Genomic DNA, 72089 nt, shown 5'->3' on the forward strand with positions numbered 1-72089 from the left:
CCATTCTAGGGAGTGGCTGAAAACAAAGAACTGGGTCTCAGCCCAAGAATTAGGCTCACGCCCACACAAGGCAGCACAGCAAAATAGCTCACCACAGTTCCCCCTTTTCAATTTTGTTCGAGCCATTTGAAATTCTCCCGATCCAGGAAGTGTCCTCATGATGACCCCTCCGATCAAGGGTGGCATTCAAAGGCCAAACAAGGAAGTCACCTTTCTGAGTGCAATGGGCAACATTTACCCTTCAGAGTGCAAAGGCTGTCTTCCTAAGACATGGAAGCCTTCCAAGGTGCAATGACAACAAGGTCACTTGGTGTGCAAAGGCCATCCACATCAAAACAGGGGTTTTAGGATTTTGCCAAGCTGGCTAGCCAAATTTGTGGGGAGGCCCCAGGTTCCAGTGCAGCAAGCGCCTGAACTACCTTGACTCTATCACTCTGCTGCGTGCGTCGCATACGACAAATCATCCAAAGGCATAAGACAAGGCCACAAAGAAGCATAGCACTAAATAACCCAACCCCTACCCACTCTTTAAAGTAGGAAAATATAGAAGAAGCCCAGGAGGCGAAGTCTGCAACAGAAAGAGGTTCCACGCGTGTTCCATTTAAGTTGGCAATCTGAGACAGCAGTTCTTGAGTGAGTCGCTCTCCTTCCTGGGTCCAGTTTCCCTGTAAAAATCTAGACAATCTATTACTCTGTTCCATGGAAGCAGTCATATTGTAATATAAAGGAGTAACACACACATACTTATAATGAGATACACATCCTAACTGAGTAATTTTATAAACTTCCTCTACTTGTTCTTGTATTATATCTACTCTTTGATTAAGCAAGTAGATACCAGCAGTAAGATGTCTATTGATTTCTTCCACTGTAGTTAAGGCTTTAGCTGTTTGATCTACTACACTATTAATGACTTGAGCTGTTTGTACCTGAGAGGCCATAGCTATGGCTGCAGTGGTAGCTGCTGCGGCAGACGCCACAATAGCTGTAACCATAGCAGCTGTAATGCCGAAATCTCTCCTTTCCCTGACCAACTGTACCAGGGGAAAAGAACTAGGATCGGCCTCAACTGGCATGGGCACAAAGGTCGGAACCTTTACCACCAAAGCCAATGACAAGGAAGTATTCCAACACTGGGTTAAATAACACATAACACTCTTTTACAGTACAATTAACTATAGTAGAATTGTCAGTATGATTAACACATTGTTCATACACTAACTGCTTCACTAGGGGCATCGCCTGCTCCGTATCCCCCAAAATTTTTGAAGCTGCTTGAAGCATTCGGGCGACAAAATCTGAAAATGGCTCAGCTGGGCCCTGTATGACTTTTGTAAGATTCCCTGATGTTTCACCTCTATTGGGGAGAGCCTTCCAGGCACGTAAGGCCAAAATATTAATTTGTTGATATACTACTAATGGATAAACATTTTGATTTTGGGCCCACTGACCTGTCCCGGTCAGCATCTCCACATCCCAGGCTTGTTGACCATCAGCCGCATTCGCATGAGCCTGTTGTATAGCGGCATCCAAGTATAATGCCTTAAAATCAAGATACTGTCCCATAGAGAGACAAGCCTTTGCAAGATGATACCAATCCAAGGGTGTCATAGCGCTATGATGTAAGCGCTCAAGCAATGCAATTGTAAAAGATGCCGTGACACCATTTGTCCTCACAGATTCAGCTATATCTTTAACTAATTTATAAGGAATGGGCTCAAAATATCTCTGTCCCTGTGCATCCTCAAAGACAGGATATGCACCAACAGGATATGCCCCCTCCTCCTCCAGCTTCCTCCAAGTACTGCGTTTTATGAAGCCACAAGCTCCGCCTGGAGCAGTGGGTGGAGACCCTTTACGTGGCAACAGTTGTTTAGCTACAGAATATGCCGGAGGCTTCGGAGGAAGAAGGGCGGCGGCCATTGCCGCGTCATAGCGGCCATGCTCATATTCAGCCACCATTTTCTCTAAGCTTTGTTCTTCTTCTGGGGTAAAGCCTTCTGACTCACCTTCCGACTCAGACTCATCTGAATCAACTATCTTTAATTTACGGAAGGCAGATAAATCTGGATAGAGTTTCGGGCGTGCTCCTAACGCTGGAGTCACGTCCTTTTGTTCCTTGAGTGCACTTTCACTTAACTTTGCATTAGATCCCCTTTTTTGTTTTGTTTCATGTCTTTCTTGCTTAGATTCCTCTGACTCTGACCCAGTATCCTGATGCTCCACCAAAATCTCCTGTCCCCTTTTTAGTGGTTTCAGGAAAACAGACTGATATTGACCCATGATAGAGCACTATACTAAGCCAGAGCCACCGGATCAGGGGATTACTTACCGGCGCCACCGCTCCGCGTGTAAAGTTCTGAATCCTCCCGCAAAATATCGGGGGTCCCCTCGTAGCCGACAGATGACAATTCCCGGGATTTCGGCACCACTTGTCGCGTCTACCCGCCAGCAGGAATGACGACAACAACAGGATTCTTCTTTAACACGCTTTATTGGGAGCATCCATTAGGTATAGATGAGAGGAAAGACCCCGAGCCCGAGAAAACCACCCCTTATATACTTCAACTGCAGCCCTGCTCGTACACCATTGGACAAAGAGCGCATAGCAACACAGCAGCAGCCAATAGAATGATAGACCCAGCACTTGCACACAAGGCAAGAGACACCCAGTTCCAGCTTGTGCAAAACAACGAGCACTTCTTGAAGACAGTTTGTTCCAGGAGCTGGACAATTGATACATTCCATTCTAGGGAGTGGCTGAAAACAAAGAACTGGGTCTCAGCCCAAGAATTAGGCTCACGCCCACACAAGGCAGCACAGCAAAATAGCTCACCACACATATATTCAGACATTCAGTCTACAGGACATGTCAGTGAACCTCCTTAAATAAGCCAGGTATTCTTAAAGACAATTTTCCCAAAGAAGGGTCAGAATTTCAACAGGAATAATTACACTTAATGGTGGTTCTCTAATGGATGCTCCTTAAATCCCAGGTGACATTTGACAATATCTGAAGATATTGTGTTGCCCTAAGTTGGGGATATTGATGTTTCTGTCATCCAAGAGACAAATAAAGGTTAGGAGTAATACACAGAACACCTCCCCGACACACATACCAAAGAATTGTCTGATCCAAAATATCAATAATGCTGATATTGGAAATTCTCATTTGGTAGGCCTGGAGCCCATTTTCTGAAAGGCTAATATAATGAAATGTGTAATGTGTAATGAACCACCTAGCAAGCTCTGCTCCATTGGCAATAAGATTGATTTTTGACTGATCCAATCTAGTGCACTGTCTAGTAGTCACTATTCACCTGTGATAATTACCATTTGCATCAAAATTATTAGTGAATAATTTAAAAATTCCAGTTCCTTGGTCTCACTAGCAGATATCAAGTACTTGATAGTCACATGCAGCTAGAGTGTACTTCACTGCAGCAGTTCTATAGATGCAGAAATGTCTATTGGATAATAGAGACTCCCATACAAACACAATGCAAGTAGAATATATCATGGATACAGCAATATTTTATGTGTGTGGAAGAGTTGATGCAGTGTGGAGAGGTTATCTCTTCTGTAATTTATTACTTTAAATGATCCCTCATGTACCTACTGCAGTATCCAGGGGAGGCAACAAACTGAGCAGGATAGCTAAAAAAAAAATATTAAAATTATATACAACATAATATGTACATATATATTCAATACTCATATAAATCATGAAATATATCATGGGTTTAAGATAACAGGCTCTATTTCCTTCTTAATCAATGAATTGGGATGATAATTAAGCAGTTGATCTCCTCTTCAGAGTGTCAAAAACTACTTTCTGCCGGGTGCTGTCAACTGTAATCCCAGCGGCTCTGGAGGCTGAAGCAGGAGGATCAAGAGTTCAAAACAACTTCAGCAATTTATTGAGGCACTAAGCAACTGAGTGAGACCCTGTCTCTAAATAAAATACAAAATAGGGCTGGGGTGTGTGGCTCAGGGTTTAAGTGTCCCTGAGTTCAATCTCCGGTACCAAAAAAAGGCTACTTTGAGCTCATACCATAAGATCTGCAGTGAGATATACACAATATTTATGATATATTTTAATATTTATAGTTATTATGTTTGCAATATATTTATGTTTAAAATATATTTACATATGTATATTTATATTTATATGTATATATGCATGTGTATTTGTAAATACATACAAGGTCTCTAAATAATATTTTCATTTTAATCTCAAGGGCTACTCTTCCCTCACATCAGCAGTAAGGGTTCTAATTTTGCCTTTTTCTCTGGACCAAGATGAGTGTCCGGTTTCATTTGCTGATAACAGCATTTTAAAGCATTGGTCACACATATTTATTTAAAATGACCTGTCCCAGTAGCCTGAGAATCTAAGGAGAAAATGACTATTCAAAGGTGTTTTCTTTGTTGTCATTTCTATAGCCTAGTGCCTGACCAAGATTAAATATTAAATAATAATTATCTTATATGTATCAACACCATTTCATAAATATTTTGCATGTTCAGAAACTGATGGGTAAATTCCCTTCTCCTTCTCCTTCTCCTTCTCCTTCTTCTTCTTCTTCTTCTTTTGGTTCAAAGATTGAACCCAGGGGTTCTTAACCACTGAGCCACATTCCAAGCCATATATATATTTAAATTTAGAGACCAGGTCTCACTAAGTTGCATAGGGCCTCACTAAATTGCTGAGGCTGGCTTTGAACCTGTAATCCCCAAGCTGCTGGGATTACAGGTGTGCACCACCATGCCTGGCTATGTAAATTATCTCCTTAAGAAAATATTATAAATACACTCCTTGATCTTTAAATAATATACATGTTCAAAATAATTCACAGCAAAGTGGAACATTTTAATAATTGTGAGCATGGATTTTTCTCTCTTTTATATGGATTGCATTTCACAATGAAGAGAAACATACTTCAAAACAAAACATTTTATACATAAAATGATATGATCTAGGGGCTAGGATTGTGGCTCAGTGTTAGCGCACTTGCCTAGCATGAGTGAGACACTGGGTTCGATTCTCAGCACCACATATAAACAAATAAATGAATAAAGGTCCAACAATAACTAATAAAAATTTTAAAAAATGGTATAATCTAAATATTCCACATCAGCTGTATTTTTTTTTCCCAAGAACCAGATTTGGAAGTTTTGTTTTAAAGAACAATCAAAAAATATCAGGCCAATAATGTTGCTGTCTATTTCCATTTATGGTGGAAAGAAAAAAAAACTACTAAATTAAAAAATATATATTGGTATAATTAATAATTAAAATAGGGATATAAATGAAACAAAATAATTAAAATGGTATTATTCTGTTCAAATATAGTAAAACTAAAATATATCAATACCTAATATATGTTAGATCATTTATATATTGTATTTAATTAATTAAAAACACTTAGTGACTGAATGTTATCACCCTGAGAAGGATAGGTAGCAAATATTAACAGAAACCAAGAAAATAGAGAATGACAGTTTGATTCATAGCACTAAAACCAAATTCTACCCTTAATTTTGAACTGCAATTTTCCCAGCTGAAATTCTTCACATATTTAGCAACCTTGATCTGTTTGTAATTTATTTTCACACTCACAGGAGCTGATTCTTAAAATTTCTGTACTATGTATTGTTTCACAACATCACTTTTACATCCACTGCCAACTAAGATTTATTTATATAAGGGTTTCATAAAATAATGATACAAAAATGAATGATACTTAACTTTGCCCTTTTGTCTTCCTAATGGGTATATTGCATTACCATGGTGTTCAAATCTGCATCAAATCTTATAATCCCATATTATTTGGCTGTAAATGTTTTGGAATCATTCAATTTTTTTAAAAAACCACTATTTTTTTAAAAAAAATTCTATCAGAGGATTATTCCTGAAATGCCTGTTATGAAAATTGATTAAAGACCAAACTGTCCTTCAGAAAATATGCCCACCCAAATTATTTTAGGTGGTCAATTATTTTTTCAATTTTACACATACATACATATATATACACACAAACATATTCATTTTGAAAAGTATATCTTTATTAAATAAGGTTTCCATTATCATAGCATACCATATTGTATGTTGAGTTTATATTTTTATAAAACAAAAATGATGGTATAATGTTTTATTTTTAATAAATAAATTTTATAATATGCTAATTTTAAGTTTTAGATAAATCACAATATTATTATACTAACTAATCTCTCACTGTGTAATTTGAAACATTTCACTTAACATTAGAAAGTTATATTAATTCCTAATTGCCCCTAGTTCTCAAAAAACACTGTTGTGTGTGGGGGGAATCCCATGAAAATGGAAGGGAGATCAGTATAGTAGGAAGGCGATACAGCGGGAGGGAGGAGGGAAAGAAAGGAAAAGGGAGGAATGGTGGAATGAAATTGGCCCAATTATGGTATGTACATATAAGGACTTAACACAGTGAATTCCACCTTTATCTATATCTATAAAGCACCAATTTTAAAGAGCTATAAATAAAAAGAAGAAACACCAGTAGAACAGAGGAAGGGAAATAGGGGAAGGGTTGGAAAAGTGAGAGGAGGGAAAGAAGTATCTGGAACTGAAGTGGAGCAAATTATATTTCATGGATGTCAAAATCAACCTTAATAGCTTGTATTACTGTAATGTGCTAACAAAAACAAAAAAAAAACCCTACTGGATGCTTAGTAAGATCGTTAAGTAAGGTAGAGTTCACTATTGCATAATTTAAGAAGTTTTCATAGCCCATTATGTTCCTTATATTAAGAGGATTTTACTTTACTGTGGAACTATTAACTAGTCAAAACTGAAAATAAACAGTCTTCATGAACTTCTTTTCAAGGGTTGCTACCATAGTTTTAAAGTAGACGTCTTTTCAATGCTTAGGGAATTTGTAATTATCAGAATTATCTTACATTGCTTTAAATATGGATAAGTGAAAGCTGGCATGAGTAAAAAGTTTAATGAAAATGGTAGAGTAGAAATACAGAAATCATTTTTTGTTTTGTTTTGTTTTTATTTTTAATTTTGTTTTTGTTTTGGTTAGTGAATCTCAATTTCTTAGATTTCCCAAATAAATTGCTTTTGGACTATATGATCTCCAGAGATGTGGCTGGAGATTAAATATTTCCATGGATCATAGAAATACATTTTCTTTGGATATCTCTGAAGCAGTCTTGAGGATGGGCAAATGTACTATATAATGAGACTGTCAACCTTGATGTTTAAACTTTATTGCTTTTGTGGATTTAAAGTAGGTTTATAATTTTATATTATTCTAGTATCAAAACAATATATAATTGTATTCTTCTAAATATAGAAACGACATTTATGACTCATTTCCACACTCAGAATTTCTTATTTCATTTTTTCCATTTGAATTATCTCTGTCATGCTGTTTTACATACTTTTTATTTGCTATTTTATTTATATTTACACTAGTCTATGAAGATAGAAAAATGCATAATAAAGGCTTTGGTTGACAATAAATAAACTGTGTGACTGCATATTTTGTAACGGTGGAGGCTGAGGACATGAAACAGAAGCCCTGAGCATTAAACTTTCCTTCTCTCTGGTCACAGGGGACCACTGCATTAATTCCTGAATAAAAGAAGACCTGGCTTTAGAGCTGTAAAGACTAGAAAAATATCTCTTTGTAAGCACAGTGATCAATTTGCAAGTTAAAGTGGAATATAGCTGGACAATCAATTTAAGAAGCAAATCTACCTGCCATAAAAAGCATTACTTCTTTTCAATCAAAGGACCAGATAAAAGTAATAGTTGGAAAAGTCCTGATCTTAGAAATCAACATTCTGAATAAAACTTTTGACAATGGAGAGAGAAGTATCACATGGAAGTCTTGTATCAGACAATCTGGTTTGATGAATGAGGATATATGGTATATCCAGCCATGAGATATATGTGTGAGACAAAAAGGAAAATATCAATCCATTGTTAAAATTTCTTTCATTCTCCCCAAAATGGTGGAATCTAGGAATGAAAAGAAACTTTACTATGAGGGAAAATATATTCAAATGTCAAATATATCCTACAGTAGAATTCCTTCCTTCTTTCCTTCCTTCCCTTTCCTTCCCTTATCCATCCATTCTTCCTTTCTTCCTTTCTCTCTCTCTTTCCTTTTTTTACACTTTAAAAAAAAATCTCTGTAAGATTTATGAAACCAACTAGCATTGAATGGCAATAATAATTTATTTTGATAAACACTGCAGATAAAAGATAAGTCATAAAACAATAAATATGCTAATAGAAATGTGCACATGGTGTTACTGGATGCCTAGGAGAAACACATACCATGATTTAAAATGAGGAATTCAGGAAGAAAATAGTGTGTTTACTTAGTTATAGTGCAAGTACGCATTGGCTGTGAGAGTAGGAATAGGAAAGAGATGAAGGATATCCTTGGACATTATAATAAAAGTCTTTGTTTTTTTTTTTTTTTTTTTTTTTTTTTTTTAACAGTTATCCTTCTTGGACCATGGTCTTTATTTTATTTTTTTTTTTAAGAGAGAGTGAGAGAGGGGGGAGAGAGAGAGAGAGAGAGAATTTTTAATATTTATTTTTTAGTTCTCGGCAGACACAACATCTTTGTTGGTATGTGGTCCTGAGGATCGAACCCGGGCCGCACGCATGCCAGGCGAGCGCACTACCGCTTGAGCCACATCCCCAGCCCTAATAAAAGTCTTTGTAAAGCAAAATTACATAGTGGGTGAAGGAATTAATGACTAATTAGGGTTATTAGTGTCTGAAATAGGGAATGAGAAATGATGGGGTTAGAAAAAAAAGGGTGAGGGGTCATAAGGCATTTTTAGGAAATTTAGAACCTATTCTACAAGTGGCTAGGACCCATAGAAGCATTTTAAGCAGCTAAACTATTTGTAATATTGCTTTTCAAATAGATCATGTTGTTGGCTTTTTGCAAAATGGTTGTAGCATTTCCAGTAAGGATATACTAATTATTGGTTGTTTACCCAACAAGCATACTGAGGAAGTTGTTGTAATAGCAAAGTGTTAGATTATAAGCCTGAAATAAAGAAGGTTCTCTTTAAAGGTGAATAGAAGGGATCTTAATAAAAAGATCAGTTTTTATTTATTTTTATTTATTTCAGTTCACATACTTCTATTTCTACTTTGTGTGTAATTGCTCTGGCTAGAATTTGCAGTAAATATGTTGATTTTGCTGCAAAGGATAGGATTTCATTCTTCTTTATGGCTGAATAATATTACTTTTTTAAAATATTTTTTTAGTTGTAGATGGACACAATACTTTTATTTTATTTGTTTATTTTTATGTGGTGCCAAGGATCAAACCCAGTGCCTCATGCATGCTAGGCAAGCACTCTACCACTGAGCCACAATCCCGGCCCAATATTCCTTTTTGTATATATATCTGTAGCTTTATATTCACAGATGTGTGTGTGTATCTATCTATCTATCTATCTATCTATCTATCTATCTATCTATATGTATATGTGTATATATGTATATATATATATATATATATATATATATATATATATACACATATATATACACACGTGGATATATAGATATATCAATCAAAAATTATTTATCCATTCATCCATTGATAGGCACAAACATTGATTTTGTAAATGGTTTTAATTCTCTATGTACATATATATTCCTTTATCCAAATTTACCTTAATTATAAAGTCTGAGTTGTTTTAGTCAGGTTTGCATTGCTCTGATCAAAATATTTGACAAATTGATAACAAGTTTACCCAAAATTCCTGTCTAAGGAGGAATATATGAACAAAATATTGGGACAGAGATAATAGCAGTGGCTTTATATAAAGATATGTGTCATTACTTATGTAACTATCATGTTTAAAGTCACATGAAATTTTGTAGTTTCAACATGATTGTGAAAATTACTTTGTGTTTTAGGAATATATTTCTTTTCAAGACTGAGACTTATGTGTATTGTCTTCACATTCTTTTTCTCTTTAATTTTGTCCCTATATACATGATATCGGTTCTCACTAGTGGCAGAAGGCTTTTGGTATAAATAAGTCTCCAACCAAGGAGTATCATGTTTCTTCAATAAACAGCCTGCAGTTTGGAACTGAAATTTTCCAAATATAATAAACATCCCAGGTTTTAAAAAAGGGAATTATCCCAATTCTAAAATCAATGAAACTATAATATGCTTTACATTTAATAGGCAATAGTTATCAGAACTGTTTCACCAGACAACTTTTTACTCAGGTTTTTTCACAATCACTGGTATCAGAGAAATCTTACAGGAAAACAAAAACTAATTATGTCTTCATTTATAATTTAAAATTATAAATGCTTTTAAAATAATTAATTTTAAAAGCATTTATAATTTTAATGCTTTAAAATTAATTATTTATTCTTTATTTCAGATTTTTCTATCATGCCATCCAAATTATTTCAGCACAAATATTTAATAAAACTATTATATTTTATAAAGTTCATGCATTTATGATATATGATATATAAACAGTAATGATACAATTATATATATAATACATGGTAGTTAAATATAACTATTTAATTGACTCCCCAAAATAAATAAAGTGACAGATTTTTAGTAATTTTTAAAATTAAAAAATATAAAGGACAAAACATTTGTTATCTTAATAACCATTTAAGTGTTCATTCATTAGCATTAAGTACATTGACATTGTTGAATAACCAATCTCCAGAACTTCTCCCATTTTGCAAAATTAAAACTATGTACATATTAAACAATAACCCCCAATCCTCCACTCTCAAGTTCCTGGCAATCACCATTCTATTTTTTGTCTCTATAAATTTGAGTACACAGGTATCACATAAGTGGAATTTTTATTTGTGTTTTGGGACTGGTTTATTTCAGCTAGCATATTGTCTTCAACGTTTATACATGTTGTAACATGTGTCAGAATTTCTTTATTTTTTGAGAATAAATAATAATAATAATAACAATGAAAATACCACACTTTGTCTATTCATTTATTAGTTTATGCTTGGGCAGCTTCTGCCTTATGGCTAACTGTAAATAATGCTGCTATAAATAGTTTGAACATTAGAGAAGCATGCCAAGGCAAGCATATAAAGAAGGGTTTATTTAAAAAGGGGTAACAGACTTCTCCCGTGAGGGAGAAGGGGGCCATATCTGTATCCTGGTATCCCAAGAAGGAGGTGTTCTGCCTTTTTATATGTCCTAGGCTTCCTTTGTTCTCCTGCCCCCCACCCCCGGCCCCCACATCTTTTTCCTTCCTGCTTACACAACTAGGCTCAGGACTAGGCCCAGGAATGCTTGGTAGGGTGGCCAAAAGGTGGGAAACAGGTGGGCTGAAGAACAGGATGGAGCAGCCAAGGACACAGTAACAACCTTTTAGCTCCTTGTAGGGAGGGGCAATTCCTGGGACAGGTTACCTTGGCAATAGGTTGGAGTGGGTGGAGGAAGGGCTCTGAAGGAATTAATATCAATCCCTCAGGGAACATTCTCCAACTTCCACTGACTCACTTAAAATTGGCCTGACTTGATTTACCTATCTATACTGACTGCCTATTTAATTCTGGGTTCAATGGGACCCTGCTTTCAGTTTCAGTGAAATTGCTGGATCATATAGTGATTCTAATTTTAATTTTTTTAGGAACCACCATACTGTTTTCCATAGTTGTCTTCACCATTTTGCATTTTTACAAACAGTACACAAGAGTTCCAATTTTGACATATCCTTGCTAATGTTTATTTTCCCTTTTTGATACAAGCAATGTTAATGTTAGGTGATTTCTCATTACAAGTTTGATTTGCATTTCCCTAATGATTAATGATATTGAATACGTTTTCATTACTTGTCGGTCACTTGCACATCTTTGGAGAAATATCTATCAAACTCCTTTGCCCATTTTTAATTGTTTTTTTTTTTTTTTTGCTTTTTTGTTGTTGAGTTGCAAAAATTCTTCACATTTTCTAGATATTAACCCATTATCAGATTCACAAATGTCTTCTTCCATTCTGTAGACTGATTTTTCACTCTGTTGTGACCTTTGATGCCCAGAAGTTTTAAATTTTGGCATAGCTCAATTTATCAAATTTTAATTTTATAATATCAAATCTTTATTTATTAATTTGCATACATAATTGATCTTCCAACTATTCCATTAAAAGTTCAGAAAAAGCCAGGAATGACAAACTGGTATATATGGACCTCTAGTTTGCCTAATGATAATATAGATTTAGAAAAATGCTGTCTTAACCCCAACATTATGTATAACTATAATGCACTAATAAAAACATTTTAAAAATGTTGTCTCAGAGCTGGGGTCATGGCTCAGTGGTAGAGTGCTTGCCTAGCATCTGTGAGGCACTGGGTTCAATTCTCAGCACCACATATCAATGAATAAAAAATATTTTTAAAAAAATATTTTTAACAACCAAAGAATATTTTTAAAAAACGTTGTGTTGACCCAGTTTTGAGTTCTTGGATGAGGGCATTTCCCCTTCTTTTTTTAAATATATATATTTTTTAGTTGTAAATGGACACAATACCCTTATTTTATTTATATGTGGTGCTGAGGATCAAACCCAGTGCCTCACACATGCTAGGCAAGCACTCTATCACTGAGCCACAACCCCAGCCTTTGACATTTCTCCTTCTTAAGTGGCTGATTAAGACCACACTTCAACCACTTCCCTAATCAACTTTCACAATTGGGGCTGCTATACACCAGCCTCAATAGCCCTGGGGCTAGGTATCAGACAAATAGGAGCAGACATCTTTCCTTATAGCACTTGAAATTAATCAAATTAGCCAATCTGTGGGTAGCCTGCACAATATAGCCAACAAACTCTTAATATACGTGATGTTCCCTACAGTTCCAGCTTATAGTTAACTTGTCCCTTGCTATAACCATCTGTATAGCCCTGCCTAGCAGCCTTGTCTCTTTTGAATCTGTAAGTAACAAAGTGTTCTGCCTTTCAGAGCTATTTGAATGTCCTTGTGTTGGGTCCCATCATCAAAAGAACCTTTGCATCTAATAAAACTCTAACCAAGAATCAAACCAAAAATTAATGATACAGTGGTAAAGATGTGAATTCTGGTGAAGATGACACAGAAAGATGACATTATGATATGTATTCTTTATAATTCAAACACAAAGAATAATAGACAACATAAAAATAAAAATGACAGGTTCAAAATAAAGATAAATATCTTCATGGACCAAAGACAAAATAGACACTAAGCACTTGATGGTCTACATCTCTGGAAGCAAGTTCTAATAACTTTGCATTCTTAAATAGGAAAACTGATAAAATATATTTTGGCTATATGTATGCATATAAAAATAGATGGATGAAAATCTAACATTAAACAATAAGAACAACTATATTTTCTAATGAATATGGTCACAAGAATCTTTAGTAATATACTAGTAAGTAAAAATTTAGAAAAACAATTTCTAATAAACAAATATTATTTATTTCCGGAGTGGCCAAGAGGGAGATGAATAAAGCTCAAAATCATTATTCATCTGGTAAATGAAAATTAACACCACAATGATATACTACTATACCCACAAAAATGGTTAAATTAAGAGTGACAACACCAGATCTTGGTAAGGATATGAAATAACTAGAATACAACTCTCTTATACTGGTGTGTGTGTGTGTGTGTGTGTGTGTGTGTGTGTGTGTGTGTGTGAAATAACACAAGTACCTTGGAAAAAAGGTCAGGCAATTTCATATAAATCTAAAGTATACCTGCATTAAAACTAGCAGTACATTTGTAAGTATTTACCCCAAATACATGCAAACATGTTTGCAGAAAACATACAAGAATATTCTTAGAGTTTTAATTCATAGTAACTAAATTGGAAACACAGCTCAGGTATTTACCAATAGAAAAACGTAAAAACAAGGTGTAGTATATTCATATAATGAAATACTCATTAGCATTAAAATGTAGTAAGCATCTTGCATACAGAATAGTATGTATAAATGTTATAATCATATTGATTGTGAGCAGCCTTTCCCCAAAGAAGAATAGCATATAATTTCATTCATTGGAAGTTCTAAAAGAATCAAAAGAAAAGAAAACTAATTTATGTTGGTAAAAAGAGTGATGATTACCTCTAAGAGGAAGGGTAAAGCTGGGGACTGACAAGAAAGGGACATGAGAATACATTTCTGGGGTGATGGTAGTACATTTCTATATTGTGACAGGATTTGAGTTATTTTGTCAAAACTTACCAAACTATGTGTTTGCAATTTGTGATTATCATTGTAAGTAAATGTCACTTCAAATTTTAGGAAAAAAATAAAAGTACTTTTATTGACCTCTAGCTTACGATTTGCATGCTGAAATGCTAGGGACTGAAGTGAACTGACATGTGCCATTTACTTTAAAATGCCTACCAAAAACTAAGATGGCATGATGAATGTGCAGTGAGATGGGTGGGAAAATAGATGTGTGATAAAACAAGTGTAGTAAAATGTTAATTATAGAATAATGGTGTTGGGTATATGAGTATTCATTGTAAAATTTTCTGCATGCTTGAAATATTTTACAATATAATATTGTGCATAAAGCTTTTAGTTCAAGGTTTTGAGAAAAATTAAATATAGAAATAGATATGTGTATATATGCATATTTATATGTATGTGTGTGTGAATATATCACAAACACCATATATCATAATGTATACACACACACATATATACATTTATATAATATATGTACGTATATATCACGAACACCAGCAATTGGCAACATTTCCCTTTGTCTCTGTCACTAGATCTATTACCGCCATACCTTTGGAGGCAGGAACACTGAATCATCAATATAATGGATGATTCTAGAAGAGGTTGTGAGAGGGCAATTAAGAATACTCTAGAAGGAAAGAGGAAAAGAAGAAATAAGAAATCTTACTCTTTGTCAAATGGAAAACATGAAGAAATTACATGTTAATAAAGAAAATCATCAACATAAAATCCATGAGGGAGACTGCAAAGCCCTAATGAAAGTCAGGTTCTAGATGGGGTTAATTGCATCTGAGAAACAGAAAGTATAAATTAAACACTAAATTCTTTTGTTTAAAAAATTTATTTGTTCTAATTAGTTATACATGAGAGTATAATGCATTTTGACACATCATACATAAATGGAGTATAACTTCTTATTCTTCTGATTGTACATGATGTAGAGTTACACAAGTCATGAAATCATGTATGCACATAGGGTAATAGTGTCAGATTCATTCTATTATCATTACTACCCTAATACCCCCTCCTCTCTCTTCACTACTCTCTGTCTAATCCAAAGTACCTCTATTCTTCCCCCCTTATTGTAAATTAGCATCTGCATATCAGAGAAAATATTTGGCCTTTGGTTCTTTGGGATTGGCTTATTTTGCTTAGCATAATATTCTCCAGTTCCATCAATTTACTGGCAAATGCCATAGTTTCATTGTTCTTTAAGCCTGAATAATATTTCATTGTGTATTTATACCACAGTTTATTTTTCCATTCATCTGTTGAAGGTCACCTAGGTTGGTTCCAATTGTGAATTGAGCTGCTATAAACATTGATGTGACTGCGTATTATATGCTGATTTTAAGTCCTCTGGGTATAAACCTAGGCATGGGATAACTGGGTCAAATGGTTGTTCCATTCCAAGTTTTCTGAGGAATCTCCATACTACTTTCCATAGTGGTTGCACCAATTTGCAGTCCCACCAATAATGTATGAGTGTACCTTTTCCCACACATCTAACATTTATTGTTGTTTGTATTCTTGAAAATTTCTATTCTGACTAGAGTGAGATGGAATCTCAGTGTAGTTTTGATTTGCATTTCTCTAATTGTCAGAGATGTTGAACATTTTTATCATATATTTGTTGATTGATTATATTTCTTCTTCTGTGAAGTGTCCAGTTCCTTAGTTCATTTATTGATTGGGTTATTTTTTTATTGGTGTTAAGTTTTTTGAGTTCTTTTATAATCTGGAGATTAATGCTCTATCTGAGGTGCATAAACACTAAATTTTTATTTTACAGTGTGATGTGTCCCTAATGGGGCCTAGGACTGGTACATGCTGTTAGGTGTAAAAAGAAAAGTCCCAGAGAAACAAATATATTCGATTCTAAATAATTATGACTTGGCCTTTGAATGTTCTGAGACTATTCAACTCCTAATGTGTTTTTTAATGCATTTAATTCATTCAACAAATATTAATGAACCAGTTAAGATGTTCCAGGTACTATCGTTGATGCAATGGGAAGCAGTGATGTAAAAAAGAGGATATATTCTGAAGACTCATCTTTACTTTTGAGGCATGCTGGTAGACAAAAACTTGAGGGGATAATGAAGGTGAGGCTTCAAATAAAGTATTGATTGGGACTTCAGAATCAGCTAATTGAGTTAGTAAGAATACTGTATGTTATACATGTCAAATTTTTAAAAAAATATTTCTTCTGTATATGACACTAATAAGATATTGGGGTTAACTGTTGTCATTGAATATAAAACATATTTACATTGTCAGACCATAAATTAGTGATTTCTTACGAGGCCAAGAAGAATTGTTAAAAATTAGGGATATGGTTTCTTAAGTAGCTAGAAATTATGGAGTTGACAAAAATCAGAAATTTTATTAATCAAACTGAATATTATTGTGCTGTATTTTTGGTTAAAATTCTAGTGTGTGTGTGTTTAAAGAAAAATTTAATGTGAACCAAAACCAAAATGCGATATCATGTCCACCCAATTAGAATGGCTACTGTGTTTGTGTATGTATGTATGTGAAAAAAAAATATATATGTATAAACTGAATATGTATAATAAAGTGTACATATGTATAATATAGTGAGTAAACATTTGGAATTTCTTTAAAATTTCCATCTTCTAAAATCACGGAGATTGAAAAATAGCAATTGTTGATACAAGGACTAGGTGCAATATATTAGTTTCTCTGACTTTCCCCAGTGTTTAGCAAATTTCCCTCACCATAAGATTGGTCCAAGATGTTTCTTAAAAACACAAGCTCTGAGGTCCTATCCTGGAAATCCTCAAAGATTTTTCTTCAGCAGGTTCTAGGTAGGCCACTTAATATATTTTTAACAAGTTCCCTGGATTATTCTTATGAAAACCAAGTTTGAGAAACATTGTTCTATACTAATGTGTTTCACTCTAGGAATGGTACATGTAAGCATCTTTTTACTGCCACCAGTGGGATCTACTTTTGGGACATCATTTGTGCAGACTCTATAAAATATCCAACTACAAAGAAATAGCTAGTATAGTTATCTACCTGTCCAGGTTTGCTCAACCTAATAGAGTTGGGTTGGGTTGCAGTAATACACAACTCTTCATATTGTAAACAACTGTAAAGCCAAAAATAAAACAAAATAGGAAATACATAAGACCAAATATCAGGGGTTATTATTTAATTGATATGTAGTAGGGTCTCGGTATGTTTGATTTTTTAAGGTTCTAGGAGAAAACCAGATTTAAGAATCACTAAATTTAAGTTAAAGAGTATTGAGTTGCAATTTTAGCTAATATTTTGCTTCTTAAAGAATATAGGTTTTGGGGCTGGGGTTATGGCTCAGTGGTAGAGTGCTTGCCTATCATGCTTGAGGCACTGAGTTCGATCCTCAGCATCACATAAATGTAAATAAAGATGTTGTGTCCTCTTAAAAGAAAAAAAAAGAGTATGAGTTTTGCAGCAATCTCACTGTCCCATAAGTTGTAACAGAGTATAGCTCAAATTCCAATCCCATTCTTCCCCCAAAGATTTATTTATTTTTAATTTAGTAAATTTTAATTTAAGTGATAATTAAAAACTGAAAGTTTTATATATATTACTTGGTTACTATGTAATGTTCAATAAATGTATAAATTAGTTAATGTTTAAGTAAATTTAAATGAGTTAGTAAGAATACTGTATGTTATATATATCAAATTTTTAAAAAATTATTTCTTCTCTATATGACACTAATAAGATATTGGTGTCTCCTTAAACATTGATCATTGTGGGGAAAACTTTCACCTTCCTTTCTTCTTTGTGAAATGTACTATGCATTATTATTATCTGTAGTCACCCTACTGTGCAACTGTGCCCCAGAACTTTAAGCTCCTATTTAACTGTAACTGAGCACCTGTTGATCGACTTTTCCTCATCCCCCCACTCTCCCCAGCCTCAGGTAACCACAATTATTCTACTATCCACTTCTATGATATCAGCCCTTTTAGATTCAATGTATATGTAATATTTTATTGTACATACATATGTATACTTTATTATAAATATATTTTAATTTTTCTACATGACAATTACATATTTTTCATACTTACCAGAATTTACAATACTTTTTACTGCCATCTAATAACCAAACAATATTCAATGCACTCATTCTTCCCAAGATGATTTGATGAGTTTTACAGTTTCTTTTTCATTTTTCATTGTACCAAACAAGAACCACATATCACGTTTGTCTCTTTAGTCCTTTAAGTCTCTTTTATTCTATACAGCTCTCCGTTCCTTTTAATCATTGATTATTCTGGAGAAACTAAGTCATTTGTCTTATTTTTATATGTATATATATATATTTTTTTCTGTGCTTTCTAGTAGCATCATTTAACTTGTTTCTTTATGCTATGTATTTCCTGTAAACTCTAAATTAATCTAGAGGCTGATTTGACTTAGGTTTCATTTTTTTTAAAGCAAGAATACTTCATTCCATCACATCATAAGGCACATAATGTCTGGAGATACCACTTACAGTGATGCTAAGATTGAGCTCCTAGTAGATTCAGGTGAAATAATTAAGACACTATGTTAAAATATATTGTATTTGAAACATTTAATGCAATATCTTGTACTACATTATAAAAAATGAGTCAAATAACAGGGAAGAATGCAATTTCTTTCAGTATCAGTGATTTATCATTGGTATGGTTTGTATAAATGTCTCCCAAAGTCACATGTATTAAAGGTTTGGTCCCTAGCTAGTGGTGCTATTGAGAGGTTGTAGAACCTTCCAAGGTGTGGTCTAGTTGGAAGTCTTCTGGTTGTATAAGAGAGTGCCCTTGAAAGGTATTTTGAGACCCTTCCCCCCCCCCTTTACTTCCTGACTAACATGAAGTGAGCAACTTCCTCTGCCACACATACACACCATGATGTACTAACCTTACTGCAGGCCTAAGAGGAATGGGGCTAACCAACCATGGACTAAAACCTCCAAAAACTTTGAGCCAATATATGCTTTTATAAAGAAGAATTCTTTGTAGACACTTAGAAAGTTCAATGTCTACAATCATGAGACATAGATGATCAGTGCTTGACTCTTGCTTGAAAAAACTTAAAGCATTTTTAATCACTGGATTAAGGTGGCTGCATTGAAATCAGCCTACAACCTTTTGGAGCATAAAATGTTCAAATGTGTGTTGTGGAGTACATATGAGATAGAGCATGAGTTTGTGTGAGTCCTGTTCATGGGTGGAATTATATTATCCCACTTAATTAAATGTGCAAAGTGAGACCAATATAAAATTGCATTATGTTCATATCCTGAATTATTCATTCTATGTACTGGTGACATATGAAGACACAGACTGGATAGAAAAACAACTACTGAAGATGACTTGCAGATTAGTATGTGCAGACACAATAGAGAGATACTTCTCTGCAAATTGACTGTAATGGGGTCAAAGTTATGGGATGCTTGCTGGAGAAAAATATAAAGAACAATTTTTTAATGCAGTAAAGTTGAATAAAATCAAAATATCCAGAGACTATTCAACAGGACCATCTAGAAGGAAGCCAAAACCATCAAGTAACTGGAAAAATCATAGATACATGAACTTTGAAAGAAGTTGAAGAGAGAGAAATCTGCTTGCATCAGGGAAATGCAGAAGTGACCCATAATAAGAATTTCCAAAATATCCAGGAAAGTTACCCAGGGAAAAAGAATAATTTCAAAAGGAAGCAACTTGACAATATTTTTTTGCATACATTCAGAGTAGAAATAGTAGCAGCCATCATTCTAAAAAGGCTGTACATTGGAATCACATGATCCACACCCTAGAATAATAAGAATTCTGGAGGCAAGCCAAGCATAAGACAAGCGTAAGTACTGTATTAAAGACCTCTAAGTGATCCCCAAACTCCACTATCATAACTGATACAATCACTTCAGGGGAAAATCATGTTTCAATAAAGTTAACAACATGGTATAGTGATTTTAGAGATTGGGGTAGAAAGGATAAAAGTAGGCTGCAATGGGAATTGTTTTAGAGCTCATAATGGGTATAACATCATCTTGATAGTGACAGTTGTAAAGTTGGGTTTGAGGATATCATAATCCTAGGTTTTAATCCAGGCTCTATTGCATTTTAGTTTTATAATCTTGAGTAAGTTGTCTATTGTCTTTTAGTTTCAATTCCCTCACTTATAAAAATGGTCTTATTAGTAGTACCATTTTGTTCATTTTTTTTATCATTTTTATTTTCTCATTTAAGTATCAATATCATAAAAACAGCATTATTGTCTGTCTTATTCAAATATTGAATTCCTAGTGTCTAGAACTGTGCCTGGGCATGTACTATATGTTTACTGTGTATTTTTCAATGAATGATGAATTAGGCACTTTTTTTCTGAGCACTTTATATCCAGCATTTATTTTAATCCTGAAAACCATCTCAGAATGTGAGTATAACGGTTATTTCTAATTTTCAGATGAAAATGAAGTAGAGGTCAGTGAGTAGATAGTAGAGATATAATTGTGCATACATAGCACCTAGCTAACTTAGAATATCCTCACTAGGTGTTTACTGATAATGCGATACAGATAAAAGGAAAAGGGAAATCAACTGCCTTCAAGATGATAAGAGGAAATCAGATATTAGCTTTTGTCTGTGAAACCATATACATGGAAAACTGGACTTTGGGAAATTAAAAGTAAGATGATGCTTAGAAGTATGCAACCTTCTCATACATTGCTGGTGGGACTGCAAATTGGTGCAATCATTATGGAAAACAGTATGGAGATTCCTCAGAAAACTTGGAATGGAACCACCATTTAACTCAGTTATCCTACTCCTTGGGTTTATACCCAAAGAACTTAAAATCTGCATACTATAGTGATGCAGCACATCAATATTTATAGCAGCTCAATTCACAATTGCTAAGATATGGAACCAACCTCCATGACCCTCAACAAATGAATGGACAAAGAAACTGTGATATATATACATAATGGAATATTACTCAGCCTTAAAGAAGAATGAAATTATGGCATTTGCCAGTAAATGGATGAAACTGGAGACTGTCATGCTAAGTGAAATAAGCCAATCCCCCCAAATCAAAGGCCTAATGAATGTTCTCTCTAATATATGGATGCTGACTCACAATAGGTGGGGGGTGGGGGTGGGGGAGAAGGAGTGGCATTTCACTGGATTGAATGGGGGGAGTCTGGGGATGGGAGGGGGATGGGAGTGGGAAAGACATAACTTTCCTATGTTCATATATGAATACACAAGCAGTGTAACTTGACATCGTGCACAACCACAAGAATGGGAAGTTATACTTCATTTATGTATATCAACATATATTCTACAATTATGTATAACTAAAAAGAACAAACAAAAATTTAAAACAAATGAAGTATGCAACCTTTGTTAACATTCTAGTTATGGCATGAATAAAAGGGAAAAGGACTTGCATGCTTTATATGCCAAGTGAGATTATCGTTCACTTTAAATTGGGCCTTTTCGAACTCAACCTCTTGTATCCCTCTCTAAAAAACCACTAGGTTACTGTCAAAATTTATCTTTATTATTACATGGAAGGAAGCATTAGAGGAAGTAATAATGTCTTGAACCAAGTAATACATTATTCTTGGGAAAAGCTTATAATAGTCAGTTTTTTTTTCTGTTAAAAGGGTACCAAAAATGCTACATAAAACTATTAGTTCCAGTAGAAGATACTATTACTTCTCAGCACTTCGTAACTTTAAAATAATGTAGCCATTAGAGTGTAATGATATTTCTATCATTGTATAGCTAAAAAGAACAAATAAAAAAAGATATTCCTGTCCCCAAATCCCTCTTGAATCTCACCATTTTGTTGGGATTGTCAACAATGTAGAGAATTACTCCTTAGACTATTTTTGTGGGCAGAATGTTTAAGTTGCATGTTTGTATTCTTTTTAAGGGGTCAAGCTTCATTGTAAATCATCAGTATATTTTATTCTGAATTGCAACGTTTTTTCTTTATACAGATAATATGCCCTTAACAAATAGTTTAGTCAGATGATCTCTTTGTAGTTCATCCATGTAATCACAGCATAACAGATGACCATTAGAGGATCAGAGTTGAAATGTATGGGAATGCACAAGCAATCTGCAGACAGGATTAAAACCAAATTGCCTGCCAACTTGGTTCCAAAAGGGAGAGCTGTGCTTTATGCACTGTCCAGTAAACTGCATGCCCTATTTAGCAAAGGAAATATGTAAAACTAAATTAAAAATCATATGTCTACTCACCCAATCACTTGGATTCTGTAAGATTTTTATTTCTTGCAATATGATAATGCTGATAAAATGAATAATTAAAGCTATCAGAGCCTCATAATATGTATTTAAACATTTAATTCTCTAAATGTAAATACATTTTTTTCTAATTTGAATTTGTTGTTAGCCTGTAAATAATATACCATAGTTCTACCAAAGGATCCTTACACATGCACATCATTTTCTAAAGCAGCATGTAAATATGCAACCCCTACAAATAAAGTTTCTTGAAACCATTTCATTTATCAAAAAAATCCAGTTACAAATTCAGTGAATGAAGAGAAATAAAGTAGATTCAATTATTGTTACTAATTTTTCATTCCTTTCCTCTATCTGAATTCTGCTCATATTCCTTTTGCCATGAAATTAGTAGTGTCTATTAATAGAATATGTGGCTTTTCCTTCTTTGCCCCATTGACTTGGAGCTTTACTATGAGTAGCTTGAGATAATGACTACTTAGTAGGATGATGTAAGTGGGGGTTTCAATTGTTTTGGGGTGTTTTGTATTGGCCTCTTGTACTTCTGTGCATTTACCACAAAAGTAACTGCTCCTCTCAATATGACAGACATGTAAGGAGACCTAGATCCAATCCACAGTCTGAAACAAAGCTACCATGGTTGACCTACAAATATATCAGGGAGAAAAAAAAAATGACTGTTTACTGTTGTAAGCCATTGAGATTTAGCAATTGTTTTGCAGCATCATTGAAGCAAATACCTAAATGATTAAAGGAAAAATGAGGAAACTGAAGTGCAGAAGAGAAGGGCCTTTCTCAAGGTTACATAACATGTCACAAGACACTCAAAGTTAAAACCTATCTGTTCTCATTTAAAAAGATATTTTAAGTAATGGACCAGCAAGTGACTGGTTTATAGTATGTAATAAATGTTTTGGATTACATATAAACTTAGTTGTTAACATCCTAAGATATTGTGTGAGTTAAAAGCCTTTTATTGGCCTGTTATACTTATTACATTGTTTATGTAAATACATTATAGTTGATCAAATCCTCCTCTGTAGAACTCATAATCTAAGTCACATGTCATCAATTTAGAAGTAGATTTAATAAAATTTTATATTCTCAAATATCTATGTATTGTTAACAGAGAGTGCAAAAAGTCTCTTAAGAAACATTTTGCGTTCCTGTTTCATTACTGAAAATACTTTCATATTATAAAATAACTGTGTAGCATGGAGAACAAAGAAATATGCCATAAAATAATGAAGTGTAAAGAATTTATCACTTCTCAGCATTTTCAGAGTTTAGCTGTTCCTCGAATCAATAGCAGAAGTAGTTTTACCACAGTTCTTTAGCAACTAAAGGAAATTTTACTTTACTTACTGCCATTTAAACATTATTAATAGAAAATGTCATGAAACGTTTGTTTTACACGGTAAACTGATGTAGTAAACCTCAGAATGAAGTACTTTCACAGGGAATGTTTTTTAAGGATTTAGAAAAGGTTTCTAAGGGAATCTTCTGCTGAGATTCAAGTCCATAATTGGTACAGTATTTAACTTGTATCCTATGGTACACATGACTTCCTTAAACATAAACTTATTGAACCACATTGTTACATAGAATACTTACAGATGATTAATTAGCATTATTTTAATCTATCTTAAAATCATAAATAATTCAAAATAGACAAGGTCTGTAGGAATAAGTGAATTGATGTCATTAATGAACCAATAAAAACATAAAGGTAACTTAAGTCTTTATACCATTGTTATTGTCTACATTCTAGTTGTGTTTCCAAGACCAAAGTTTTTCAGACAGTAAATGGGACAGAAAGGAAAATGTAATGATGTTTCTTATACTAAGGGCATGGCACTAGATGTTTACCATCTAGTACTCTTATGCCTTTAATAAAATCATGTGTTTCAGATGTATACATACTCAGTGAAATATTTATTTCCTATGAGATTATTTAAACATTTTAATGTCTCTGTTTTTCATATTATTTTTATTTATGAAATGAATCTAGCACAAAGTAATAGCATATATTTTAATCTAGGGTAACTCTCAAATTAGTAACTTTAATAGTAATTAATTAAATTAATGTTAATAAAACACTGATAAAATTTTTTAGCTATAATTTACAGGTATATATGTTCATACATATATAGATAGTATATTTGATCAATGTCATAGTCAGCTATTTTCCTTGATAATAATATGTAGCATCATTGTAGAAAAATAATATTTCCCTTTTTCTCCTGAGTAGAATCAAGGTCATATACATATGTTATTTGTTTTTCTCTAAATATTAGGATTTTAAAAATAATAGAAAGGAAGTAGAACTAAGGATAATGCTAACCACTGGAAATTAGAAAGATCAAAAATAATCTACTGTTTAGAATAGGTCAAATGTTTGAAAACATTTAGAAAAGTCATGGAGCTCTTCAGAGGTCTTAAGTCTTCTTTAATGTTTGCACTAAGCTTAAGCTAGCTTAATAAATATGGAACCTGAAAAATTATCAAAATGTTCCCTTTTTCTTTATAACAATTTTCAGATGATTCAAGTTATTCAAAGAAAGATAAGTTACCCCAATTTAAAAAAATATTTAAAAAATCCATATTTGGCAAGGAAAAAAAGGATATAGCTGAAATACTTTGATACACTTTCTTCTGGAAACTAGACAAATAGATAGAGGTTGGCACATACTCTACCACTGAACTCAGGGGCTTTTTGCAAGCATGCTATACCTCCTCTCTGGCTTGTATCTTACCCTTCCCTGGTATAATATAGCTGCTAGCTGCATTGAATTAGTTGTGGTTTCTACATTTTTCATGTTAGCTTAGTGCATATTCATCTTTGCACATGCTACTGATTCTGCCCAGATCTTCTTTTTTTTTCACTTTGATGACTTAATTCAAGGACCACATCTTCTAAAATGTCCTGCCCTTGCACCCCCACTTAGGGTCCCTCTTTTATGCATTTGTACACTCCCACTCCTATGTTCTTTTTTTCTTTTCTTTTTAAAAATTTATTTATTCTTTTTAGATAGTAGAATGTATTTTGACATATTATAAAAATATGAAGTATAATTTATTGTAATTAGGATCCCATTTTTTGCAGTTGTACATGATGTGGAGTTTTATTGGTTGTGTATTCATATGTATACATAGGAAAATTATGCTCAATTAATTCCCCTGTCTTTCCTATTCTCATACCCTCTCTCTTCTCTTCATTCCTCTTTGTCTAATCCACTGAACTTCTATTCATCGCCCCTCCCTTATTGTGTATCAGCATCCATACATCAAAGAGAGCATTCAGCCTTTGGTGTTTTGGGGATGGCTTATTTCATTTAGCATGATAGTATCCAGTTCCATCCATTTACTGGCAAATGCCATAATTTCATTCTCTTTATTGCTGAGTAATATTCCATTGTGGTTTCTTTATCCATTCATCTGTTGAAGGGCACCTAGGTTGGTTCTATAGCTTACTATTATGAATTGAGCTGCTACAAACATTGATGTGACTGCATCACTATAGTGTGTGAATTTTAAGTCCTTTGGGTAAGAACTGAGGAGTGAGATAACTGGGTAAAATGGTGGTTTCATTCCAAGTTTTCTGAGGAGTCTCCATACTGCTTTCTAGAGTGGATGCACCAATTTGTATTCCCACCAGCAATGTATGAGTAAACACTTTTCTGCACATCCTCGCCAATAGTTATTGTTACTTTATTCTTGATAATTACCACTCTGACTGGAGTAAGACGGAATCTCAGTGTAGTTTTAATTTTCATTTTTCTAACTGCTAGAGATGTTGAACATTTTTTTCATATATTTGTTCTTCTGTGAAGTGCCTGCTCAGTTCCTTAGCCCATTTATTGATTGGGTTATCTATTCATTTATTTTGGGGTGTTAAGTATTTTGAGTTATTTGTTCCTACATTCTTTTTTGTTGGTTTGTTCTGGTTCTAGGGATTGAACTCACAGCCTTGTGCAAGCTAAGCATATGCTCTACCATTGAAATATACCCCTATTCCCAATCCTGTATTAATTATAATGAAATTTTCTTGCTCACTGTATTATTCTTTTCCTGTCTAACTTTATTCTAGACAAATGCTATATAAACTTCTATGATTGTTCATCAAGAACTTCAAAAATATCTGAACATGCACTCCAATAAATGTATGCATTATGACATCAACGTGTTCATGAATACTTATTGATGCATATTTTTGTTGTCAATATTTCACTGATATATACACATAATGATCTGTATATTATATTTTTCAAGGCTCATTTTAGAATAAACTATGAAAATATAGTAAAATTTTAACATAACATTACTTCTATTTAGTGATTCAACTTGGGTTATCCTGAGGTGTAAGGACTCTACTTTATGACCATTCTTCTAATTATGATTTCCCTAAGAACTGATAATTTTCTTTAAACAATTTGTAGCATCAGTACTTGTGTTTGCTATATAGCAAGTATATATCCCTCATTAAGTAATATCCATGAAAATTATGGGTTGATTTCACATGGCAACAATAGATGTTTCTCATTTTTAGTTTTGAGAGTTATAGAAACAGATGGTAACTACTATATACAATATTCTCATTGCATAAAGAAGCAAACTCAAGCCCAGACAGGTCAAGCAATTTAGCCAATAGCACACACTCAGTGATTGGAAACTAACACATATGCTTCCATTTCCAAGTCTCTCCATTCCAGTAGGATGCTCTCGCCATGATTTCTTTTTAATTGTAGAGGCATGCAAGGAGAGGAGGCATTTTCTAGTACCATTCCTCCCGCACTTCCAACCTACATGAAATAGCTTGATATTTCAGAAATAGATCAAGTGCACTAGGAATAATCCCTCAAGTTAACTAGATTTTCTCTTTTAGCTGATTATCCTGGTTCCGTGAAGCTGCCAATCTGATCTGAAAGCTGTTGCAACAACTGACACTCTCAAAGCCTAACTGAGAATGTAGTAGTCTCTGGATAATTATTGTCCAATAGAATTTTCTGGGGTGATATAAATGGTTAGTATCAGCAATATCCAATATATGCTCTGTATTTTAAATGTGACTAAAAGGACTGAGTAATTGAATTTTAAATTTTATTTGATTTTAATTAGTTTGACTCTAATAGACACATGTGGCTAGTGCCTTCTATATTGGACAGTATAGTTTTTGACCCAGAAAATAAAATTTCACATTTTAATATAGAAAAAGTATTTTCATAGAAAATATATCTTTTCAATCTAGTATCCACAAAAAATCATATTTTTGAGGCACCTTAAGCAGCATCCAGGCAAAGATGTGTGTGCCCATTTTGAATTAGGCAAGATAGAAAGAGTACAGAGTATATCATATACAAAATGGAGTGACCAAATGGGATTTTCTTTTACATTTTAAAAAACATTTTTGAACAATGATTCCCAAACTCTAATGTTCATATGTACCACCTATGAGTAGGGTCTTTTTAAAAATACAGAATCTAGGGGCTGGGGTTGTGGCTCAGCAGTACAGCTTTCGCCTAACAAGTGCGAGACCCTAGGTTCGATCCTCAGCAATACATAAAAATAAATAAATAAAATAAAGTCATTGTGACCAACTACAACTAAAAAATAAATATTAAAAAAAATACAGGGGCTGGGGTTGTGGCTCAGTGGTAGAGTGCTCGCCTAGCACACATGAGGCACTGGGTTCGATCCTCAGCACCATATAAATATAAAATGAAGATATTGTGTCCACCTAAAACTAAAAAATAAATATTTAAAAAAATACATATTCTAATTTTGTGTTTCATGTGGGGTCTGAGATTCTACATTTCAAATGATTTCTGGAAATAATAATGTTGCTGTTCTGTAGACCACACTTCAAGGAACAAGAACTTAAATAAAAGGTAAGACCTCTGGGAGAAAATAATAGTTTGTTAACAAATAAAGGGACTTCAAAATAATCATAAACCTTATAAAATCATATTTAGAAGAGTATCCTTATGGCTTAGATATTAGGTGTCTACCAAAAGCTCATGTGTGAGACAATGCAAGAAAGTTTGGAGGTGAAATGATAGGGTTATGAGAGGCTTAACCTGATCAGTGCATCAATCCCCTGATAAGGACTAACTGGGTGGTAATTGTAGGCAGGTAGGGTGTGGCTGAAGGAGGTGGGGCATTTGGGGGCTGCCTTTGGGGTATATATTTTGTCCCTGAATCTCTTTGCTTCTTGGTTTCCATTTTCCGAGCTGCTTGCTTTCCTTCACCATACTCTTCTGCCTTCATATTCTGCCACATCTTGGGCCCAGAGCAAGGGAGCCAGCCTGACACCTATGAAACCATAAACCCCCAAATAAACTTTTCATCTTCTAAAATTGTTCTTGTTCTTTTGGTCACAGTGGTGTAAAAGGTGATGAAAACAACCCTTTACTGGTCCAAGTTGGAATCTCTCAATGCACCAATAAATGACTGTGAATTCCCCACATTACACAATCAAATTGCCTTCCCCTTAAGGTATGATAGCAGCATAAAAATCCTTTTAGTCATGTATTTTTGTGTCACTGTGGCCCAGAAAAAAATATTTTTAAAGAAAGGAAGGGAAAGAAACTTGATTTTTCCTGGAATGCAATTGAACCAATGTCCACTGAAGGAGAAAATCTGCAAGTATATTTAAGTGTAGAGAGAACCAGGACTATGTCTTTGGGAAAATGATAAAAGAAGAAACTGTTAATGATTTATAGAGTGAATGAAAGTGGTGAGGTTTCTTGCTTGAAATAAATTGAGTATGGTCACAATGACATTTACCACATTGGTTATTGTTAGAGACACATTGTGGGGAAAATAATCTAAATTTATTATTTTCAGGAGCAACCTGAACAGACACACCAATGGATTTGACTGTTCTTATGAAGAATGTTAGAAAGAAAAACTAAGGAGTAGACTACTAGCAAAAATGGCTAGAGAAGCTTGAACTAGGGAAAACACAGGGGCTGGTGTATATTTAAAAAAATATATTGGGGCGGCGCGTGGGGGAGGGGAGGTGAGGTCGTGGCCCAGCGGGGACAGTCCCCCTCCACGTTGTCGCCTGTGGGGCTGCGGTGCTCACTTGCAGCTCTTGGGCACCTTGGGGACACTGGGCTTGGCTGCCCTCTTCAACTTCTTGCTCCCAACCGCTGCCTTCTTGGCCTTGCTGCTGCTGCTACTTCCCTTATCCTCAGCGGCAGCGGCCTTCGGGGGCTCGAGCTTGTCAGCTCCGGGGCCCTTGTTGGGTCAGGGGTCCAAGTGGCTCCCGTGCTGCCGGCTTTGGTGGCGCCTATGTCCTTGACCTGCAGTAGGAAGTCATTCTGCACCAGCGTGCACCAAGTACTTGAGGTTCTTAATAAAGGTGCTATGAAAGAATGTAAGACAGGAAAATAATTAAATATTTTTACTGTGGATCACTAGGCAATGCTGAACTGATGTGGATCTGGGGCCAACAGTCTGGGCCTCTCAGAACACACACTGAGCCCGGATTGGCTGAATTCAAGCTCCCATTCGCCTGCTTCCCGCAGACAAACAGCTGTGACTCAGCACTAATCCATCCGGCTGAAACAACTGGTCAGCCCTTCTGTTCCTATGGAGGTAAATGCCAACCGAGCCTTCATAGGTAGTGGCCACAGGTTTGAAACGGGGCTTGGGAGAGACAGTAAGGACCCACCCATTGCATTGGTCACCCGGCAAAGGGAAACGAACTGTCACCATTTGCAAGAGATACCACCATGGCAGAGAACTGACATCACCAGACTGCGGCGGAGGAGATAACTTCATTGAAACCTGCGGCTACAGGTGTGTAATTCCCTAGCCTTCCCTCTCCACACATCGGGGAAACCTTAAGGGCCCCTCCCAGCTCTCCCGTGAGTGCAATAGCCAGACCAAGGGAATCAGACGTGGCACGGTACCCGCGGCGCAGAACTCCCGGCTACCGCTCCCACCAGTGCTGACAACTAAGGTCTCTTGCACCAGCTACTGGGGGCGTGGCTACCGGAGGACAAGTAAAATTCGCTGAGGATTCTCAAACCCAAGCTCTACAAACTTAGGGTCTGAGGGAATGGCAAACTGAAAGAGTGTGCCCAGTCGTTCATGAAAACAGGGCTCCCGGGAGCAGCAGACCTGGCGTGTAGCCAGTACTGTGGTGAGCGGCACCCGTGAGAGGGGCCTGGCTAGAGGAAAAGTGGGAAGTGACTAGACACAAGAGGAGGCCGTAGGCACTCAGGATTGGAGACTCGCCCAGTCTGGGAGGAGGAGCTGCTGCACAGTGATTGGTTCCCGTGTATTGACAGGAGAAACTTGGCCTGGTGGGCACAGCGCCACCTACTGGAAGAGAAGTTAACAAACTCTAAGACTGCATTTATTAGGTTTTTTTTTTTTTCTCTTTTTTTGATTTGGGTTTTTTTTTCATTTTCATTTTTCTTTCTTGTTGTTTTTTAAAATTTTTTTTACATTTTTTTAAAATTTTTTTCTTCTAATTTTAATTTTAATTTTTTTGTTATTATTTTTTATTTTTTTATTTCCTATTTTTTTTCTTCTTTTGTCTTTTCATTTCTTTCCAATTTTCTTATTCCCACTTCCTTGAATTCTATCTGCTTAATCTCATTCTCTTTAGTGACTTCTTCCCTTCCCTTCTAATACCTTTCCTCCCAAGCATCAAATAAATTTATAGGAGTAAACAGTAACTCAGCAGTTAAACAGAACAAGAAGTAACATGAGCAACTTGAAAAAGCAAGGAAGAAAAGGAGTACACACAATGCAGGACAGCCTAAATATTCAGGAGGACCTAGAGTCATCAGAAAAATGGTCATATAAAGAACTCAAGGAACACCTTAGACAGATGGAATGGAACCTTAAAGAGGATACGAGACAGCAAATTCAAGCAGCGAAAGAACACATTGAGAATGAATTATATAAACAGATAAAAGAAGAAGTTAAGCATCTTTATCAGGAGATAGAGATTATAAAAATTAATCAAACAATAATTCTAGAAATGAAGGAAACGATAAACCAAATTAAAAACTCAATTGAGAGTATCACTAACAGAGTGGAGCAAGTAGAAGCCAGAACGTCAGATAATGAAGACAAAATATATCATCTTGAAAAGAGTCTAGCCAACTCAGATAGACTGGTAAAAAATCACGAGAAAAACATCCAAGAGATTTGGGATAATTTAAAAAAACCAAACTTGCGAGTCATCAGGATAGAGGAAGGCACAGAGATTCATGCCATGGGAATGAGTAACCTGCTGAAGGAAATAATTACAGAAAACTTTCCAGAAATAAAAAAGGAAACAGATATACAAATTGAAGATGCATACAGGACACCGAGCACACAAAGTCACAGTAGACCAACGCCAAGACACATTGTTATGAAGCTATCCAATATACAGAACAAAGAGAAAATATTAAAAGCTACAAGAGAAAACAGGCAGATTACATTTAGGGGTAAACCAATAAGGTTGACAACGGATTTCTCATCACAGACGCTGAAAGCGAGAAGATCCTGGAACAACGTATTTCAAACACTGAAAGACAATGGATGCCAACCAAGAATTCTGTATCCAGCAAAATTAAGCTTCAAGTATGACAATAAAATAAAAATCTTTCATGATAAACAAAAGTTAAAAGAATTTGCAGCCAGAAAACCAACATTGCAAAGCATTTTGAGCAAAACACTACACGAGGAAGAAATGAAAAACAATAACCAAAACCATCAGTGGGAAGTGCCTCAGTAAAGACAGAGGGCAAGGGGAAAGACAATCATGGAGAGACAAACTAAATTTTTTTTTTAAAAAAAGGATAAACAATCAAACATGGATGGAAGTTCAAACCATATATCAATAGTAACTCTGAATGTTAACGGCTTAAACTCTCCAATAAAGCGACATAGGCTGGTATCATGGATTAAAAAAACAAATCCAACAATATGCTGCCTCCAGGAGACACATCTGATTGGAAAAGACATACACAGGCTGAAGGTGAAAGGACGGGAAAAAATATATCACGCACACAGTTCTCGTAAGCAAGCAGGGGTGGCCATCCTCATATCGAATAAAATCGACTTCAAGACTAAGTTAATAAAAAGGGATAAGGAAGGACATTATATACTGTTAAAAGGAACCATTCACCAAATCAGAGACTCTGCGTCTGATAGAAGAAAAAGTTGGCTCCCATCTACATATTGTGGGGTCGGGCTCCAAATTCCTTAATAGGACACCCATAGCACAAGAGTTAACAACAAGAATCAACAAATGGGACTTACTCAAACTAAAAAGTTTTTTTCTCAGCAAGAGAAACAATAAGAGAGGTAAATAGGTAGCCTACATCCTGGGAACAAATTTTTACTCCTCACACTTCAGATAGAGCCCTAATATCCAGAGTATACAAAGAACTCAAAAAATTAGACAATAAGATAACAAATAACCCAATCAACAAATGGGCCAAGGACCTGAGCAGACACTTCTCAGAGGAGGATATACAATCAACCAACAAGTACATGAAAAAATGCTCTCCATCTCTAGCAGTCATGTCGCGTCTACCCGCCAGCAGGAATGACGACAACAACAGGATTCTTCTTTAACACACTTTATTGGGAGCATCCACTAGGTATTGTTGAGAGAAGGACCCCGAGTCCGAAAAGACCACCCCTTATATACTTCAACTGCGGCCCTGCTCGTACACCATTGGACAAAGAGCGCATAGCAACACAGCAGCAGCCAATAGAATGATAGACCCGGCACTTGCACACAAGGCAAGAGACACCCAGTTCCAGCTTGTGCTCAAAACAACAAGCACTTCCTGATAACAGTTTGTTCCAGGAACTATCCAACTGATACATTCCATTCTAGTGAGTGGCTGAAAACAAAGAACTGGGTCTCCGCCCAAGAATTAGGCTCACACCCACACAAGGCAGCACAGCAAAATAGCTCACCACAAGTCAGAGAAATGCAAATCAAAACCACCCTAAGACACCATCTCACTCCAGTAAGATTGGCAGCCACTATGAAGTCAAACAACAAGTGCTGGTGAGGATGTGGAAAAAAGGGTACACTTGTACATTGCTGGTGGGACTGCAAATCGGTGCGGCCAATTTGGAAAGCAGTTTGGAGATTCCTGGGAAAGCTGGGAATGGAACCACCATTTGACCCTGCTATTGCCCTTCTCGGACTATTCCCTGAAGACCTTAAAAGAGCATGCTACAGGGATACTGCCACATCGATGTTCATAGCAGCACAATTCACAATAGCTAGACCGTGGAACCAACCCAGATGCCCTTCAATAGATGAATGGATAAAAAAAAAATGTGGCATTTATACACCATGGAATATTATGCAGCACTAAAAAATGACAAAATCATGGAATTTGCAGGGAAATGGATGGCACTAGAGCAAATTATGCTTAGTGAAGCTAGCCAATCCCTAACAAATAAATACCAAATATCTTCTTTGATATAATGAGAGCAACTATAAACAGAGTAGGGAGGAAGAGCAGGAAGAAAAGATTAACTTTAAACAGAGACATGAGATGGGAGGGAAAGAGAGAGAAAAGGGAAATTGCATGGAAATGAAGGGAGACCCTCATTGCTATACAAACTTACATATAAGAGGTTGTGAGGGGAATGGGAAAATAAACAAGGAGAGAAATGAATTACAGTAGATGGGGTAGAGAGAGAAGATGTGAGGGAAGGGGAGGGGGGATAGTAGGGGATAGGAAAGGTAGCAGAATACAACAGTTACTAATAGGGCGTTATGTAAAATTGTGGATGTGTAACCGATGTGATTCTGCAATCTGCATTTGGGGTAAAATTTGGAGTTCATAACCCACTTCAATCTAATGTATGAAATATGATATGTCAAGAGCTTTGTAATGTTGTGAACAACCAATAAAAAAAATCTAAAAAAAAATAAAAATAAAAAATAAATAAATTTTTCTCTGGGCTAGGTCCTATTATTGGAAGAAAACTTTGCCTTAAAATAACCCCATACAGAGGCATTTAATGCAATTAACAGGCCTCAGATAATATATATATATATATATATATATATATATATATATATATATATATATATATGAAAAATTTCCAGTCCAGTTTGTGTTTGCTTTCACTAATATTTATGATTCAGTCCACAAATACTAAGTACAATTTTACTACCTTTTATTCACCCATAGTTGTCTCCAAGCTGGAGTTTAGAGATCTATGTAGTAACATAAGGAGTGAGGACTCTATAAATTTTTAAGAAAAAAGGAAACCATGAACTTAATACATTTTATATATTAGGCAAAGAATTACCTAATTTCATGTTCTAATTCTTACTCCTTTTTCAGGCCCATAGTAGTCCTGGCAAAGCAATGAACAGCTAAATTCTCTGATGGTCATATCTTTTTGTATTTTAAATTAAGAAATGATTAACAAACCAATTGTTTGCCATTATAATTGTTAGGGTCTGTAAACCAGTGGCAATAATGTAAAATAATACTTATGGATTGCCTTATTTAGAGTTAGTTAAAATAGTGATATATTTCCTGAATTTAAACTGCCAAAGTGATTGCTTTTCCATTAATCAACAGTCAGAAAGACTACAGTGACAGAGGTCACAACATGTATAGTTGTGCAGACCTGTTCAAAAAGGGTGTATCATTTCCCTTTTCACTCAACTATTCAGCACACACTTGTATATCTCATTTAGCATACTTGCAGTTGTTTGCAGTTTCTACAGTTCAATATCCTAAGTCAGTTCTCAAAATGAGGTCATCTGTAGAATTGCTAAAAGATGTTATTTAGATAGTAAACCTGCAAGTATGCAGAGAAAGATTTCCTATTTCTGCTATATGTTAGGAGAAAATGAATTATTTTGTAGTTGTAAAAGCTCTGAATTACAGATGCTCAGATATTTGATGAAAACTTGTAACTTTACTATCTTTCCTTATAAATATATAATTGGTATTTTGCAATTTGATAGGATCAAGTTCAAGTTGTTGACTTGACTTTATTCTTTTTCCTACTAAATATATGGATTTTTATCTTGTCAGATACATGATAAAAAAAGAAACAAACTCTTGTCTATGTGCAATAAACTATTGTTCTTTGGCAGAAGCAATTTGCATATCTTCATGATAAATCTCTTTCTTCAACTTGACTCTTTTGATATAAATCCCATGAAGAGAAAAAAATAATAGAGTATCAGAAATTAGTTCACTCTTTCATTAATTATGTAATAATAGAAAATTCTTAATAAATCATACAGTAAATTTTGTAATACAGATTCAATACCACAGCTAAAAAAACAATATAAATTAAGTTCAAAGTTTAAAAAAAATCCTACCTTCTTTATAGGTGTATGCATGAACACATACATAAATGTACAGATATTGAATAGATATACAAAACATAGATACTATTTACCTATTAATCCATTGCTTTGTCTTGTCTGCTCTTATGGATCTTCAAAACTAGTCTTTAGCCATGTTCTCATCAAGAAATGAAAATGTTTGATTACCTTGGAAACTTTGTGTGTTTGTTTTCTAAGGTAAGGCAAAATTGGAGAGTGGGGCAATGAGTATGTTGAAACACAGTAAAAGCAGAATTGCAAATAAGAAAGATTTTTGTATTTTCAACAAAATTTAAGAGCTGACAAGTAATCATTTTAATACACGTGAAATATTTTATGTCTCAATGAAAAAAGAAGTAAAAATCTTTGAACAAAATAAAATTACCATTCTTTCAATATAAATTCTTTTTAAATACAGAGCACAGTGATGCATGCCAATAATTTCTGCTACTTGGGAGTCTGAGGCAGGAGGATCACATGTTCAATGTCAGCCTCAGCAACATAGAAAGACTCTGCCTCAAAATAAAACAAAAAGGGCTGGGATGTAGCTCATTGGAAAAGCACCCCTGGATTCAATCCCCATTATAAATCTATTAATCAATCAATAAAATTTTTATAAAATTTTGAGATTGAGTCTTACTAAGTTACCATGGCTGGCCTTAAACTTGTGATCCTCCTGCCTTAGCTCTCAAGTAGCTCGGACTACTAGGCTTTGCCACTGCACCAAAAAAATTAGTAAATGAGACAGCAAAAAGAGAGGCAATGAAGGATGATTATTAAGCAACCTACCACTGTGGATGAATGGAGGTTATCTTTGCTGAAGATACATCTGAGAGGTATACCAATTAAGTGTCAATAAAGTTTGGATAGTTATATACTGATTGCCTTCAGTCCTTGAGTGAGGGATGTTCTTGGGGGCTATTAATTGTGCATCACTTCTGGCCTGCTGGATAGCTGCACACCACGCCCTAGAGGCCAAGAAAATAAATATTCAGTAGTTGGCAATTAGAAGTGCACTGGTATGAACAGAGATGGTAAAAGTGAGAGGATACGGGTGGGATATCAACTGTATCTGCTACAACAATCATTTTACAGAATCATTTTAGGGTTTCATTCAACCTATTCAGGTTAAAAAACAAGTCAAACAAATGCTTTTTATTGTACCAGTCTCTGAATATCTTAACCTTTCAAAAATAATGTAGAATCAGCATGTTTAATGCAAGTAAATCTATATCCAGCATTGATCTTAGATTTCCTATAGAGCTCCCATTATCAAGAAAATGTCACTAAATCATGGTCTTTGCTTATGAAAAGGGACAATTTGGATTCTTTATTATATTTTGTTTCAATAGCTTTGCTTCAAATTACTATCCCTTTGTAAATCTACTCTAAAGTACAGCTCTAAGGATTTCAGTTTAGTTTCTAGTGCCCTACTCTCTTTCACACAAAACATTATGTCTTCTTTGTCTTAATTTTCCTTCATCTTAAACATGAGCTTCCTATGAAATTTCCATTGCCTTTATCCAAACTCTTTCCTCCTTGAATTAATTGATTTGATCATTTCTCTTTTCCTGCAATTGATGGGTGTAATGTTATTTGCTGAGGAATTATTTTAAAACCCCATGGTCTCCTCAAATCACAAATTATGAGAATAATGGCAACAAAGGGCCTCAGAAGAATAAATTAAAAAATGAGTAAATGGGCTGTTCATGGAAGTATAAGTGAGAAGGGGCATATAGAGGAGAGTCATCTCTTTCTTTCCTAAAGCTGTAACACAACATTAATTTTCACTATTTATATATATATATATATATATATATATATATATATATATATATATATATATATATATATATATATAATGTTCCATGAGTCAACAAACTTCACCAAAAGAAATATAGATTTGTTTATTTACTTTGCTGTTTCCTCCATCTATGTGTATGTTTCTCTTCTTATGACAATGTTGTTTGTTGCATATGTCGTATAAGCCTTCTCAGTTACTGTTCTCTAATTCTACATTCTTATATCCTGAAACATCATTCAGTATAACTTAGAAGGAAAAATGCTGGTTCTTGCTCAAGCATGCTACATTGTGTGATGTCCCCACTGTTCACACCATAAAACAGATTGCTTCTCCTACTGAGATTCCATAGCTCTCCACGAGTGTCTTAACTTTTCATAGTGACATTAATCATCACTTCCTTAGTAAGGCCTTTCTTGACATTAGCACATTGAGTACATATTTTGTGTGTGTGTGTGTCCTCTGTGTTGAGTTTCCTACTTATACTGTATGAATTAGTTTACTGAATAGTATTAATTCATTCTACTTTCAACTAGACTTTGAGGACCCTAAGAACCAAAATTAAGAATGCAGTAAATGGGATTCATTGTTGAATTACCATTTTATTTTATTCTCATCTTGGATCCCTTATGACTTTCTGACACTCTATGTTGTAAAATTCACACAGAAATCGCCAATTAAAAATTTTATCCTCCTTAAATAATAATAAAAAGATATATTGAAATTTAATTGAATCTCCTTTCATTCTTTCTCATTTAAATGAACGAAAACCTTGCCACCTTATTTACTTATTTTTTAAATTTTATAATGCAAATGATTACTTTCCTCATTTGAAGATGTTTCATGATTAGGTTCACATTTATAAATAATCCATATAAAAACAGCCATTTCTTCCTTATAAGTTACTATAGGACAGCAAGTAAGTATATCTGTTTAAGTGCTTTGTAATGTCTCTTTTAGTGACTTTAGATAAAAGAAAGAAGAAATGGCATAGCTGAGATGTTTAGTAATGCAACTATCACTATCAACATTATAGCAAAATTTTCCTCCTTTTCCAAATATTGTTTTATTATATCATTACTATGACTATTTTGTGACTGAAATAATTGTGATGGATTAGCAAAAACACAAATTAGTGATCAAAATAACAATTTGTTTATTCTGTACTTGTACTTTGTTATGTACCTGAAGGATGTCACTTAACTCCTCAGGCTTTGGTTTTAGTTACAATTAAAGAACTGGTTTCGAAAAGTCTAAGAGTTTCATGATAGCTCTAAATCACATGTGATCCTAGTACACAAAGTGCATTGCTTTGTTTTGTTTTGTTTTTTATGATACCACTAGATCCATATGCTAAATATGTGAGTTATATTAAATGAGTGCATTTATGAAATAATGACTTAAGTTTCTTTGATATTAGGAACTATGGTAATGAAGAAACTATGGTAATGAATACAATATTATCATTGTATATTTAAATGAGAAAGAAAAATACATAGCTGTTAGATCAAAGAAAAGCATAAACATAGATGGCTTTTAATGGGACTAGACTTATTTTGGGGGGTACTGGGGATTAAACTCAGGGCCACTTGACCACTGAGCCACATCCCCAGCCTTATTTTATATTTTATTTAGAGACAGGGTCTCACTGAGTTGCTTAGCACCTCAACATTTCTGAGGCTAGCTTTGAACTAGCAATCATCCTGTCTCTGTCTCCCAAGCCGCTGGGATTACAGGTGTAGGCACCACCTCGTCTGGCCATGGATCTATATTCTTTAAAATAATAGTAATGATGAGACAGCCAAAGAAGAGGAGTCAATAAAAGCTTCGAGGAAAAAAAAAGATGCTCTCTATCAAGTACCTATTAATGTGAAAATAAGATGTACAATAAAGAACAATTTTTTTTCCTTAAGAAACAAGTACCACATAAGAAGTACATTAAATTGCATGAGTGTAGTATGATCTATGATTGTGAGTGCCTATATAGTTCTTCAAGTAAGGATGCAGCAAACATGGAATGCTATGAGAACAATGAGAATTTTAAAGGTAGCCAAAGTCACCTCTACACTTACTTTTGTTTCATTCTAACATTAAAAAAGGGAAAACATTTTTAAATATTGATTTTCTTCCAAAGCTTGCAGTTAGTCATTTCAAACTTAATAGAAAGACCAGAGAAATTATATATCAGATCTCAGTAAAATTATATCAAGATTAAAAAGACCTTTGGATAGATTTTTATGGAACATAGAAAGAAATTTGATGACTATCCTAAAGCTGAAGTATCCTGTATTACTTTGTCATTTGATAAAATAAAGACACAATGCAGAAAAACATTACTAAGTTTGTGGAAGATATTTTGCAACTGTTTGTTAGTGGATCGATACATATTCAGTAATATCCGAGAAACTGACAAACAAGTCAGGTTTTATCAATTCTTAAGCAGATTGGAATTTATTTACTTCAGTACATCTCTCCATAATCATAATCCCAAATGTTATTACAAGATGAATTTAAATATACAAACTATCTTTTACCCTGTATATTGTATATGTGATGAGCAATCAAGTAAATTCTTATTTGAAAACACAGCTCTGAGAGTTCTTACTGACACATTCTGTCATGGTCTCAGCCTATCTAGGCAAATGGGAAGTTATTTTCTGCAAGAAATGTCAACAAAATATTTCCTAAGCAAATGCCTTTCTGCTGTGTCAAAGTCAATATGTTCTATTCACATAGTGTCATAAATCTAATTAACTGTACCTCCTGTAAAACATCAAAACCATTTTGAGAAAAAGTGAATTTTAAAGCTATAACAATAAAGCAAAGCAGGGAAATTTCCTCCTATTTGGTACCATAAATTTAGATGAATTGTTTCCTGGTCTCTTTGCTTCTTCCCTGGCCCCACTATATCCAGCCAGAGTAAACTTGTAAAAACAATCAAATTACTCCTCTTCAAAACACAAAGTTCCAGTCTCACTTAAAAAGTTCTTAACACACTGGACCCTATGACCTACTCCAGTCATATATCTGCTTTGCTGTTACTTGAATATACGTAGACCAGTCTCAGACACTTTTAATTTCATCTTCCTCTGTTCATAAGTTCCTTTGCCAGATCCATCCCAGCTCACCCTTAGCTTCTTTCAGGCCACTGTAAAACAGAAACAATACAAACACTATCCTCCAAATTTATACATTTATACATTTTGTTCCCCTTAGCTTTCTTTGTCATTCTACATTGTATATGTTGTTGCAGAGAAGATCCACCCACAGAGCAAGGCTGCCTGGCAAGCAGGGGTGGGGGTGAGGTGTCTATAGCCCTCAGTTCCTGTGATATCCCAGGGAGAATTTCCATCAAGTCACACTGAGTATAGACAGGGGTTTATTGGAAAACCGAGGAATAAGGATCAAGTACAGTATAGGCACTGCATGGACTGTCACTGGAGAGAACAGCATGGCTCTTACAGAATGGGTTTTTTTAAGGGTTCTGAGTTTCTTTGATCTTGCCCTAGTTTCACACACACCCCCTACCTCAAGTGGTGTATTACCCTTTTTCAACAAATTTCCTTTGTGAGGGTCAAGATGACCTGGTCTCAACGGTTGGGTGTGACATTACATTGAAACAATAATTCCATTAAGGGGTTATAACTATGGCTGGGAGAGGTTTGCTATATCAGTTCCCATTTTCCACAAGCCTGTCTGCTTTGATAAGTTTTCCCGTGATTACCAGTCCTGTGACTTATGGTCTTTCTTTGATGCTAGGTCTGGTTTTCTCTCTATAAGTTACTACCCTTCACCTGCTCATAGCTAAACTAACCTATATCACAGACCTGACATTTTATGTACTTTTTAAAAGTTATTCTCTCTTCCTCACACTTAGAATGTAAGCTTCCTTTGGGCAGGGATTTTATCAATTTGGTTACTACTGCTTCCCCAGACCCCAGAATGTGGTGTGGTATAGAACAGACATTTAGTAAATGATTGTTGAAGGAAATAATTAGACAATGCATAATGATTATAATGATTATATATATATATATATATATATATATATATATATATATATATATAAATTCTGTTGTCCTCTTGTTCTCAACCAAATGATTTGTCCATATAACAAATTCTAGTGAATTTAATATGGCTAGCCTATATATCCTAAAAGTTTGTTGTGATTTACAAAGTGTACATGTGTATGTCCTTTTCTCTTAAACATAAACTCTGGATTATCATTATTTAGTGTATGCTTTTGAGAAGGCAGCCTAGAGTGTCAGGACTGGAGCTGGTACCAGAGAAAATGGTTTTGAAGTCTTTTCTTAGAAGTATGTAACTGGACAAGTCAACTGGCTCTCTGAGTCTTAATTCTCTCATCAACTAAATCAGATCAACAGAAATAATCACTTTCTGGCTTATTATATAATATTGTTGTGAAATTCAAGTAAGCTAAAGCATTTAAATATATCCTGTAAACTTTTTTTGTAGGCCAGGTGCTCTGGATGTTTATAGGTCTAAGAGAAAATACAAAACTCAAACAGGGAAACAGGCTTCCCTCTCTTCCCCTTTACTTAGAACATTTACTATAGAAAACTTGTCCTGGTAAGTTCTTTCTCGGATTCTTTGAAAATGTACATAAATCTTTTCAAATGCCAAATAAGCCATCGCCAGTTTTTAACTCAAGAATGTTTTTTCAAGGACTATGAGTCATCTCTTTAAAATGTAAACATTAAAAATACAGTGCCCCTACTCCCCAGTTTTCATGGGAAGTTTCCAGAGCCTAACTGTGGCTCAACCAAGTTCAAAGTTGGAAACTTAACTCCCTTCCTAAAAATAGGAGAATTTAAACTTCCTTTAGATAAAGAAAGTTAGAAAATGCAAATGGTTATTCCAATTACCAAGTGTATTTAGGATGAATTATAAATGTTAGAGGGTACTATCATCTTACTTGAAGACTATATATCATTTATCTTTAGAATAATGGGTTGTATCTGATTGGTTCTATAAAAGGGTGAGCTTCCTTGCTTGCTTTGCATTTCCTATAGATTGTCTTTGAATTATATCACATTCCAGTTGAATACTTATTTAATAATATTTTTTTCTTTCTCTTCTAAATTTGTGGAGAAGTTTTCTGGGTTGCCAGGTGACTTTCAGTTTTAATCATACTTTCCCAACACAGGGAAATGAAAAGTTACAGTAAAAGTACAGCAAGAAACTTCTGCTTCTTGGGAAACAGAGAGCTAGAAAGAACATTATTCCACCCTTAAAACAATAACAAAAGCTGGACAAACTATAGGTTTCCAAGTTTTCTCATATCTGTAAGTGAGCTTCAGTCATAGGCAACCAAATTGCACAAAATCTAAAAAATAATACAAGTGGAATTATTAAAAAATGGTAAAGAGAAATAGTAACTGTCAAGAGATTGTGTGGAGCTGCTAGAAACCATAGACAGAGACTGTAAACTCACACTTAGGACCTAAGTTATCCATGGGCCCCACTGCCACCCACCACACATGCATGCATACACACACAGATTGAAAGGAGACCTATGAGGGCAAAATACACTGTCAAGAAAATGAAAAGATAAGCCACAGACAGGCAAAATTTGTCAGTTCTGTATCTGGCAAAATACATGGTTCCAGAATGCATACAGAACTTTAAAAACTCATCAGTGACAAAGTACACAATCCAATAAAAACATGGGCAAAAAGTTTGAACATAAACTTAATTAAAGAAAGTAAATAAATAGATGAAATATTGCCCAACATCCCTTGTCATTAATGAGATTCAAATTAAAACCACAATGAAATAATAACCACATTTATTAGAATGACTAAAAAAAGTTAGTTGCTGGAAGGATGTAGAATGACTAGAACATACATTATACAATAATACAGTCACTTTGGGAATCAGAAACAGTTTGGTAATTTCTTATAAAGGTAAAGATAATATTCCATGTGACTCAGAAATCCCACATATCCTCAAAAAAGACAAAGCTAATGTTCACATGAAAGCCTATATGCAGATATGTAGAACAGCTTTATACATAATCACTACACATTGGAAACAAACCAAATGTCCTTCTTCTAAACTGTAAATCATCCATATAGAGGAACACTATTTAGCAATAACAGTGGGAAAAAATCCAACAACTATTGACACACACAAAGACATGGATAAATCTCAAAATGTATTGTAAACTAAAAGAAGCAAGATAAAAGGCTCTAACTAAATGATTTTGTTTATATGACATTCTAGAAAAGACAAAGGTATAGGAATGGAAAAGTGATCAATAGTTGCTAGAAATTCAGGGTTGGGAAAAGAGTTGAGTATAAAGGAAAAGCATGAGGAAAATTTTTGAGTTGAAAGAACTGTTCCATTTTATGATTTTGGTTGTAGACACATGATGCTGTACTTGTTAAAACTCAGATTGCACAACACAAAGTGAATTTTATGATATAAATCATTTAAAAACAATTTTGTAATTTGTCATAAGTTATTAATGATTCTTAATTGTGGCACATTGTGAAATATAACAGATTCAAATTTATTATGCACAGCTTACTTTGTGTTAGTGCATCATTGGATCAGGCAGAAGCCATGATATTTTCAAACTGGAGACAAAATGGGAAAATGTCATAAAGTGTATTTCATTTTGAGAAACTATTGTGACTCCATTTTAAAAAATAAATAAATAACAGCAGCTTCTACCTCAAGGCCTGTCCTAAGGAAGGGGGCATGACCCTTGTCATTGGAAAAACCCAGGGAGCACTCCTAAGCACATACCCACCCTGCTGAGTTGTTTGTAAATAACTGGAGAGGTATGCAGCGCCAGGTGTCCCTGACTCAGTTAGGCAGGTGAGGACCCATAGCAACCCCCATAGCAACCTCCAATCAGGATAAGACAGTGAAAATACCTGGAATGCCAGATGACCCTCAAGTAGTTTATGGTGGTTGATAACATGTTGGGAAACCATGTAGAAACCATGGGAAACCACGTACACACCTCGTGGCCTAAACCAATCAGTTCAAACAAATCCTCCTATTGTACCAACCAATCACCCCTACTCTACTTGTTCCCACCAGTGAATGTGCTAATCAATGTTAAGAGTTGTTGTTTGATTTTCCCGCTGTTTGATGTTGTGACACATAGAGTATCCCCCCAAACCTATAAAATCTCACTAAACAAAGGACCAGGACTCACTCCCTGGGACCACTGCGACGGGAAAGGTTATGAGTCCAGGCTCCAGCTTGCAATAAAGACTCTTGTGTGATTGCATCGGATTCGGCTCCAGGAGGTCTATTGGGCTCCCACGAATCTGGCATTACAATTTCAAAATTATTAGATCTGTCTCATTAAATGGGAGTTGTATCATATTCGAAAGATCAGGCTTGTCTCCAATTTCCATAAGCTTGGAAAAGAACAATAGAGGTAAAATGGTAGAGTCAGAGGCATAAAAATATTTTTGGGTTGTGGGTATGAATTCTAAAGACAGAGTTGATTGGTAGGTAGAGTTAAAGAATAAAATTGTAAGAGCATTGCATGATACAGAGATTTGAAATAGAAAGGAATGGATTGGTTCCAGAAACTGTTTGAGCCACTGTAATAACTAATTAGAAAAACAAGAGGTTTATTGATTAAATTTGAGTAGGGGATTATTCTACAAGTAATACAAGCAAAGTTTCCTTACAAAATAGTACTTAGACTATAGAATTAACTGTCAAAATGTCTTATGTGAGAGTAAAATAATTAGAGAAATATGTGCCCATTACAGCAAGGCTTAAAAGGAGGAAATTATTGATAGGCAATGTGCAATTAATCAATAACTAGAAATAGGGAAGCAGAAATTAGAATTCAGTTTATGGGTTTAAGATGTGATCGGGTGTGTTGAAACCCATAGTCCAGTTTATGGGTTTCAAACTAACATGCCGATCTTGGAGTAGATAGTCAGAGGCCAAATTTATTCAACACATACAAAGGCTTGTAAAGCATTGATTTGATTTGATTTATGTAAACAGCAAAGTTCAAAGTGAAAAAGTAAAAAGTAGGGCTGAATTCTCTCCTTAAGTATAAAGTTTAAGCAATTTTTCCACTTTTGATAATTCAGTGTTGAATTGTATTTTCTTTATTGGGTAAAAGCCAAGATACTTAAATTCATTAATTACACTCAAATTATACCCACATAAAAATCAAATGGCTATTTTGATAAGGCCATTATGATTTTCTTATTTCTCAAATGTTTATATCAATTTTATTTGTCTAACTGTTGAAGTTTCACTGTTGAAGCTCTCTGTTTGGTCCTTTTCCTGCCACCTGAAGACACATAAAAGTTACTTATTAAAAACCCTCTCTCAGTGCTGGGGTTGTAGCTCAGTGTAAGAGTACTTGCCTATCATGTGTGAGGCACTGGGTTCAATTCTCATTACCATATAAAATAAATTTAAAAAAATAAAGGTCCACTGACAACTAAAAAATATTTTTTAAAAAACCCTCTTAAAAAATCCCACATTATGGGGGGGATTTTAATTGATGCAATAGCAGAAACCACTATTACTTTTTCTAGAAAAAAAGGAATAAATCTGCCTTCTCAATTTGTGGAGCAAGTAGATGCATTAAAAATATTAATGATGCATAAGAATTTATAATAGAATTAAGTATAACTACAACCTAGATAGGAAAGCACCTTGTTCTCACAGGTTAATAGTATCTTAAACCTGACAGTAGATATCAGACATGTGAAAACAGTTTTTTTAAAATAATCTTATTTTTTAACTTTATTTTATTTATTTATTTATTTTTATGTGGTGCTAAGGCTTGAACCCAGTGCCTCACATGTGTCAGGCAAGTGCTCCACCGCTGAGCCTAAACCTCATCCCCATGAAAATACAATCTTTAATAAGAAAAAAAGATAAGACAATTACTCATAACTTTAGTTCCTGGTGGAAAAATTTTTTTATCCTACCAACAACATATTAGGCTTTTTTGTTGTTGTTTTCAAAAACAAAAGTCCTACTTCATTGGGCTTTTTTATTTAGCAAATACCCACTAGATATCTTCTATGAGTCAGACTCCATTTAGGTACAGGAGATACAATGATGAATAAAAATGAAAAAGTCATTTCCCTCATGGAGCTTACTTAACTAGAGGAGAAGTCCAATTATAGACATGTGAATACATAAATAAAATTAGATACTTTAGAATGCTACGTGTAAAGTTATAAGTAGAATTTGAAGTTGCTTTATGTAACATGCCTAGCACAGAGCTAAAACTTAGAATATTGATTCTTCATTTCCTTCTCCTTTCCTCCTTATCTCCTTGGCTTCCTATATGCCATTGTTGCCCTTTCTTTTCTCCCTTTATTTTTATTTATTTATTTTTTTCTTGGATACAATTTTTTCTATGCATAACTTCTCAAATCAATTATTCTGTTGTGATTTTTACTTTTGAGGATACTGAACAAAACCAATCCAAATGCAACAGTGTTTATACTTGGAAAAGCCTTTTAGTTGTGGGTTTGAACTTCACTTGACTACTACATTTCTATTTATTATCAACCTCCAGGATTAAAGCTAATACTATTTTCTGTGATTAGCATTGTGTTTTGGCTGGAGGAATTCTGATATGAACAATTTAAGACCAGTGACTTTCTACCCTGAGTACTACTGAAATGTCTTTCTCTATTCATGCCTGTAGTGGTTCTCTGGAAGAGTGTCAAATGATTTAACTTTTCCTCTTAACATCACAGTTGTATTTTTTCTTTTTTCAAGAAGAGAATCTGTTGGATTAAAAGAGAATGCCATGACCACGTGTACACCTGTAGTCCCAGCAGCTCAGGAGGCCAAGGCAGGAGGATTGCTAGTTGAAAGCCAGCCTTAGCAACAGCAAGGTGCTAAGCAACTCAGTGAGACCCTGTCTCTAAATAAAATACAAAATAGGGCTGGGGATGTGGCTCCATGGTTGAGTGCTCCTGAGTTCAATCCCTGGTACCAAAAACGAGATAAGCATCTTCTTAGCTATGATTCTTGAGCCCTGAAATACAGAAATATGTAGAATGCAAAAATGATCTGGTGTCACATGCCTGTAATCCCAGCTTCTCTGGAAGCTGAGGCAGGAGGATTGCGAGTTCAAACCCAGTCTCAGCAAAAGCAAGGTGCTAAGCAACTCTGTGGGAACCTGTCTCTAAATAAAATAAGAAATAGAGCTAGGGATGTGGTTCAGTGGTCAGGTGCTCCTGAGTTCAATCCCCAGTACCAATAAATAAATAAATAAGGTAGTGTCACACAAAATTGCAGGTTACAGTGATGGTTTCCCCTTCCTTCTGTGGTAATTGGTGACAGGTTGGTTATTGGTGACAAGTCCTGCTTCCCCACATGCTGAAGTTTGAACATTAGAGAAGCACACCAAGGCAAGCATATGAAGCAGGGTTTATTTAAAAAGGGGTAACATAGACTTCTCCCTGCAAGGGAGAAGGGGGCCATAGCTGGTATCCTGGTATCCCAAGAAACGGGGTGTTCTACCCTTTTATATGTCTTAGGCTTCCTGTGTTCTCCTGCCTTTCCCCCCTTATCTTTCTCCTTCCTGTGCATGTGACTAGGCCCAGGAATGCTCTGTGGGATGGCCAAAAGGTGGAAAACAGGTGGGCTGAAGGGGGAAGGGCAGGATGGAGCAGCCCAGGACACATTAATTAACAACCTTACAGCTCCCTGTGGGGAGGGGAAATTCCTGGGACAGGTTACCTTGGCAACAGGTTGGAGCAGGGGCAGGTTCTTGATAAGATCCCTCAGAGGACAGTCTCCAACTTCCCAGACTCACTCAAAATTGGCCTCCTAGATCTGACCTGACTCTATTTACCTATCTACACTGACTACCTGTCTAATTCTGGCTTCAATGTCACAGCTAACAAGGCTGTTATATGGTGGATACTTAAATCAATTTGAACATTATTTCTGATTAATTATTTCATGGTTTAAACAACCTGTACATCAATGCTGCACATGTATGTAAAGATAAGATCATATATAGGTAGCTATTGATATCAGTGACTAGAGAAAGTATATAGTAAAATTATTTCTTTCACTTGAAGTGCTTTCATGTCACATGATTTATTTTCAAAATGAAGTTAGGTGTATGTGGATAAAAATGAACACAAATAGTTTCTTGTTGACTTCTTTTAAATAATTTCCATCTTACTTTTCAGCATTCTACCAACAATTTTTCACCTTAAATGTTTTCAAAAATATTGCAAGAAAAAATTTGAAGAAATTGATTCCTCCTTTCTCTCTTTATAAAGAAGTCCCATGTCAAATATTTTCACGCATTAAATAAGTGTAGAAGATTTCAAGTTAAAAGATTGATCTGAAAACAAAGGGAAGGAACAAAGTCAAGAGGTGATCTGAGAAAATGGGAATCTATACTTAAGTCACAAGATACCGCATTTTGCTTTAGAGATAGCTTGTGTTTAACTTACTGTACCAATTCCCAATATCGTGCATTATCATAGTCCTCTCTAGAAATGCTCAAGATATGAACCATCATAGCAACTCACCCTAAATACAATAACATGATAGTGATTTTGGCAGGGGTGGGGGGATGTGGAAGCTGTAGGTGCAGAAATCATAGCTATTATAACCCCAACAAAATTATCCAACAAGCTGAGTCATTTCACAGATGTAAGCTTTTCAGATAACCATATTAGTTATCTAAAGAGGTTAGCTGATTACGTGTGATTTAAGCATTAATCTCCACCCCAACCAAAGGTCAGTTTGTTCTCTCTGAAATTAATGTTAAAATATTTCCCTCATTTTCAGTGCACTCCCACTCACATCTGAACAAATGCATATACCTTTTCATGTTATACTTTGTCTAGCAACTCATGTCTTTATGTTCCTTCAAACTTTTACTTAAAGCCTATCTGTCTTTTGTGATTTCTGTTTCAGAACCTACTTAGGATCTATTAATCCTATTATTTAAATCTCTTTCTCTTTCTCATTTTTCAGTTTTTTTATCCAATTCATCTTTTGTATACAACTTAATTCTTCCTTAGGACAGCTGAATGCAGTTGGCAAATGTGCATGCTTATATGTTCCTGTCACTTGAGCTTAAAGACATTTTTCTATATATCCCTTGTCACTTACTGATTGATATGGCTGGCAGATGGCATTTTTTAGAAGAAGCATCATCAACTGCACAAAATATGCTGACATCTCCAGTAATAAATAATACAAAACAGTCACGGTTTAGAAAGCACAATTCCTGCTTCTATAAGAAAAGGAAAATTATAAACTTCAAGACTATAATAAGGTAGATCTCAATTCAGAGGGTTCTAGAAAATGTTCTCAGGACTTTTGGTAAGAAATTGGTAGAGAATATTGTTATTTTCTTCATTTAAGACATATTTGCTTTGTGCAATCTAATCACTGCTTAAGGTGCTCAGGAAGACATGGTCAATATGAAATATAAGGACTTTTTTGGGGGGAAATACATATTCTTTGTGGGAGAACAAACATAAACAGGCAAACAGATATATAAAGAAGATAATTTTGATAATATTAAATGAGAGGTAATGGAGATGTGGTAAGTTGTATATGCATATTTGGTGTGTATGTGTTTGAGGGACAGAAATGTATGATTGGTGCTATTGATGTTCTGCCTTATATCTCCTTGACCTACCTCTGAGTCTACTTGCAACTATTAAAGACCACCAGCTGGAACCTCAAGCACCTGCATATTCTGTTTCTTTGTCCAGGGGCTTTCTCTGGTACCACAGGAGCATGCTTGACCAGGAACAACTAGAACTTCAGGGGTTGGGGTTGACTCAACCCTTGAGAAATGAGAATTAGTATACAAATACCACAGCCTCCTCTGGTGGAACAATTCTCAGGTGTATTCTAGATGTTTAAAGTTCCTAGAAGGATTTGGTCCCACTTACTCAAAGCAATCTATTGTTTAAGACTTATTTTATAGGCTTTTATCACTTAACTGCCTCATTTTCCCCACTTCCTCATTTGCATTTCCTGGAATCACATGCTTAGTAAACTTCCTGCGCTCAAGATTTGGAAGGTAATCCACAATAAGTGGGGAGGGGCGGGGTGTGGGGATTAAAAACAAAAAAGAAGATCAGTGGAGTAGACCAAGGGGAATAAAGAAGAGGGAGGAGGGATAAGGAAAGACAGTGGAATGAATCTGATATAACTTTCCTATGTACTTATATGAATATACCATGGTGGATCTCATTATCATGTACATCCACAAGAAATTAATTAAAAAAATAACTGGGCAAATGGCATAAAGATTAGTAGAGTAGAGGGAAGGGAGCAGAGGGGCAGGAGAGAGGAGAGGAAGAGGAGCTACTAGGGGCTGAATTAGAATAAGATATATTTCATGCTTTTACAATAATATCAAAATAGATTCTACTGTCATGTCTAACTAAAAATAACCAATAAAAAAAATTTTAAAAACAAAGATTTGCTTTTGGGGGCAACTTAAACTAAAAAAAAAAAAACAAAAAACAGGAGAGGGATATTAAGCATTTTAGTTGGGTAATTAAGAAAGATCACACTAAAGTAGTGGTATTAGAAATGAGATCTAAATCAAAATAGAAGAAAGCTTGTGGAGTAGAAGGAGATTGAGGGGGAGCGGGGTTGGGATAAAGTAAGGAGAGTGGAATGAATCTGACCTAACTTTTCTATGTACATATATGAATATATGATAGTGAATCTTACCACAATGTAAATTACCCAAGACTTAATTTAAAAAAAATATAAGTAATCAACAATAACAACAAAAACAAAAGGAGATCTAACTGGTAAGCAGCTGCAATCCTTGAGAAGGTATTGGTGAATAGCGTTTCTGGTAGAAGCAATAGAACTGCAAAAGCTCTGAGGTGAGAAAAAAAATGTTCAATGGAGAGCCCCCAAACCAGAGTGCCTAGTGCATAAATGCATTCTAGTGTCATGTATAACTAATTAAAACAAATAAATTTTTTTAAAAAGGAGGTTTACATTCAAGGCATACATTATATAAATAAATGATGATCAGCCTTTGTAAGACTGTATGTAAGAGAGTAAGTAATTTAGTTATTATAATAACTCTCTGGCTATTTTGGGGGATAGATTTTAGGTAGACAAGATTTATAAACTATGACATGAGGAAAACAAAGAAGACATTTAGAAAATGACTGTACTAGGCCAGGTGAGAGGGGGAAAAATGTGTGAGTAGCAGTGGAGATAAAAAGGAAGTTTACATTCCCATTTTTTAAAATGTAAATCTCCTTTTTATCTCCACTGCTACTCACTCCTTGGTTTATGTGCAAAGGACTTAAAAATCATCATACTAAAGTGACGCAGCCACATCAATGTTTATAGTAGCTCAATTTACAATAGCTAGATTATGGAACCTACCTAGGAGTCCCTCAATAGATGAATGGATAAAGAAAATGTGGTATATATACTCAATGGAATATCACTCAGTTTTAAAGAAGAGTAAAATTACGGCATTTGCCAGTAAATGGTTGAAGTTAGAGAATATCATGCTAAGCAAAATAAGCCAAACCCACAAAACCAAAGGCGGAATATTTTCTCTGATATGTGGATTCTAATTCACAATAAGGTGGGGGACACTAGGAAAGAATAGTGTTACCCTAGATTAAATAGAAGGAAATGATGGGAGGGGAGGGGATGGGATGTGGTGATAGGAAAGATAGTAGAATGAAACAGATACTATTACTGTATGTATGCATGTGACTACATGACCAATATGATGCTGCAACATGTACACTGAGAAAAATGAGAAATTATATCCCATCTATGTATGATATATCAAAGTGCATAAATGCATTCTACTGTCATGTATAACTAATTAAAACAAACTTAAAAAGAGTGAATAAAGGAGGTTTACATTCAAGACATATTTTACAGAAATAAATAATGAAACTCACTGATAAATTATTTGGAAGGGCAGTAAAGACAAAGGAAATAAACTAAATTTCATTATTCATAAAAAGCCAAATTTAAATAAGAATGGGACAGGGGATATAAATTTAGGAGTTAGTGGCACCTATCAATTAAAACATATAAAACTGGATATCGTCCTCTAGGAATAGTAAGTAGAGAGTCTAAGGAAAATATTTGAGAGTTAAAAGAACTATAATGCAAACTGAGATGGAGAACTCAGCAGAGTGGATGAAAGATAAGAACTGTAGTATCATGTACAATAAAAATGACATGTCTCAAGAAACACATGTTGCTCTCAGGAGGCAGGAGGATCTCGAGTTCAAAGGCAGCCTGAGCATAAGCAAGGCCCTAAGCAACTCAGTGAGACCCTGTCTCTAAATAAAATACAAAATAGGGCTGGGGATGTGGCTCAGTGGCTGAGTGTTCTTGAGTTCAAGCCCTAGTACCAAGAGAGAAAGAGAGAAAAAGAAAGAAAGAAAAAGAAAGAAAGAAAGAAAGAGAGAGAGAGAGAAATAAAGAAAATGTTGCTGAAAGTACAAATGAGAGGAAGATCAAATCCAACCATTCTGTTTGTCACCTTTCAGATCGTTGAGAGGAGCAGTATGAATTATTAGACATGGAAAATGGATTACCATATGTTAAAGAGAAGAATTAATTTGAGGGTGTCAAAATAGAGAACTTTTTGAAAACTGTATTATTAATAAGAGCACAAGCATGCAGCAACAACTGGATGGGGTATGTGGGATCAAGGCCACTATGCCAGAGAAAATATTCACAATAGCTTCCTGTTCCTCAACATAGGGTAAATACGTTTCTCAGTCTCCCTTGCAGTTAGTTTATACCATGTGATTGTGAAAAATGGGGGTACTGTTTGAACATAGGATAACATTTCCAGGTATGGAATTTTTTCATGCTTTTATTAGTGCATTATAGATACATAATAGTTGGGTTCATTTTGGCATATTCATACATGAATGGAATTTAATTTGTCCTATTAAGGTCCCCAGTTAGGCATGGGGCTTTAAAGGCATCTTACTCAGTCTTCCATTTATTTTTCCCTTCAACAACAGACAAAGTCATGTGTTCCAGATGATAAAATCATGAAGTGAAAGCAACCTGGGATGCTGAGTCAGTTTTGAGGAAAGTCACCAAGAAGATCAAAGTTATCCATTCTGGGCTGTGACATGAGGAAGAAAGAAAACTTTGTGTGTTTGGCCTGAGTTATCTAGGTTAATTTTTTCCTTCATTAAAGCTAAACCTATCCTAATACTCCAGCAAAACTTTTAAGATTGTTGAAAAAATACCATTTTGCATGTTTTAGGAGATGCATAGTAGGACAGACTTGATATTTTGGGAGAGAGTATGTAAGTGTAAGAATGATATCCTTGAGAAGATGAAGTCTGAGATCCGAGTGCTAATTGGTTAGGCCAGCTGTAACATTAGACACAATGCAAAGAAGGAAATGCAAAGATTGTGAGTAAAAAGTTGTCACAAAGATAGATTTGATTAAAGAAAGCTGAGGGAGTTTTCTCATTTATTATTTCCACTTGACCAGAGAACAATGAGATAAGAATATAACAGAGGGAGGAAGGGAGGGTATGGAAAAATAATAACTATTTGAGGAGAAAGGACAAACTATAAAAAATAATTGAGAAATGGGATATCAGTCTAATTAAGAAAGTAAAATAAGGTCATCTGGTAATGTTGTATGTATTTGAAATGTGTGATCATGAATGTAAAATATGCCCAAGTAGAATATTTGTGTGTATTTTATGCTTATTTCAGCTTCCTGGCTGAAGGCATAACATATTTGGATAGATGGCTTTAGTCAGGCATGCATAATGGAGAAAGAGTGGAGTGAGAATAGATAGACGAACGGTTGCTGAATTAAGAGTGCTGGTATAAGCGATCCAGAAGGATAAGAAATGCTGGTCAGAATATAGAATGCTTCAAAATGATATTTTTAAAAACAGTTCAATTATTGAGGATTAAAAAGTCAAGTATATTGTATAATAAAGTGCAAAATACAGTGTTTTTCATAAAATAGCTCTTGGGGGAAAATCCCTATAATGCTAATGCCAGAAAAACATTTGCTTATTCTGAGAAATTCTTATTGTTGTTTTATAGATACTAGGAATAATGTGAGTTATGGGAGAGAGTTATACACATGGCAGAGACATGAAAGGTAATCATGTTAAATGTGGTGAAGATGATAATAAATGTTAGAAAGAGACCAAGAAATAACTTGATTTTTATAAAATATGGATCTGTGGATATGGACATTAAAAAGAAAAAGAGGCTAAAACAGTAAGGGCAAAACTAAAGACCAAGCTATTAGGCAGATGGAGAAGGCACCATTTGGTATCCTCTTTACCATAGCTTATCAGCAACACTTGGATTAGATAAATGTTAAACCCAGGATATGGACTGCAACAGGAAACAAAAATATCTTCTGCAGGTATAGTGAGGACAATACATCTCAAATAATACATTTCTTTCATGATAAATAGGATTTCATTGGGAAGCAGTCTAAGAAGTCACATCACACTGCATTGTCTTATCAAAAACAGAGAAAATGATCAGATAAATGTTCTCTGACTAGATACTTTACAAATATCACTATCATTTTCTTAACTGTAGCTTCCACATAACTGAATTTTCAAGCAGATCTAGAGCTTAGTAAATGATAGAATCTTTGTAATAGTGCTAAAGTAAGGGATCAAAAGAATGAAAGTAGCTTTCACTTAAAACAATGGGGGAAAACAAATACCAGGCCTGTTTTTTATATCAATTGCTCAAATAAACAAATCAAAAGATATGTGGAGTTTGTGAAATATGTACTATATTATAAAAACACAAACAAAAGCAGGGAAAGCATTTGAAAAATGCAAAAAAATAAAAACCATAATCAGTATTTGTCATGTTATTACAAGTAAATTCAAGAAAATACAGATTTCTGAAGCAAGATTAGACAGCGAGATACTGAGAAAACAGTTACCCAGAAAAGAGACTGAATAAGATTCAGAAGCAAAGACTAGGGAGCTATGGTTCATAAGGAAATTTTTTTTTTTAATTTATTTTTTAGTTCTCGGCAGACACAACATCTTTGTTGGTATGTGGTGCTGAGGATCGAACCCGGGCCGCACGCATGCCAGGCGAGCGCGCTACCGCTTGAGCCACATCCCCAGGCCTCATAAGGAAATTAATACAAATATAAGTCTGATTATAAAAACTAAATCAAATAAGAATTGAAAAAGAACAAAATCATAATTCTACAAGTATAGAAATAGTAATACGCAGGGCAAATCTGAGATTCTCTTTAAAAATAAAGATGGAAAAAATAAGATAAATGGTGTTAGTTCAGGTTGCAAGATTCAGATACTACAAATTGGGTGGCTTATAGACAACACAAATTTATGTCTCACAGTTGTGGAGGCTGAATGTGAGATCAGGGTGCCAACACAGTGGAGATGCCGTGAAGGCTATCCTCCAGTTCTCCAGGAGCCATCTTATTATATCCTTGTGGTGAAAAGCAAGGAGAGGAAATAGGCTCACTATCTCTTAACTGGGTTATGAAGAACAATAATCCCATTCCTTAGGTATTCACTTTTATGTACTTTTCTTATTCTGTCTTCCAAATGATCCATCTCTTAATACCATAATGTTGGGGGTTAGCATTTCAAAATATGCATTCAGAGGGCATATAAACATATACTCCATAACGTAAGAAAAAAATCGTAGAATAAAGTGAAAATCTAACATACAGTAAATTTATGATCAAATAAAGAAAACTGAAGAATTAAATATCACAAAAATATGATAGCCAATCCAGTTGTACATGTGAATAAAGACACACAAAACTATATGTCCAAAGCCAGGGCTCTTGGGTCCCAGACAAAGTTGATGGAAAAAGAAATACCTTTAGATAGGTTTGAAATATATAATTTTTAAAATATGATTAAAATCTCTATAACCAGTCACGATGAAAAAGAGCCTTACTGATCCCAGTCTTCTGTTCTATTTTTTTAAAATTTAAAGTCCAGAAATTAAATAAGTGATATGTGCAGTTTTAGATAAAAAAGAATTTTATCTCTAGAAGAGGTTTTGTTTTCAGTTAAAGTGTCACAGGTAGAGGGCTTAGAAAAATAGATTATTTACCCTTGATGGAATATTTTGTAATGAATCAAAAACCTCAGGAACTAGCAAGACTGATGGAAATGATTAAGACCATTTAGTAAAAATTTAATGTTAAATAATTGTTATAAATGTGACCACAAATAGAAATCAAAAGCATTTCTACATCTTAAATTACCAAGAATAACAGAAACTAAAATATTTAAAACTAAGATACCAGACAAAATCTAGAAAAAATATATCAGTTGATTTTCATCTTTGGGTATAGAAAATATTAGAAGGTCTAGTTTAATTCTTAATATTGTCAAGTAAAGAAATATTGACTCAATAATTCAGTTGATACATAACCACCAGTAGATTTTTCTTAACTGAGGAATTATATAAAATTGCATAAATATTAATTTGTGTGGATTTTTTCTTATGTATGTATACATATGTAACTACTTCTCATGTTAAGTTACACAAAAATTCTAGCACCCCAGAAACATCTCCTGTATTCTTAGTCAGTAGCCTCTCCCTGAGGATAAACATTGCTCTGATCTCTACTACCACAGATTAATTTTGTCTTTTTAACTTCATATGAATTGAATTATGCCCATTTCCAAGAGTGTGTACTCTTTTGTACCTAGCTTATTTTTCTCAGCATCATGTGTATGAAACTAAGCTATATTATTAACATGTATTGACAACTTTCTCTTTTCTGTTATTATGTAGTATTTCATTGCATAATTATATCACAATTTACCCATTCACTTTTTTTTTTGTACCATGGATTGTATCCAGGGGTGCTTAGCCACTGAACTACAACCCCAGCCCTGGCCCTTTTTTTTAATTTTTTTATTTTGATACAAGGTCTCACTAAATTGCTTAGGGCCTTGATAAGCTGATGAGGCTAGCTTTGAACTTGTGATACTCCTGCCTCAGCTTCCCAAGTTGCTGAAATTACAGGTATGTGCAACTGTGCCTGGCTCACCCATTCACCTTTTTTTTTTTTTAAGAGAGAGTGAGAGAGAGTCTAGAGAGAGAGAGAGAGAATTTTTTTTTAATATTTATTTTTTAGTTCTCGGCGGACACAACATCTTTGTATGTGGTGCTGAAGATCGAACCCGGGCCGCACGCATGCCAGGCGAGCGCGCTACCGCTTGAGCCACATCCCCAGCCCACCCATTCACCTTTTGATGGACATTTATTTCCAGCTTTCAGCTATTATGGATACAACTTCTGGGGTCATTCTTGCACATGCATTCTATATCCTTAAACACATTTTTTTCTAATATATCAAGATTTAAATTAATTACTGAAATCTCTGTATAGCTTAATTAGTCCTGCTGAGTATTTTTCCCAAAAGAGCTGTGCAAATTTAAATCATCACAAGCAATGCAAGTGTTCTAATATCTCCATATCCTTGATAACACTTGATAATGTCAAACATTTTAGTCATCTAAATGTCATCCAATTTTAGAAATTAAAAAAAAAAATATCTTCTAAAGGACAGAGAGAAAGAAAAACATGTAAAACCACTTAGTCTGGCAAGAAAAAGATGTAAAAGAAAACAATATACCAGAAAAGTTAAAAGCATAAACCAGAATAGCAAAAATGAGAAGTAAATAAAAATAATGTAAACTAAAATAATAACAGGTAAAAGCACTGAAAATAGAATTTGGATCAATGATTATAACACCTGTGATTATTAAACTGTTAAATATGTTAGACAACTCTACTCCTATTTTGGAATTCGTCTATGGAACATGTGTTGATGGCTCATTTGTGTAACTAACTTATAGTTATAACTTAACTACAACTATGCATGAACTTATTTGCTGAATTTATAAGAAATGCACTCTTAATTTTCACATTAGAAAAATAAAGAGATGAAAAAATTGCAAATGGAGATTCTCTGAAAATGGATTTCAGGGCATAAAATCAGTACATAATTGTAGGAGTGGTTAAGGAGACCAAGCTCTGCATAGCAGCACACAGCCAAACTAGAACAGATACTGTAATGAAACCATTCTAGTATCTATTGGGAATTCTGAAGCTTTGGATTTTGATAGTTCTTTCTGCTCAGTGTCATCAATTGTAGCAATTGATTAATGTGATAGAAAATAATTCACTTCTCCTTGGTTAGTAAAATTTAAGTTACTATATCCCTCAACTCCTCTAACATTTGCACAGAAATAGCTTATATAATTTAAGAATATAAAAGAAAAACAGAATTAGCTGCATGCTGAGATTGTGAATAGGTGACTACAACTCCAAATTCAAATTTAATTGAAACCTCTATTTTCCTGGTTCCCTTCTATTATCATGAATACTTGAAAATTTATAACCACTAATATAAATAGTAATTCTATATGTCACTTTCATTTCAAAGTTAAATAATATTGAACTTAAAGGGATTTTAAAACAACATAGTAAAGTCCTTCTAGTTTATAGAATTTAGATTAAATTACATATTTATTCCCACCTAAAGCACAAAATTTGCTTTTGGTCCTTTTCAGGCTGAAAATATTTTAAGGTATTCGTGCTTTATGTTTATTTAATTTTGTTTTAAATCCATGAACTCAATGACAGCCATGTGATTAAGTATATTTTTATGGTGCTGGAGAATGTCCAGAAAGATTTCATCTGCTTAGTTACTTCCCCTAATATACCTAATACTAGTTATTACATGCCTGTTGCCTTTTCTATAAAAATAAACTTCTGAAACAAGAAAACATGTACCATTGTATCAATATGTAAGTCATGTTCAGTGCCAAAAACATCATTACCTTGGTTAATGCCACAAGCTCTGATTCCTATGTGGCATCTTGTAAATATCTCAGCTAATTTCAATATATTCTTTCTGTATCTACAGTAGATTACTTTTATTTAATCTTTAGCAGTAATATCTAATACACACAGTGAAACTGATTTTCTTTTGTCACTGACAGTAACAGATAGTTCTTGATAATTATGATCCATGTGTAGCTCCTTCTTTCATTAGAGCAGAAGAGCATACAATGCCAGATCAACTGCTGGAGCAGTTTTGTGTCATCAATCTCAAACCACTTGCCAATGTCGTGAAAGTGCATATCTCCACAGAGTAATATATCTGTGTCATCTCATTGTCATAAATCCTGAATTGTTTAGAAAATCAAACTGGAAAGGAAAAAACAAATCTAAGTATTTTTTTATGCACTATATGAAATGTGAGATAAATGGACATTTACTGTATCTTTATTTTCCTGTTTTTATGTGCATGCACATGTTGTGGGTGGGAAGGGAAGTACATTTGCTAGTATAGACATTTAATGTGTTTATTATATAACCATAATAGTCCATCTATAATTTAAATGCCAAAACTGTGTAGAGAATAAAAGAATGAAGGAATTTGCTTCTTTTCTTCCTTTAGCCAATGTTCTAAGAGACATTTTCTCTAACAATAAGCAAATGATGACTGTTTCATTATTTAAGATATCGAGTCAAGCTGATGTAATATAAGCAACATTATTATAGCTGTTATCCTGTGGTTCTTATCATCATCAGAACCCATTTTTCCTGAATAAACACTCCCACAGGGGCTGTTTGGTCTTCAAACCATTTTTTTTGGTGGACACAATAAACAACTATGTAGAACACATAGAATAGCTATAAGCAACATCCTTATATTATTTGAATGTAAATAATGATACAGGGCTGGGGATGTGGCTCAAGCGGTAGCGCGCTCGCCTGGCATGCGTGCGGCCCGGGTTCGATCCTCAGCACCACATACCAACAAAGATGTTGTGTCCGCCGAGAACTAAAAAAAAAAATAAATATTAAAAAATTCTCTCTCTCTCTCTCTCTCTCTCTCTCTCTCTCTCTCCTCTCTCACTCTATCTTTAAAAAAATAATAATACAATTTAAAAACAATTATGAGATTATTTAAAAAGTTTAAAAAAATTCAAATCTGTCCAGTCACATTAAATTATTTTCTTTGTCTTCAGATCTAGGATATGGTTATTTCACATGAAAAATAAGTGTGTGATTATTAATGCTAGTTAAATAGAAGAAATACAGAAGCAAGAAATATCATCTGTATTTCACCTCTATCTGAGCCTTTGGATGAAATTACTTAAAATTTCTATGCCTCAATCTCTTCACTCAGTGTTTATAAAAAACAAGGATCAAATGGCATAATATCTTTGAAATCATTTTGTAAAAGTAATCAATGATACACCTGTAATATACTTGTAAGTTGCTTAGTTTAATCTTACCAGTCATTCACAACAGAGCAAGAATCCCAAGTAGACAAAACTATTTGGAAATAAATGCTTGCAGAATTATGTATCTTTTGAAATATGTATTAAGCAGTATAGACTAGTTAGGATGCATTACACACAATCTTTCATCTCACTGGCTTAACACAACATGCAAATTTCCAGGTAGGTCTGGGTAACTCTTTGTGTCAGCAATATTTCGTGTCGTGACATAGGAATCCAAGCTAATGGAAGCTGTTATCCTTTCCCTGTGCCAGCAGAACATGTTGTTTCCTTGGTTCATAAGGAAAGAAAAGCACTAGAAAGTCTCACTGTGAAAATTGAATCTTTTAGTGTAGAAATGATTCTAAATACAAGTGACACTTCACTCGCAATCCATCAGCAAGAACTAGTCATAATAGCTCCAAATACCTGCAGATGAGTAAGGATGCATAGATCTCTTGTGTTTCTAGAAGGAAAAGAACTGGATATGGGAAAACACCAGATGTCTCTACTACAAGCTTCATTAATTATGGTAAGTTTTCAATAGCCCCTAAATTCAATTTCCGATTAGTTGATTTATTATAACTATTTCTACCATTCTCTTCTATACAAGTGATTCAATGGGAAAAGATTGAACCACCTATGAAGAAAAATATGCTTGTGAATTAAAGATAAAATATTAAACTATAGATACATTTCAAGGTTTGATATTTGTTCTGTACCAATTTACTCTATTAGTTTATGCTAGACATAGGAATCATAGATAGCTCAGGTAATTTTACCACATCAACAAACCTGTTCTTGTTTCCCAAAATCTAAAACCATATTCATAAACACTCATAGACATTTTACACACAATTGAAGACACACACACCCACTTAAATGAAATAATTTAAAACATCTTCTGAAGGTACAGAAAAGATTGTGAGACCAACAAGAGTGGAAGACAAATAATTATGCCATGAGTTTAAATAAACTTACCAACATTTCTTTTTCATTATGGATGGGCAAAATAGCAGGGGTATAGCAAAATGAGTTTACACACAACGTGAAGATTATTATGACTAAATAGCCTGAATATAGTGTTACATGCTTGCTTAGGAGAATCTATGAATAAGAACTGATATAGCAAGTTATATGTCATCAAATTTGTATAAGTAGATATTTATGTGACTCATATTGTATCTTTGCATATAAAGACAGAGTGTGATTATGGCAGATCTTTGATGTTAACACTCAAACTCTAATTATGCTAATGTTTATCTCAAAACCATATAATTTTAGAGAGAAAATATTAAGGAAGATTTCTAAGGCCTCAGGCAGAAATGAGGATCTTCTTATTTATTTGTTCTCCCAGCACATATTATACATGGTGCCTTTAATACTTCCCTTAATTTGTTTTTAAATAGTTGAAGACTCCTAATAGACTGTTGTCTCCTTGAAGGCACAAACTATTTTATCTGCATCCTTAACCTTGAAGTCTTAAATAATCTCCCATAGTGGGTGCTACATAAATATAGAAGGAATTAACATGCTGGGGAAATAAAGATATGTGACGGACAATAAAGGAAGACAAAAGTTTAGCTTAAAAGTTTGCTCCTAGGTTTAACTTGGGATACACTAATAGAAACAGTTGTTTGATAAGAAAAAACTGAGTTATGAGGAAGGACCTATCCTCTCCAAACTGGAATCAGCCCACCTGGGTTCAAATCTAATCTCCACCAGTTAGTTCCATCTTTGTGACACTAGGTAGGTTACTTAACTTTCCTAAGTATCAATTACCTTATCTGTTAATGAAGATGATGTTATCCACTTCACAAATTTGTGGAGAATATAAACAAAGTCAATATATGTGGAGTACTTTAAAAAATACCTTGCAAATTGAAGCACTTGCATACTTAAGTAACTGTCTATGATACATACTTAAGATATTCTTAGTCTTCAGGCTTGAAACTGTCAAGAGATATGGCCCAATGGGAGCAATGCTGCTGCTAGGAGACATGGTATTTTCTGCTAGAAGGGATTGGGAAAGAAGATTCCAAATTGCAACTACCCACACTGCAAGTTGAAAGGGTTGATTGTTGAGGGAACCATTTTCCCTTTAGCAGGCTAGGTCTTCTCTTTTATGTTAATTCTCCTCTGACTCACACAAAAGTCCCTGAAATGGGGAAGAAGATGTGTACCACAAAATCCAGTGATCAATGGTAACAGTATCTCTTCCAAAATTTGACACACTTGTTAGGTGAAAATCTCTTGATATTTGAGGAATAAATATGGAAATTGAATAAAAAGTGAATACTCTTGAAACTCTAGAAAGTAAAATAATCATGAACTTATCTTCTCAATAAGTTACCAAAAGCAGCCATTTTCCTTTGTTCTATCTATGTATCCTAAGTGTACTTAATTATTTAATATTAGACATGTTCAATCTAAAATATTGAGATATTTGATCTAAAAAGGCCCTAAATTATTATCTTCCTAATTATAGCCTGAGGACAATTGAAAATCACTTAGCAGTAGTTGCTGAACTGTGCTAAGTTCCAATTAATTGGATCTGCTGAATTGTGCCCAACTGAAAATCAAATCATCAATTTGATGTGAATGATAATAAACAAGCCTCCCATTTTCATCGTGCTGCATAAGTCTGGACTTATTTACATAAGTGTTTAAATGAAGTTTAAAAATAAAAATATTTTCTTTCTATACAGAAATTCATAGCAATAAAATCACAGCTGGAATTAAGACTGAAACACCATTTTAGTTTACAAAGAGGTAGTACAGAAAAAGGTTTACTATTTTGGATTCTTGAAACATTTCTGCATTATAGGAAAAACTATCTACTCAATTCCATGAGGTTTCTTAGAAATTTTTAAGATAGACTCAAAGGAAATAACTTCCTTTATAATATACTCCACTTATAACCTGCATAGTTCTTATCAATGAGAAAGGCTTTTCTTTGGTTTTTATTAGATACATTTCTTAATCTGTTCCAGAAAATAAATAGTTTGTATTTTTGTGCATCTATTTTAAAGATAGAGTATAAAATTTTACTTATAGCTAAGCTGTGAAACCTAATACAAATTTAGCTATAAAAGTTGTGTTTAGTCAGATAGGAAATTTTGAAGGCCAGCAGCTCTCTCCTTATCAGTGCTTCGACATATGCAGAGTATCTGAACTGGAGCAGATGTTAAAGAAGTAGAAAAATGGTGTGCAGTGGTGCCAAATATTTGCCAAACACTCATTTATGTGTTTTGCGTGTCCCATCTCATTTGGCTTTTCCAAAAATCTTTAGATATAAGCAAGGTTATCCCTAAAGTAAGGTGGTGAGACTTAGCAAAATACAGGATGCCTAGTAAAATTGAATTTCAGATAAAAAATAAATTCTTAGTGTACACATATTCTAAATAGTCTAAAATATTTGTTGTTATTTTGAAATTCAAATTTAACTGGGCATCTTATGCATTATCTGGAAATTTTTCAATAAAAGGTAAGTAAATTTTGTAAGTGACAAAAATGAGACACATAGGGATTTAATGTATAATGATAATAGCAGGATTAGAATTCAAATTCAGATCTATTCCTCTCCAAAGTACAATTTTTTCTCCCCTATATACTGTTTTATGTAACAAAAAATCTTTAGACATAATTTATTTTATATATAAAGATATTTCTTTATTACATATATTTCACCTATTTTTTCATATATAAGACATATAGGTGAAAAAAATCACCTTCTGACTTTTTGTGGGAATACTTTCATCCTTTATTTATCCAACTTAATCATTCCTATTTAGATTCCCAAAAGTTCACACAAGCACATGATCTCATGACTTGACTTAAAAATGTTTCTCTTAAAATCTGCTGTGCACTAAGAAGTCACTGGTTTTTCACCATTTTTCTTCTGTTCTCATAAAGACATCAAGGTGGATTCCTGAAGCACACAGACTTCCTACCATGTTAACTCATATGGGATAAAATAGTGATGTCATATTTAAAATGATTCTAGGTGATTTACTCTTCTAAATAAAAAAAGGAGAGGGGTTGGAGTTGTGGCTCAATGGCAGAGTGCTTGCCTTACACACGTGAGGCACTGGGTTTGATTCTCAGCACCACATAAAAATGAATATGCAAAATATTGTGTCCATGTATAACTAAAAAATATTTTTTAAAATAGAAGAAATTGAGAGATTTACAAAATTTGAGACAAGCTGGACATTTCCCCTTAAGTGAGATATACTGTTGATAGAGGGCATAAATCCATTCAATATTGAGATAAGATGTTTTCACCATATCTGAGAGGAAAACCCATGCAGATAAGCCTCATGAAGCCCATAAGCTATGGTATGCTGAGAATGAAAGGATCTGGACACTACTTTATAAGGAAACAGAACTACTCCACTTCTTACCCTTCATTTATCATTGTTTCTTGACCTGGATGTTCATAGAAATCTTATAAGGACATTCTTTAACATACATTCCTGGGCCCTAAAATCAAAGATTCTAATTGAGCAGGCCTGAGGGGAGGCCAAAATAGGCATTCTAGCAAGCTTTTTGGGTGGTTCTGAAAAACCTTTAGAAATGCCATTGTGTAAGCCTAGGAGATAATTTCCAAGAGGAAGAAATCCCTATATCATGAGTTCAATGTCATCATTGATTGCATAAACAGATCTGGTAACTTTATCATTTTGAATTATGGTAGGGTCTGATCAAACTATCTCTCAGGCACCCTTAATTTTCTTTACCAGCAATCCCTCCAATTGATTCTCAAAAGTAGATCAATGAACTAGTTGTAATAATATCAAATTAAAGAATTATTAAAAGATCGATTCATGGGTGTTGAGAAAAAATACAATTAGACACATGGAAGTCTAATGTTAATGTTAGAAGGAAATTGGCAATTAACTTTGAAAAGGGATAGAAAATGTTCAATTTTCCAATCATTGCTGTGGCTCTGCTCTTAAGGCAGGATGACTTTTAATAAGCAGTCTTGAATATGATTTCCTTTTGTTTCTTGATCTTGCATATAATTGAGATGAATTCATCATCAATAAAGTAATGGTAATAATAATAAATTTACAAGTTAAGACAAGAAAATAACAAAGGTATTAAAATATTGAGGATATAGCCTACAGTGACAAGTAGACTAATAATGGCCATTCTGAAATATTGGTTGTTACAAAACAAAGACATCTCTGTGATAAGGTTTGCTTTACCCTCTCTCCTACAGAACATTGTATGGTATTATAGTTTTAAATGAAGATGAAAGAATTATAAGAAAGTTTATGATATTGGCAACATTTTGGTATTCACAAATAGATTTATGTGTGTGTGTGTGTGTGTGTATATATATATATATATATATATATATATATATATATATATACATATTATATATATATATGCACAATGATATATATGATGCTCTCTATAAGTCAATTTTGGAATGATATTACTGGATTTTCATGCTACATATCCATAAACTATTATAAAATTCATTGTGTGGGCCATGTGGTCTTCATTTGTATTAAGTCCTCTCAAGAAATAGTCACAGATGCTCTCTGGTAGGATTAACTACAAGCTACTGTCCTAGACCTATTGAATTAGAGCCCAGGAATCATTGTCAGCTCTCTGTGTACTCTCTTCCCATTAACTCCTCTAAATCCTGAAGAATTGAACCACAACAAATACAAATATCATGCTATGATTTCAAATACTTTAGATATAAATATGCTACAGACTGTCTCCTACTTTCAAATAATAGATGCTAAAAAGCCAGTCTCTAAGTGATGGTGCAGTGCATTAGTTTTCTTTTGGTAACAAACGATTACAAACCTAACAGTTAAAAACCACATCAGTGTATGATCTCAGTTTCTATAGATAATAACCTGAATATAGCATGAGTAGGTTCTTTGCTCAGAATCTCACAGAACTAAGATCAAAATATCAGCTGAGTGCTTTCTCATGTGAAACTTGGGATCTTCTTCCAAACTCATCCAGGTTGTTAGCAGAATTAATTTTCTTGTTGTTGAACTGAGCTATCCACTCCCTTGTTAGCTATCATCTGAGATTACTCTCAGTTCCTAGAGGTGTTCTATATCCATCTCTCTTCAATGCCAAGAACAGAGACCCTCCCTCACATGAAATCTCTCACTCACATTCATAATCTCTTGAATTAGGATATGCTTAGTGTCTGTTAAGGGTTCATTTGGTTGTATCTGATAATCAGATAACTATATCTAGAATAATTTCCTTATTTTCACAATGACTTGAGCTCTTAATGACATGTGCATAATCCCTTTGTCATGTAATCTAACATAATCATGGGAGTAATATCTCATATTCAAAGGTTACACCCACACTCAAAGGCAGAGGAGTATCACAAAGGTGGACAAGGGACATTGAGGGTGGTCTCAGAATATTGCTCACCATACCCATCCTATATTTATAGATAAAATATGTCAAACTTTAAAAGGCTGAAATATCTTGCTTTTTATCATTGCATAGTACTACAAAGTGGACTCAATTGACAGGCCTATTTCAGAGAAAGGAAGATGATAAATTCTGGGATTGTATTGCCATTGTTTCTTGTAAAGCTGTTAATCAGCTTTCACAACTAGAGGGTCAATGTTTAACATGAGAAAAATACAAAACACAGAATTTGCATTAGTCTTAACAGTGTACTAAATATATTCAAGCATACTTTCTTCATGTCCTCTCCACAACAGTCCTATTGGTTTTGTCTCTTAAGGCATTGAGATCCAAATACATCTCACAAAACCATAGAAAGAAATCAAGTGAGGAAATGAGCATATAGAATTCCTTATGGGAACTCATATTTGCCTGCTCTGTGTTCTTCATAACCCAGTTGGCACCATACAAAGGATACAATATAATATTCAGACTGATTTAGAAGACAAGATAATAAATTGAAGCTTTTCCAGACTTCCTAAATGGCATGTTCTCCTGTTTTCTGTCAGCTCCTTCTGACTGACATTCCAGGATCAAATATGTTTTATTATTTTATTTTCCCCTTCTTCTACTGTTTTCTCTTTGTTTTCCACTATACAAAGTCTAATCTGGGACAGAAAAGATCCATTCTTTATAGGACATATCAGGGAACATACAGGATTGCCTGGAGCCCTTAGTTTGGGCAATGATTTAGCAGATAAAACTACACATGACATACATATTTTCTCTACACTAGAAGAAGCTACAAATTTTAATAAAAGGTTCCATGTCAATGCTAATACTTTACAAAAGCGTTTTAAAATAACTAAGGAACAAGCTAGACAAATAATAAAACAATATCAAAATTGTGTGACCTTTTCACCACAAGTTAATCTTGGAGTCAATCTTAGTGGACTGATACCTAACCATATTTGGCAGATGGACATCACACACTTGCCAGAATTTGGAAAATTAAAATATTTGCATGTTACAGTTGATACTTCTTCTGGATTTTTGATGGGCTCCCTTCATGCCGGAGAAAAAACTAAAGATATTATAGCTCACTGCTTACACAATTTTGCCACTGTGGGCGTTCCAAAACAGTTAAAAACAGATAATGCCCCTGGTTATACTTCTACCTCTTTTAAACAATTTTGCTCATCATTTGGCATTACTCATATAACAGGAATCCCATACAATCCACAGGGACAAGGCATAGTTGAAAGAGCTCATCAAACTATTAAAATGTACTTATTAAAGCAAAAAGAGGGAATTGGGAAGGGGTATATATTCCCCAAAGATAAACTTAAAATAACCCTTTTTACTCTAAACTTTTTAAATTTGGATTCATCAGGGCTTAGTGCTGCGGAAAGGCATATGTGTCCAAAAAATGTACATAAGCCCAAGGTACTTTGGAAGGATATTCTAACAGGACAATGGAAAGATCCTGACCCAGTAATTGTCTGGAGTCAGGGGTCTGTTTGTGTGTTTCCACAGGAAGAACAGCAGCCGATTTGGATTCCATAGAGATAAACTAATGCGATTTCTACAGACCAAAAAGAAGATGATTTGGCTCAAATCCATAACAGATATCCAGAACTCCAGTTTGGCTATCCTTGCATCTGCAACAGAACCAGGGTGCTTTTTTCAATATCTATTTTATTATTGCCCTTTCACACATTATGAAGTTCTATTTTGTTTTTTGAGTTCATACAGACCTAGGTTAATGTTTTGCTGAATAGTTCTATTACAGACCTAGGTTAATGGTTTGCTGATCAGTTCTATTTTTTGACTATAGAGTTTTTAAGCATTGCAATGGAGATTTCACCTGTAAAAAGTTATAATGCCTTTACTATTATGTTATGTGTTGTATGTATTATATTATGTGTGCACACTTGTGTTTTGTGTTGTATGTTTGTATGTACGTATGTCCATATATCATATATGATGAGCGCTCATGAAAAAATGGATCCAATTTCTTTTTATTCATGTGATTTAAATGGTTTAATTTAAATTGGGTAAACAGCTGTTGAGGATTGTTTTAATATGTGAACAAAAAGAAGGTTAGCAGATCTGTTTGTTTACTTTCACCTTTCCTTTTCATTATATTTAATAATTCTGTTCAGGATAATGTAAATTGTTAAGAAAATTGTTTTCTTTTAGTGCCTTCTGGAATGTTACATAATTTTTTCTTTAGCCATTATTGCCAGAATTCCTATCTTCATCCCAGTTCCAGTGAAGACAAAGATAAAACCAATCTACAGCTTCTGCAATAACCATCACTGAACTGCTTGCAGAACTTGCCTGGACTATATATCACTTGTATGCATTGTGAACTCTCCTGTATGCATTGTGAACTATCTGTTGGTGCAGCGACTTGTGGTAGTGTTGGGGTATTTTTGCTGATGGTGTCATCAGTGGTACAATTTTCCAAAAGGAGCCGTGAATTGGCTTGGTGTATCCTCCTCCCTTCTGCTTGTGATGGTCGTTCAGCTAAAATTTGGGGGCCAACAGAGGTGGGGCAAAGAACCTCACCCCCCCCCCCCGTTGGTACAAAGGCTTATCCACAGGTGTGGCTGTATGCTGGACCAGTAGTCAATGACAGGTAAGATCCAATTGCAATGGTACCAACCTAAGACAGAAGGCTGAAGCCTTGAGGTCAGCTCATCCGATGACGGGTAAGAACCATATGTAGTATTGGACAACCTAAGGCAGGCACGGTCCCTAAGCCACATGCTTGTTGTTTAAATAGAGAGGGGGAGATGTTGAGAGCCACAGCCAAAGGGGCCCCAGCAAACTTCCAGCTGCCAGCTGATTGGCTCCTCTGCATTGATGCTCATTGGGCTGTTTCCCTGCCCTTTAATACCACGTAGCTGCTCATTGGGGGGACTTTTTTGGCTCCGCCCACACGACCCAACCAATCGGCTCAAGAGCAGGAGGAGTGGGGGGTGGTTTGAGAGGCTTGTGGGAAGCCAGTGGTGGCAGTTGGGCTCTGAGGGAATTCCTGAAGACCTCGTGTGGTGCGGCATGTGTGTTCTAAAAATAAAGTTTGTTTCTGCTTGATAAGTGGCTCGTGAATTCTGCCCAGCCAGACTGCGGCAATTTTAATTTTCTCAACTATCCAAGCCTTCAAACAGAACTTTGGGAAACTCTTATGACTCACAGGGTTGTACATGATTAAAATGTTTAAGGACAATCTTCCACATGTGTATGCATCTATGTCTTTAAATTGGATCCAATAATTGAAGGTCAGATTTTAGATATTAGCTATTGAATGATAAAAAAGTGTGTGTGTGTGTGTGTGTGTGTGTGTGTGTGTGTGCGTGCACAGATTCTCTGAGATGAAGGGGGATAGAGAAGAAGGACAAATGCCTGAAACTATGTCACAGGTGTATCTGCCTGCTCTGTTTATGTTAAATGCTATCCTGGGTTTAGTCAGCTTATAAAAGGAAAAGAAGACTCCATTAACTATCCAAAGCAACTTCCTTTGATGAAGAATATGTTCTTTTCTGTACAATCTTATAGCCACTAATCCCATGTCATTATTGAGACTTTGAATGTGCTTAATATGACTGATGAACTAAACTTTTTACTTTATTTAACATTTATTAATTTAAATAGCCATATATACCTAATATCTATTGTGAGGGGCAGTGAAGATCAAGGTCCATCAGTTGAATAAGTTTGGAGGCATTGTCTTTTAAAGATACTTATGTTTACATATTTATATTTTTAATACAGAGGATTTTATGTGATTATAGAAGATTGATGAGTAATCTTAGTTTGAAAATCTGAAAATGTTACAAATATTTTGGACCAATGCTTCTCTGAGTGTGGTCTCTAGACTAGAAGTGTTAACATCCTCTAGGAACTTGCTAGAGTCATAAATTACCAAGCATCACCCCAGACTTAAAGCAGAGACTTGGACAGTGGCATGTAGCAATCTGCTGTTCCCAAAAGAGATTCTAATGAACTTCTGCAATCATTGTTGCAGAGCATTAAGTGTAGTGTATTAAAGTATATTAAATAACTAAATAATTAATTAATAATTATTACTATTATTTGGTACCAGAGATTGAACCAAGGATCACGTTATCACTGAGCCAAATCCTCAGCCCTTTTTATTCATTTGCTTTGAAACAGGGTCTTGCTAAATTGCCCAGGGTGGCCTTGAGCTTATAGTCATTCTGCCTTAACTTCTTGAGTCTCTAGGATTATAGGTATGTGCCACCATGCCTCGCTATATTAATTATATAATAATTATTTAATGCAATAGCAAGATTTCAAAAATTATTTCATATATCAATGACTCAAATTTACTTTATGATTCTGTTTAAAATAGAATGAAAAAGCCAAGGAGGCACATCTTCTTAGGGTGATGGATCACTCAGTCTATTGGCATATTTCCTGGGCTCCTAATAGCTGTCCCAGTCATAAGAATTCCTGTCAGATATTTTGTCATACAAAATGCTGCAGCAGCTTTGAGGCTCCTGCCAAGGAGAGTTTTTTAAGGTGCACGTTGCTTTAGGAGTAGAAAAAGGTCTCAAAGGAATCATTTGGTTTTCAGCCAACTGTGTCTAAAACTGCTCAGTGTCAGAATGACTATGTGAAAAGTGAAATTTTTCAGTTAAT

At 34.6% G+C, this 72089-nt stretch overlaps 1 long non-coding RNA gene across 1 annotated transcript; it reads right to left on the reverse strand.

Annotated features, from left to right (window-relative positions):
• Positions 1-2272: 2272 nt before the first annotated feature.
• LOC308639768 lies at positions 2273-33513 on the reverse strand. Its single transcript, XR_014020118.1, has 2 exons — positions 33229-33513; positions 2273-2554 (listed from the first exon to the last, which is right to left on the reverse strand). It is a non-coding gene; the product is annotated as an uncharacterized lncRNA (long non-coding RNA).
• Positions 33514-72089: the final 38576 nt, after the last annotated feature.

The sequence above is a fragment of the Spermophilus citellus genome (assembly GCF_964194105.1).
Source record: "Spermophilus citellus genome assembly, chromosome: X".
Classification (NCBI taxonomy): Eukaryota; Metazoa; Chordata; class Mammalia; order Rodentia; family Sciuridae; genus Spermophilus; species Spermophilus citellus.